The sequence below is a fragment of the Medicago sativa genome, chromosome 8 (assembly GCF_051527215.1).
Source record: "Medicago sativa cultivar Bolivia chromosome 8, Bolivia_mono, whole genome shotgun sequence".
Lineage (NCBI taxonomy): Eukaryota > Viridiplantae > Streptophyta > Magnoliopsida > Fabales > Fabaceae > Medicago > Medicago sativa.
This window is the reverse complement of record NC_140756.1, coordinates 59,505,562-59,570,026: the sequence shown is the minus strand read 5'-3', so window position 1 is coordinate 59,570,026 and position 64,465 is coordinate 59,505,562. Positions and strand designations below refer to the sequence as shown.

The window sequence follows — 64,465 nt, the reverse complement described above, 5'->3', positions numbered from 1 at the left end:
CTGTGTTCATATGCATTGGAAATCAATAATGACTTTTGAAGTACAGTAAATGTAATCAAGAGGAACAAATGTGTTCAATGTATTCTTAATATTTTTTTCAGTTTCTATGAATTATTAATTTATGATTTTCTTGGGATCGAAAATTATAAAGGGATCTCCCGAACAATTATTATCTTATTATTTTATCGAGTTTTTCAATTTTTTACATTGGCCCAAGTCGGGACCGGACAAATTTATTATTTTAGAGGGTTTATTAATTTACCGAGTATTAAATCAAAGAGTTTCTATTGTATTTCGTCAAAATAAAAGAATCGTTCAAAAATAAATTTTATATTAATTGAATGGTCTTTTTTCAAATATATTATTAAATAGAATTGAAGTACTTTTTTTCCCCTATATTTCAAGCCAAAGGAATATAGTTTTTGATAAATAAAGTTGAGTTTAGACATGGCAACGGGGCGGGGGCGGGTTTTGACACACCCGTCCCCGGCCCCGTTTCACACTACCCAGCCCCGCCCCCGCCCCCAGACCCGGCGGGGATAGAATCTTTACCCCCAGACCTGCCCCCAACGGGGACGGGTGTCCCAGACCCGCCTCCACCCCCACCCGTGAAAAGTGTAAAAAAAATATTTTTTTTTTTTACAATAAGCCTATTTTCAAATTTCAGTGGCAAACCAAACCTGTTTCAGTGGCAAAAAAGCCTATAAAATCATTACAAAAACTTCTAACAAGATAATTAAAACTAAAGCTTCTAACAAGCTTAGAACATCAATTCTGTCTAAATATTATTACAACTCATATCCAATCCAAATTCAAAACCAACAAAACCTCTCATAACATCTAGTTCTTTCTAAATATTATTACAACTCGAAACCAATAGAACAATACAAGATTCCAAATCATCAAAAGTCACAACAACAAAAGTTCCAATTGAACAAGTTAACTAAAAATCATCATCTTCAAGACGGGAGATTGCAACCGAACTAACGTCACTTATCGGCGGTTCACCTATGTTGAAAAATAAAAGTTATAATATAAACATTTAACTTCACAAATTCAATATAAACTTTAAAGAGAATATACCTTCATCATCATCAGACTCCAATTCAGTGAGTAAAATAGCATTTTCATTTCCTACATTAGAATTAAAATTACCTATCAATAAAACACAATTAAACAATGGCAATCTTTAAAATAAACAAAATTAGTAACTAAATACATTCATATTCAGATGAATAAATTAAAAATTTACCCGTGTTCTCAGCATTCCATAACCAACTTCTAGCACACATCAAAACCTCTAAAGTGGTCGGATTAAGTCGGCTTCGATGAGGACTTACAATATAACCACTAGTGCTGAACGCGGATTCAGAAGCTACAGTCGAAACTGGAATCGCCAACACATCCCTTGCAATTGCTTGAAGTGTCGGATACTTGACACCATTCAACTTCCACCACAATAAAATATCAAAATCTGGACTTTTCGGTAAAACTTCCTCATCTAAATAAACATCTAACTCTGTTCTAACACATGAAGTCCTAGCTCTTTTTTGCCTAAGCACATACAAATCATATCTTTTCATAGCATCACTGCCAACAGTACCAACATTAGAATCCACCATTTGAGAATCACCACTAGAATCATTGTTCATTCTCGCTTGATAATCATAAAGCAAGTCATAACACAATTGTCGGATTGACTTAACTTGATGATCAGCATCATTTCCATAGAAGATTCTATAATAGTAATCAAGCAAAACAGTTTTGTACCTTGGATCCAAAACAGCAGCGACACCCATCATTTCATGAATCACACTCCAATACTTGTCAAACTTTACCAACATGTTCTCGGCCATTTTTCTTATCAATTCATCAGAGGATTCAATCCACATAAGTATTGCTTCTTTAATCTCACAAATCTTAGGAAAGTATTCATTGGCAGTTGGATACTTGGTGCCAGAAAACACTTCAGTGATAGAGTTGAACATTTTCAATTTTTCACAAATATCTTTTGCAAATCTCCATTGTTCACTTGTCGGCAAAGAAGTGTACCCAGTTCTCCGAAGTGCTAATCGATTAAATACCTCTTCATACAAAATGGCAACTTCAAGCATCTTGTAAGTGGAATTCCATCTAGTCGGACAATCTAAAGCCAATTTCTTGGTGCAAGAAATTTTCAATTGATTGGCCGTCTTCTCAAATAATTCCTTCCTTTCAGGTGTTGCATTCCAAAATGCAACACTTTCCCGTATCTTCTCTACTCCATCTTTCACAACTTCTAAGCCATCTTTTACAATCAAATTTAGTATGTGTGCGCAACAGCGCATATGAAGTAAGGCCCCCTCCCTTAACATTGAATCCGGTTTCAGCCTGGCCTTAATTTTTTCAACCATCGCATCATTTGTGCTACAATTTTCCAAAGTGATAGTGGAAATTTTTTTATCAATGTTCCAATCCATCAAACACTCAACCAACGCATCACTAAGGACTTCACTTGTATGCGGTGCAGGAACATAAATAAACCTGACATAATAAGATTCACTAGATTAAAGTTACACATCACTAATGAAACTTAAATTTTCAAGAATATACATACATGACATAATAGTAAAGAAAATCAATTTATCTTACAAAACACAGTTGCAACAAAAAGGGATAGGAAAATAATCATTCATATTGATACAAATCAATCTATAATATTGATACATATCAACCAAGCAACATAACAGTGAAATATCATAGTCATTCAAATTGATACATATCAACCAAGCAACATAACAGTAAAATAATCATTAATATTGATACAAATCAATCTATAATATTGATACAAATCAATCTATAATCATTAATAGCGCAGAAGTGATGGCCACATAAGAAAATTATTTTTAGAAGAAATTATAATTACCTCAAAATCTGACTATGCAAAGCCCAATTTCTAATTACCTCAAAATCTGACTATGCAAAGCCCAATTTCCATCAATGTAATGAGCAGTCACCGCCATGTACCCTCTTTTTTGATTGCTCGAAGTCCACATGTCAGAAGTAATGGCCACTCTTCCTTCAAGACTTTCGATGAACTTCATTGTTGATGATCTCTCAAATTCATACACTTTAAGTATCTCCTTTTTAATAGTATTTCTACAAGGGACTTGAAATAATGGTTGGAGAGAAGTTGAGTATCTTCTAAAACTAACATGATCCACAATTGAAAGTGGATATTCATGCAAAATAATTGCATGTGCAAGCTCTTTTCTAGAATTTTCAGCATTATAAATCCAAGTACACAACTCTTGTTTACCTTGAAAAGTTTTAGGAGTAAGAATTGGTTGTCCTTTATCCGTTTTACCTTCAAAAATCTTCTTGTGAGGACAAATCAATAAATGTCCTTTTAAGTGCGATGTCTCGTCATTCGATGATCCACCAAGAAGCTTCTTGCAATAATTACATTTAGCCTTAACTTTTCCATCAACTATGACCTTTTCAAAATGATCCCAAACTTCACTTCTTTTTCTTTTTGACTGGGTTTGTGTTGCTGCACTATCAACCTCTATAGTATCAGTTGTTGTGGGAGTGGGAGTAGGAGCAACAATTGATGGATTAGCACTTTCATTTGGAGTTGGTTGATGTGAACTTTCTTGTCCATTTAGAGATGGTTGATGTGTACTTCCTTGGAAAATGAGTGGACATTGTGGTTGAGAGGTACCTTCATTTGCCATCTAAAACCAATAATTCATAAAATCTATTAGACTCACATAGTATAATGAAACCAAACTTGTACTAACAACAATAATTTCAAACCAAATAAGAAAGCCTAAAAACAGAGTTAAATTGAATTGCTGTTTAGGTGATTCCGGTTTTTACACTACATAAAGACCAAGTGTGTGATAGCTTCTGCTGTGTGACAGCTAAAGGAATACTATGCATTTTACCAATTGGGTATATATGCAGTAAAACAAAAAGCCAATCCATCAACTAACAATAACAGCTATGCAAATGCTAGTGTTTCATATTACAAACAAAAAGCTAATTCACATATTGCTCAAACTTGTTTAATTGTCTATTACCTCAAAAAGCTATACCCACATACTCTAATATTGTTAACCAAAATGTATAATGTACGTTTTAGCCATTTCCATCTAAACCGTCAAACCAACTCACCTTAAATCTATATGTTTAATATTTAACTTGAAAATTATACTCACGATGGTCAAACCAACTCACCTTGTTTAATATTTAAGCTTCAAATTCAGTGAAACGTAAAAACGTAAAAAACGTAAATAAAATCGACAAATGTAGTAAAAACGTAGATAAAATCTAGATCTGAAAAACGTAGATAAAATCAACAGAACTAAATCTAGTAAAACGTAAAAAACCTGTAGAATCTTCAAATTCAGTGAGTTGAGCTTCAAATCAAACGCATGAGGTGGAAATTCAACTAGATCTGAAACAAAAACAAGTATAGAAGAAGCGTCAAAGAACGAATCAACTAAATTAAATAAAATTGAATTGAAGTTAACTAGGGTTAGAGGTTTGAAGTGAGAAACCCTGGAAAACGAAGTAGTAGTTAATAGAGAAGAAAACGGTAGAATCGAACCTTGTAGTGAAGAAAACGAAGGTTGAAGTATCACTATCTTCGACGAAGATCGATTGGATTCAACGAAGCAAAGGGATTGGGAAATGGAAGAGAGAGAGAAGAACGAAGGTTGGGGTGCGATGGGAGGAAATAGGTTTAGTGAAGTGAAGAGCAAAAGAAACGGCGGCTGAAGTCACTTCTCTTTATATACCCCCTTCTAATTTAAGGAAAATAAGGGTAATAAGGTAAATTCTCATGCACGGGTGCGGGGCGGGGGCGGGGCGGGTGTGAGTATCCCCCGTCCCCGGCCCCGGCCCCGCATTAAACCTGCGGGTTTTCCCTGGACCCAGTTAATTTGGCTTTTCCCAGTTAAAATCGAGGCGGGGCGGGGGGACCTGGCGGGTGCGGGTTGTTTTGCCATGTCTAGTTGAGTTTCACAACCTGGCTAATTCTAAAGTGGACCACCTCTGTACGTTGTTCATGGTGGACTATGAATTTTCATCCTAAGATTTTATTGCTTCCATTGTATTATGATAAATCTACTTCCATCATAATATCCGTTAAGTCACAAATCCCCAACTACACTGAATTTAAAACCCGGATTTCCGATCCTCCTCAGTCCTCCTTCACAGTTCTCATCTTCGACACCTTGCATCATTTCACTTATACTATGATATTACAATCTTACATTGCCACATCAACATCATCACCTGTAATAATCATATCATCAACAAATAATGAGAGTAAAATACGACCATGAGAAGTGTTCCTAACAAACAAGGCAGAATCATGATCACTGCAACAGTAGGCAAGAGATGTAATCATAGTGATAAACTTCTCAAACCAAGCTACCATCGCTTGTTTGAGGTCGTATAAAGCCTTCTTTAACTTACACACTTCCCTCTGATAATGAGAAACAACTTGTGGAGGTACCATATAAACTTCTTCTTGAAGATCACCATTTATGAAAGCATTTCAGCAACAATAAGGGTACGAATACCAACCATCTTGGCCACTGGAGCAAAAGTTTCTTCATAATCCATACCATATTGTTGAGAGTATCCCTTAGCCATAAGACGAAACTTATAACGCTCAACCGACCCATCATACTTAATTTTAATCTTGTATGCCCAACAAGACCCAATAACACACTTTCCATGTGGAAGAGGTACTAAGTCCCAAGTAAAAAAAAAAAAAAAAAAGTCCCAAGTGTTTGTTTTGTGCAAAGCAGCAAGGTCCTCTGCCATAGCCTGCTGCCAAAGAGGATCAAGAATAACTTCCTTATAGGAAGATGGCTCAGACAAACTGTGAATAGAGGTTAGGAAAGAAGCAAAAGAAGAAGAATACCTGAAATAAACAAAATCGGGAAATTAAGTAGACTTACGATTACAATTAGGAGGAGGTGGTGGTCGAATATAATTAACACTTGTAGGATATTGTGGGATAGCCATGGGGACAAAAGGGACATTTGTGTCTAGAGTAGCCATAGTATCATCCCTGCAGTTCTTAACATTGCAATCAATGCAAATATCATCATTAGGACAAAAGGGATTAATATTAATTAACTTAGACCTACTAGGAGTATGAGAATCAGAGAAAATAGAGTAAAATGGTATGTGCTCATGAAACACAACATGGCGAGAAACATACAATTTCTTACTTGAAGGGTCATAACAACGATAACCCTTTTGACCATCCTCATAACCAAGAAAAACACATATTGTTGAACGAGGAGACAATTTATTATGTTTTACACATGGAAGAAGAACAAAACAGGTAGAACCAAATACCTTCAAAGAAGTATAATCAAGAATGATACCATACAATTTTAAAAAGGGAGACAAACCTGATGTAACAGATGAAGGAATTCCATTGATAGCATGAACATTTGTGAGAATGGATTCGCCCCAAAACTCATTTGGAACAGAAGCAGACAACAAAAGTGAATGAGTTGTTTCAACAATATGACGATGTTTCCTTTCAGCAATGCCATTTTGTTGAGGAGTATTTGTACAAGAACTTTGGTGAATAGTACCATCATAAGCAAGTAACTCTGAGAACTGATTAGAAGTATATTCACCACCTAAATCAAAATGGAAACACTTTATAACAACATTATGTTGGGTTTTAACCATAGCACAAAACATAAGATCAAATACCAAAAAACTCATAACGTTTTTTCATGTGATAAACCCAAAAATAACGAGAATAATCATCAATAAAACAGACATAATATATAGATCCACCTCTAGTAAGAACAAGCGGTGGACCCCACACATCAGAATTGACTAAATCAAAAAGTGCATTAGAGACATAAACACTTTCATCAAAGGGCAAAGCAGACAATTTAGCAAGTTTACATCCATAACAATCAGAAATATCATTAATTTTCAATTTTCCCAAAGCTCAGGTAGAGGCTAAATATCTTAATCTAGATGCAAAAACATGACCAAGACGATAATGTCATAGATAAAAGTTAGAAAATGATAAATTCAAACGAAAAGATGAGAAATCAACAATGAAATTAGAGGTTGAGGCTGCAGTATTTGAAATTTTGAGCTCATCCAAAACATAAAGTCCCCCAATGTCTACGTCCAGCCCCAATTAACCTCCCAGATTGCGGATCTTGCACATGACAATGAGTGGAAGAAAATGTAATCAAGTAACCAGAATCACACAATTGATTAAAAGAAGCAAGACTCAAAGTAAGATTAGGAATATAATAAACATTAGAAAGAGATAACTTAAGCTTTGTTTGGTAAAAATAGCAGATAACAGATAAGCTAGATAATAGCTTTTATCCGATTATTGGTGACTCATAACTTATAGTTGATGACTAATGACTGATATCTGATAAGGTAACTGAACTATTTAGTGGTTCAACTAGCTGATAAATGTAAAATGACATAAAGGGTATTCTTATATCATAATAAAATTTATATCAATTAATATTTAAGTATTTGGAATTTTGTAATCTAAATTTTCCTTTTAAAAAAATACTTTAAATTTATTAAGTTAATATATCATTTATATTGTATATTAAATTAAATTTTATTCACTAAAATTTTATTTTATATTTATTTTCATTTAAGTGTTTCTACTTTATAAAATAATTTACCAGAATGTATTATTATTATTATTATTATTTGCTTGAAGGACCAGAATGTATTATTATATGTATTATTAACAACAATGGATATTTATACCGAATAATATCTTCTTGGAAAAAAAATATAAGTTATTATATGCATGATAAATGGACGTAAAATAATTTTATTTAGTTCAAAATAACAAAGTATAATTTCATTAAAATGTAACACAACTAATGATATACTTTTTTTTGAAGATAACTAATGGTATATTTTTGAAAGAACAAACAATTAGAGAATAAAGAAAATTACAATGAAAGTATATTGTTCCGTCAAAATATATTAAAAAAAACTGATGGTATATTGTATAAAGAAAATTACAACGAAAGGCAAGCTGATGTATTTATTAACGAAGTATAATAATATTTTCCCAAAAAAGAGGGATAGTGGTATTTATTACCAAGCTATATTATAATAAATTGTAATGGATAAACATGGAATTTAAATGAAATGATAAGAGTAAAAACGAAAGAAAAAGTGAGAAGCTATAAGTTATAAGCTCAAACGCTACTTGAAATAACGTCTGAAACATAAGCTATAAGCTCGTGAGAAGATGACGTTTACCAAACGGGACTTTTTTAGGCATACGAGCTTATCCGCTATAAGTTATCCGATATAAGTTAGCTTTTTGGGTTTACCAAACAAACCCTTAGATGTGGACACTGACCCAATTCTTGCTAATGGCATATGAGTGCCACCAGCAGTCAAAATTGACATCGATGATGCAAGATTTAAAGACAAAAATTACTTACGATCATATGATATGATTTGATGCTTCAAAATCAAGAATTCATACGGAAGAAGAAATACCTAACAAGTTTGAGGGGGTCAAACCTTTAATAGATGAGGCAGACGTGACATGTGACTGAGTAACAAAAGGAGCAGTAGCAACAACATTAGACATATCAAACAACCAACAAAGAGGATCATTCAACACCAAAAACAATATGTGCCTTGGGTTGAGGAGGGGTCTATGAGGGCAAGTTCCACCCAACTTATCGATAATGATAAGACCACCATGATATTTCACAGGTTTATCAATAATGGTAAGACCACTATTATATTCCCTGACTTATTACCACTGATGATAAAACCACTGTGATATTCCCCCTTCGACTTGACTTATCAATGATGAAAAGACCAACATGATATGGTGAATTGTCCGTCCATCCATGTGGTGGCATAGTACTACCGACTACCTAACCGAGTACTTAAGAAAATAATGGTACCAAATAGATAAGAGAAGTTTAGAGTCTAGAGTCATGCATATCATTATGATAATTGTGTTGACCAGCTATTTTGAATTATTTTGATAACTGGTTGGATGTCTGTTATTGATTGTGATATGATTTTATATTGTATTATTTTATATGTTATTCTCTTTTTTTTATTCTATAACATGTTTTTCGAAGCTCACCCCTTGACGACATGTCATCTTACATTATTTTCAACATCTTTGTCCGTCATTTTATTACAATTTAAATCCAATTTAAAGGAGTTTTATAACAATTGTTTATTGTACATTTTGTAATGTTTTCAATTTTAGTCATGTAATTACAATTTTCCCGTAACCAAGCAGTTCTTAGGTGTTTTTGAAGTAATTCACTGCAAAATCATGCAAATCAGCAAAACACCCCGAGAGAGTTTATATGACAATTTAGAAATTCTTATTCTTCTACGTTTCAATTACCTCTGAGAGAGTAAGACACCGCCTAACACCTTGTGCTGGTCTACTAGACCCTATATGATTAACGACCCTACAACCTTTAGTGCTACATATTAACTTTAGGTGAATCTGGTGCAACTCAACACCCCCACAAACTTATCTCTTAAATGGGTATCATTTATACAATATACAATATCAAGAATTTTATAGTATATCATATCAATTGCATCACATAACTTTAGCGTAATTTACAAAACACCTTAATAATGTTTCTAACACTAGTTTTAGTCTCAATATACCAAATATCATATTTAATTGCTTAAATCATTCACTATGACTCAATTAATTGTCTAGTCCCGAACCATAGTGGAAAAATAGATTTTTTTTTATTGACTCACTCATCACTACACACACGACCCAATATAATCACCACTAGTTTTACCATAGAGTTGGACTTTTGGCCTCAATACTTGAATCCTTGTGAAACAATCAATGAAACTCAACTAATATGAGTTTGTAACAACAATGAGATACTTTTTTTAACCGAAAGAACTAGAAACTTGAAAATACACTTAATGGAAGAACAAGAGGATTAAAGTAATTAGAGACTTACCCAATTAGTAGAAACCTGTGAAGCCCGGATACGAGATAAAGTATGGATATGATACTGCTCCGATACGGAAAAATTTCAAAAATAAGATACGATACGGCTGGGATACGTTAATAAAAAAAATTATATAATTAAATATACAATATAATTATAACCATTTTTTTTAATATGCAAATGTATTAACAAACAAAAGAAATCAGTCATAGGCTCGTAGCATATTAACATAAATATAAATAATCTTGATGATTAAGAGAGTGGTGATTAGTCAATTACATACACAATATATCCTAAAAAGAGCACCAATAGTGCTTAGTTAACATTAATTGGGAAATATCGGGGCATATATTGGTGCAGGATAATTATCAAATACTCTCCTGATACGTATCGGGAAGTATCGGATAATTATTAATAAAAAATAAAATTAATCTTCGGATACTCTCCTAATACGTATCGGAAAGTATCAGACTGGTATCGGTGCAGGATACGCATGGGATACGATGCGTCATCCATTTTGAAGTATCGGGGATTCACAGGTAGAAACTGACCAAAGTGAAATCCATTTGGTTGATACTGATAAGTACCGGAAGTTGGTTCCTCAATAAAGTTGGGTCTCAGATGTTGAGAAGGCTTTAAAGTAATTTCAAGTAGTTGTATTCCTCAATTGGTTCAATGCGCGTGAGTTGAGAATCTGAATGTATATGGTTGGTTTCCGGAAGTACTATAACAACTGTAAATCTGGTGATTTAGAAAAAATCATTCAAGTGGAAGGGACTAGACTAGTTATCGGGTTGAAAGTGAAACAATATAACTTTTTATCTCTGATTTCCTTTTCTTTTACTTTATTATTTTGTTCAAGTCTACATCCAACTTTTAAAAAGTTTTTTTTTTTTTTTTTAACTCATTGTCTTTTAAAAGTAGATATTTTATATACAAAGTTTAATTAGTAGTATTTAAAAGCAACACGATGAAAACCCATTTTCTTGTGTTTTTTACTACATTTAAAAGTCACCATTCTTCTGGATTACTTGAGTTCTTATGAATGTTCATCTGCACACACAATAAAATTTATCAAAATAATGATATATTGTTCATTGAAATATATTGGTTATAATCAATTAAGGGCTAGAAACCCAATTTTCTTTAATGGTATTACCTCCGTCCCTAATTATAGGGGGCTAGAAACCCAATTTTCTTTAATGGTACAATAGATTTTCCTTTGTCTATCATGAACAGTTATGACAAAACTAAAAAGTAATGAAAGGTTAATAAAAATTAATTATATAAGATTCTTATTTGAGTGATATTAAGGGACAAACATGACACATAGGTGCATCTAAAAGATTTTGAATAATGACTTTAATTTTCTTTTTATGGCTTTCTTACAAGTGCTAAAACAATTCATTGCAACATTTAATGTTTGTTACATCTAATGGAGAATAATAAGATTGAAATTCTCAAATTTGTTTATGTTATGATCATATTTATTTTTCTATTTTTTGATGTACGTGATGTAATCGCTGGTAAGCCTTTTCTCACACCCTTTTGAAATTTATAATCTACCTTATACATTATTTATTTTATCACTTTTATAAACATTGCGATCTTCCTGTTTTACATTACAGGAGAATCTTGGTTTTGTTTACAGGACATGACTTGTCCTCATAATTTGTGTTTTCCTTCGAAAGCCGTTTGTATTAGTCTTCAATGTATATGCATCTAACTTTTACAGTTAAGTTCAAAGTTTATTTTATGTTATTTACAAGCCCATAGTTTTATTTACATTTGATAATGTTCACTCTTATGATTGCTTTAACATTTACATTACTTCGATCTTGTGATTTTCTTGATAGGTCCTAAAGCATGTTAATTGTATTATGCAAGTGTAGTCTCATTTGTTTTCTTTTAGAAGATGAAGAACAACAATGTCACACCATAATTAAAGTGCATTGAATAAAGACATACAAAGAGCAACGAGAAAACAAACTATGAATAACATAATTCATAATTTTAGAACAAACTATCGTTTGCTCCATTTTGATTTTTTCTTCTGGATCAATTTGTCTGATCTAATTTATATATAGTTTTAGAAAACTAAATAAAGTGAGGTTTGAAACATGCATGTATCGTCATTAAGTATCTTCTATCAATTTGTACGGGTAGTTTGTATGTGCACATTATTCACGTTAAAAATAGTTTATGCGTTGATTAAAAGAGAAATCCAAATTCCTACAAACATCTTCTTCTTTTTTTGTTACATCTTTAAGGTGCTTGACAAGAGTGGTCTCTTGCTTCTACGTATCTCCCGATGCAATAGAAAAATAAAATCTACGTAGTTTTTGCACAAACATCTTATATATAATGTTTAATAATTTTTCCTTTAAAGATAATTTTGGTAAGACTAGTGACTTATCATGGACATGAAGTATTTATTATTTTCCATGTGAGAAAACTTATTGATCCACACTTAAGAGAGAAATTATAGGTGTTTGAATGTTTGGCAAAATCACGTGACTTAATCGACTCCACTTGCCTAAGGATGAAGTGATATATATATATATATAGACACACACGTTTGTGTAATACTCCAAAACTTAGTCATTAGGTCACTGAATTTACAAAAGTGTATACATGTTTAATCATATATTAGACAAATGCATTGGATAACACATATACACATTAACAAATAATAACAAATATACTAAAAATACAAATTTGAGAGAATTTATTTTTACGCCCCCAAAATTTTCTTGTCACCTCTAATTTGTACAATTCCGATAAAAATGTCTCAGACGGGTAGGGAGATAACTCCCGGATGTTATATTGATAAAGGAAAAAATATATACCAGAAACAAAATGTAAATGATGGTAGTAAGCTTGACCTCCTAATTGATCAATAAAGTGAAAATTGATCCTATTTGGTGAATTGATTGAGTGCAAACGAGGAAATGAAAGTACTACCAATGTTTGGTCAAATACATATCTCTTGGATGGTTAGGGAGATAACTCCCGAATGTTATATTGACAGAGAAAAAAATATAGCAGAAACGAAATGTAAACTAAGGTATTAAGCTTTACCTCCTAATTGATTGTAATAGAGTGAAGATTGACCCTATTTGTTGGAATGTCTATGATGGAAAACCCCAAAATCGTCAAAATTCGGGAGTTATATCCCTAACCATCCATATAGGAGATACATATGTGACATAAACGCTGGTTGTACTTGCATTTTCTCTTTTGCATTCAACTTCAATCTTCTCTAAAACCTTGTGATTTTTGGGCAGTTTTGGGGCTTTTCATCACAAACATTCCAACAATTAGGGTATGTCTTCACTCTAATTTGAGGATCTTATGCAAGGCTTTTTCTTTTGGTCAAATGTCTGCGTGAACATTTGTTATATTTGCCTACATATTTCAGGTAAATAATGAGTATAAAAGACTAATAAATAAATAATATTTATAATTTACACATGTGGTAGTCTTATGTTTGATTCTCGTTGGTGCTAATTTAGGTGAGTTAAATTTTTTTTTGATACATTTAGGTGAGTTAATTTAGTTTTTTTTTTTTAAAAAAAAAAACTTTACATGCTACTAATAATAAAATAAATAACTATTCAGATTTAGAGTTAAATAAGTTTTTTTTATCTCTAAAGTATATTAAATTATAGTTATTATATCAGACATACTTAGCACGGGTGAGTGAAAATCATAGGGTTAAGACTAAAACAATGTTTTTTAAGGAAAATAATGTATGCTTCCATTGAAATTAGTGTTCCAACAGAGTTAAGATCCTTTCCATTTAAATCTTCTCCGTTTGCAGAGATAAAGACACAGAAAAATCTTGAAAATAATTAATGATGGTGAGACTCATTTAATAATATAACCCACCACTTATTTTTTGTGTCTATCTCTTTCATAATGGCAATCTCCGTTTATTTTTATAAATGAAGAGGATCTCAACTCGTTCTAACATATTCTATAACATCCCCTACAAAAATATATGATTCTATAACTATCTATTATATTAAAATTAATTACGTGTGATAGATCACAAACCCTGGCTATATACAGGAAATAAATTGAAATTATAGTTTATTTTTTTCAAGTGATGCAAAATTGAAATAGATCGAGTGATGCAAAATTGTCACGAAGGTATACAATACTCCCTCCGTTCCGTAATAGATGACTCATTTGAAAATGTGTAATTTTGGCCTAACTTACTTTGACCATATTTTTCTACTAATATACAAGGATAAATAATATCATATAAGATGCTGTTAGATTTGTCTCGATGAGTATTTTCAAAATATCAAATTTTCATAATTTTTTCTAATATATTATTCAAGATATTTAAGCTCAAATGTATGCATTGACATACGTAATAAGGTCAACTGTGTCAAGTAATATGAGACGGAGGGAGTAACATGCTTTTTCTTTTTTGAAAACGTGGACCTCTCTTTATATAATACCTAAAAATCTAAAAAATTAATAAAAAGAAATAAGCAAAATTGTCTTTTGTCATTTAACTGCGGAATGTGCGGCAAACAACAAGTAGTGGTGTTAATTGATCAATTATAGTTCTTCGTGAAGAATTAAGAAAAGATTGTATCGCTATATCTAGCATTTTCCTTTTAGACCACTATAAGTGCATTAACTATGACAATTTCTATACAAACTTAAAGGCTAGATCAACGAGAAAATAACATTATCATCGTCTACTCGTTTGAGTCCCATTCACGAAGATGTAGATAAAGCAGCAGTTGGCCTCCACCATCAACGACTCCGATAGCACTTCTCGAATTTGAATCTAAATCATCCGTAGCAAGACTTGTGGCAGTGCCATCTAAAATTAAAACATTTATTTTCAAGTTTAGAGATATCTCACAAACACAAATAACAAATAAGAGTATCAGTCAACATACCCGTATGTGGATATATGAAACTCAAAATGACACAACATCGTACTCAAAATGACACAACCATGAGGAATGACATAGGAAAAGCAGTTTAGAGACATAAATGTAACTTGTCCCAAATTATAATTGATTATACTGGTATTCCTAGTATTACTAAATTGGTATTCCTCCGATGGTTAGTGGTTCATTTGTAGCTAACAAATTCACTATCAACATGGGGTCACAAATCCATGTAATAAGGTGCCTGCCAGCTCCTTTATCCTGAGCCTTCCCTATTATTGGTTTGGGAGCTTACAAGTTGCAGCTGCCTATGGGATCTAAGCTTCATCATATTTTCCATGTCTCGTGTTTGGAGAAATTTTCAAGGGTTAGAATCTTGCTCACCTACTTTACCCCTACATTGTGAAGTGCCTATTACATCCATCTCCAGATGCTTTCCTGGATTCTCAAATTTAGGGTGGTCAAACAAAAGTTCACACCCATTGGGAAGGACTCTCTCCAGGGGATTCCTTTGGGGAGTGGGCTCCATTATGCATACATGAAACTTTGCTTTGTGCATTTGCATTTGAGAATAAACGCTCTTCTAACTGAGGAAGTGACGTTATGGTCTCTGGTCAATCAAACATGGCTGCTAAAGTAGTTCCTTTTTCTAAGGTTTATCAGCAAAGGAAAAGAAAGTATTCAAGAACCAAGTGCCAACTCGATTCTCCCCGGTGCCAATTTCGGTGTGCTAGTTTGGCTTCTTTAAAAAAAAAAAAAAAAACCAAGTGCCAACTATTATGCCTAGATAAATAATTTTGTATGTTTGGATGTTTACTGTCACCTATTTATGTGAGCAGAATCAGATGTTTCGTGAAGAATATTAACTAGTTTGCAGTAAAATAAAGGGGCAACAAATTTTTATAAGTTCAGTATTTTTACTACTGGAGATTGAAGGGTTCACTCTAAGGAGCCCAAACTTGGTTAACAATAGGACGGAAAAAAAAGTAAAAAAAATCTGGTGATCTACAAACCAGATTTTAATGTTCAAGACCCTATACTAGATTCAAAAGAATGGACTAAACTACATTGATGTGTATATATTCTCAATATAAGCACATGCTACAAAAATTTAAGATTATTTACCAACAACCTAATGTTCTTATATGTACTTTCTCACTCCATGGTTGTGTTAAGTCATCTTAATCGCTTGAGTGACTCAACTCAAAGTGAACATTTAGTTTAAGTTTCAGTATGGCCTATACTAACACAGGAAAGGAAACTGTTGCACCATAAATGTGGTCAATTTCTAAACGGACAACGTAAATGTGGAAGACATAGCATGACATCTATAAGTCTCTTGAAGGTATTGATGGATCATAACTTATGATGATTCCTAACTAATCACTGACAGTTCTAGTGCAGCAAATTAAACATATTTCCAAGTAAATACTATCAATATCCGTGTCTAATCTCATATAGACAGCTCGGTTAGTGAGCTGAGAAACACTGAAAGAGTTCTAACCAAGAGGTCTTAGATTTAAACTCTGAAAAACTAACATAACCACTACTTTACTTACAACTAACATTAAAAAAAATATAATATCATTAGTGCTTCTGCATTAGTGGTCAGTGCAATGTGACCAGTGCATAAAGTGAACATTGCAACATACCCTGAAAATGATGCAGAGTATCAAGCTTGGATCCTGTAGACAATTTCCACATATTTACCACACCGTCACTTGTGCTGGTGATTCCATAACCACCTGAGACACCAACAGTAGTTGTCCTGCATAGTGTTCATACAGTTGAAAACTGTCAATAAATGATAAATCTGTGGTGTAGAATAGGCAAATAGCACAGCAGCTTTTAAATAGTGCAAAAAAGATATATCATCAGCAGTTCTTGAATGTACTTTGCTATAGTTATATAACTCAAACAATATGAAGTATGAACTGATGGCTGATAAATTTTGTCTTTAAGATCCTCATAACTATGATGAAGGAAAGCCTTGGCGGAATTATAATAGAACATTATGGCGTAATTTGATCCATGTAGCCGACCCCACTTAGTGGGTTAAGGCTTGGTTGTTGTTGTTGGAGCCTTGGCGGAATAGTTTTAGTATTGTCATATCATATAACTATGAGATCACAGGTTCAATTTGTGAAATCAAACTCTTGAAGATTCAAGGTATAGCTGCCTAATAGACCCATAATAGGTCAGACCTGTCCGTAGACCCCGCTGTGCCTAGAGCACATACCAGGTTGCCTTTTATTTTCACCCTCATAAATGATAAGCAGTAAAGTTCTTCAGCTGCTGCCCCATAAATGAATGTCAGGCTATTGTTTAAGGACAGGAGATCCTGAGACTTGAACGCTGATTTAAAATTCAGTTTAAGCTGTTTTTAATTCACTTTCCATCTTAACATTGAAAAACAAAAAAAAATTCTGAAAAATCGATTGGGAAAATTACTTCCCTCTACTTCATAAGCAGTAAAAGAATAAAGACGTTGACAGAATCAAACAACATATGACAGACTATATTCAACTCAGGAAACATCATATGGCACCTAGGATCCAAGGGACTTCCAAAAATTATGTTATTTTTCACCAACAGCGCAAGCCTCCAACTTCTAGTTGCAAGTACATCATGGTGACTTGAAGATGAAACATGATTCTGGCAACAATCAACATCCGAGGGAGTCGAGACAAGAAACCACATAGCAACATCATCAGTTGGTAGTAGATACACACAGGTCTCTCTTTTCTCTGAGTGCCACAAATTGGTTGCTTCTAAAAGTTTTTCAGCCTTCTCCTCAACACTAGCATAGCTCAATCCTAAGCCTTTTGTTTGCAAATGCAACAAGCTTATTGGAAAGAACTCATTAATTAGATATTCTGAAGCAGAGAAGCTTGAAACACAATTGAGCTTCGTAATATCCCTGAGGAAAACGTTGAAAATGATGTTAATGAGATATTGTTATAAGTGAATGGCCAAATTAAAAGTTAGTTACACTTTTCTTATTACTTCTCCTTTCTTCTTATTTTTAACAACTGTTGGGCTAGGTTAGAGGTTTTTTGGAATAAGAAATTTGAAGAGAAGTTGAAATAAGGGCATGAAAATATGGCATCAAAGCCAGCAGTGACATATTCCCTGAATTCTGAAACAGATAAAGCTCAAACTAGGAACCTCAGTCTGTTCCAGATTTACAGAAGGAAAACAGGGTTATGTGCAGAAAAAGTAAATAGGCATATACCGATGAGCCTGTGACTATATAAAATAGATTTTAAGACAAAATGCAAGCAAATTAATGTAACAAATGTGATAAAAAGAAAATACATCTCATAAAAATGTAATATGGGTGTGTGAGAAAACCCCTAACTTTGCTCCTGTGTAATATCGCAAAAACATTCCTAAATAAGATTATAAACCAGCTGTTATCAAATTTAATGTTTAAAATAACTAGAATGGTGCTGATATAACAGGACATCCCTTCAAGGTAATTAAAGACAACATACCACAAACTAAAGTCCCCATAAATGTTTCGGCTTACAACCAAATGAGCACAGTTTGGAATCTTCTTCAATTCCACAATGCCAGGGGACATGGAACCATCAGGCGGAATGATGGAGTACTCTATCTTTTCACTGCAAAAATGTTAATAAAGGGGGGTGAAGAAGATAAGTTGTACAACCACAACCACAACCAATAAATATAAATATTTAATAAAACTAGCAGAAAATAAATTATAAACATTTAAAGTAAATAATACATTTTTTTTAGTGACCAACAACTGAAATAAATGTTACAGTTACAATGGTCTAAGTCTAACTCATCAATTATGTCAACCTTTGCTCTTCAAAAGTAGTTTGTAAAACAAAGACAGAATCCAAGCTCTTATACTGTCAGAAAATTGAAATCAATGAAATTTAGGAACCTTTTAACCAAGAAACAATTGGTGATAATATTCGAGTAACAGTTTCCTGAATACTCTAAAGATTTGCTATAAAAAGCACAAGCACTTCATGATCATATAACCATGGTCTCTATTATAAAAGCTAACACATAAGAAACCAATGTGTAACAATCGCATTCACTGCAAATTAAAAACTTTAAAAGACATGATTCTTAAAAGGACATAAGTTTTTATTTTTTTTATTTTTGTATTTAAGGAGAAAGAAAAATCAAAGAGAATGCATTAAAATCACCTCCATGTTGAATTCATGACCCACACTTGTAGTCTTCCACTCTCTCCAACAGAAACAAGTCGGTTAGGTTCACAAACCAATATACAATGTAAATCTTCAACAGCTTCCAGTGTTGCCATAACTGATGCATAACCACTTTCTACATGAACAATCTTCAACGCATTCTTCTCGGAGCAGACTGATGTGCATGTTGAGCAACAGCAATCAGTTTTTCCTTCCCTGGTATTAAACGATATCTAGTTACTCTATTTACAGTGTTTAAATTTATTACATATCAATTCAAAACTGTAGAAACAGTTAACCTGCAATTGGGGGTTTTAATGCTTCCTATTAAGACAATATAGCGTCCATCAGGAGTCAACTCCACCCAAGTTCTTTCCAACATATTCTAGCAAACAATATGATTTATTTTGACTGTAAGCATTTATGTAGCCAGAAGTTTGGGTAAAATGTAAATAAGGAAATAAGGGTTTCAAAACAGAAAAAGAAAAGCAGCTTACTTCTCTCATGAAGTTATATTTTGGATCTGGCAACATTATCGGGGTGTGAGCCATGACAGAGGGGCAACCAAAATTCGGTTCCTTGATAGCTACCTTATAGGTAAACAGGGTTCTGTGCTGTTCCGTCAGAAGGCCACATAAAACACAAATGTGGATTTCATCCTCTCTTGTTCTTAGAAGTAACGATGAAACAGGCATTGGGTGCATGTAGCTCCCCACAAACTTTACATTGCTGTTCAGATTATTCTTGAGTTCCTGGTTTCTTTGGACCATTGGTTCTGAGAATAACTGAGCCTCCTTGTCACCAGAGCACTTATTTTCACAGGAAGATGGGTTTGGATTATGAGACGAAGAGTTTAGTTCCACTAGGTTGCTTTGTACATCTGGAACTTCACTATGAGCTTGAGATATTCCTGATATTAAACCTGCAGAATCATCTGGTTCACATAGTTTATCATTTTTTGTTTCAATGGTTTTTGAGGGGGGAACACTGTCTTCGGCAGTACGCATTTGAGAAGTAACTAGTTTAATCTTGTCACATTCTGTACTCTCCACAGCAGAACAATTTTCTTGGATGCTAACAGAATTTCGCCTCTTTCTTCTGGTGTATACAAAATTTGGTGACTGAGAAGAAGACGTCGTCATTATTTTAGTCTTGCTTGTTTTACCAACAGCTTCATCTTGTGTTTTTTCTGGAAGGGTTTCCATGCTTTTTAAATGACAAATCTTTGATTTAACCCCTGAGAATGCATTACTAATACCTGCGTTGTTTTAAAATTGTAAGAAATGGTGATGTCTGGATCAAACACAACAATAATTTAATGAAACCTTAGTCTCAGATCATGAAGTTTCATTCTTGACCAAACAGCAAAATAAGCTAATAATTTGCAACAAGCATCTCGGTTCAAAACAGACAGAAGAACTATACTATGATATACATTTTATCCCTTCTGATCATGACTATCTGAATTTAAGAACTTTTATTTTTTATGCCAAATATCATGAACACATTACCTTCAGTAAAATCCTGGGCAGCTGACAGGTCATTTTTCCCTGAATTGAAACTATCATGCGCCAGAGGCATGTCATCCAGAACAGAATCAGGAATGCATACATCAGGAGGAGACATGTCGTCCAGAACAGAATCAGGAACACATACATCATAATCAGGAGGCCTGTTTTTAAAGTCTACCTCTGAAGCACAGCATGTGGACGGTCCATTTGGCAAATCACCAGGATGATGTTCTTGACTTTTCGGACAACACATTTCCATACTCAAACTAGACCTACCAACTTCCGCAATATCAAAAGATAAAAATTCTGAGTTTTTGAGATCCTCAAATTGAGTATACTCAAAACTATCAGGAACAATAGACTTCATATGGTCAGTATTAGAAGAATTTGAATGTGGGTCAGTATTTGGCTTGTGTATCTTTTCACCTTGTTCCCCATATGCATCCGCTGTTACCATTTTATCTGCCGTATAATCACATGGTTTTACAAAGCACATGAATACATAAACACAGAACACATAAATGCAACAAAAAGAATATTTAAAAGACACGGTACACCAAAAACCCTTGTGGCGCTATGTATTAATCTATGCCAGACATTGAGAAAAAATAATGAGGAAAAATTAAAATAGCACGGATAGGTATAATTACCACGTGATGGTACATCCAAAACACATCCAACTTCATTTTGTTCTTCCTTGGAATTTGTTGCCATAGAAGGCAATATATCTGAAGGGTTAAGAGTTAACTTCTCATCTGTTGAGACATTCCTCAGTAAGGGAACTGCTTGTGGTAGCAGAAGTGACATCATTGACTTTGCCACATCCTGGCCAGCTGAATTGAAATGATTTTTCTCAGAGCTTGGATTTGAATCAGATCTAAGCACTTCCTCATGTTTTGAATTTAACAAATCTTCAGAGGTGACCTCACATGCTGGTTTACTGTCAGTATTCTTAACCAGATTACTTGGTGCAGAATCAGATATATTTTCTGCAGTGCACTAGAGTAAGTGATCTAGAATCAACAGGAAATGTAGAACAGAGAAATATGAGAGATAAACTAAATGAATAGAGAATCCTAAGCATACTGATAGTTTTGCATAGTTTTTAACAAAACAATGTGTTAAATGAAAGTACATTAGAAATGCGGAAGACATAAGCATGATAAATCCCAAAATTGTAAATTACACTACTCTATCAAATATTACCAAAGGCATGAGCATTATAAACAACTAGAATATCTATAAGTATGTCAAACCAAAAGGTAAATCTTTCAATTCATCAATATATGAGTAGGAGGATGCACCGTACAAGCACAAAGTGACAAAGATATAAGTACCTTGTAAATCTACCGAATCAGGAGCGCAAAGATCAATGCCAATACAACCCTGAGACTCTTTAGAACGTGACTGCATCACTATGTCATCTTCTGCAGTCACCGACAAATTTGACATTTTCATCTCCACATCATGTGACCTATGAAGCTGCAAGAAGTTAAAAGAGTTTTTCCTCTATAACAAAGTGGACCATAATTTTGATTGAATCACAAATTTCTGCAAAATTGCAATTAATATATCTCGAGAAACGGGATAATAAATAAAACATTTCAAAGATTTGTGTCCATTTCCCTCTAGTTTTATCAAAATTATCACAATTTTGGAAAGAACGGGTTTCCATTCTATTAACATCCAATAGACTATACTTTATGAACCAGCATGTTTCCAATGAACAATATTCGGTAGAATATTAGATGGACATGCTTACAAGTTTTTCTGTAGACAAGTTTTCAGTTCTTTCTGTAGTTTTTTGATTTGCAGAGTCAATAAACCCTGTCTGACTCTCTGAAGGTACAGCTCCCCCTTTTTTATGCTCGGAGATGTCAATAGGATTCAATAGGAGCCCATTTTGGGATGAAATGCAATTCGTTATTTTACCAACAGATGACATTATTGGTAGCGAAGCTGATACATCTATTTGATTATAAGTGGCATCCTTGTCTTCTGAACCATTGTTGCTTGTAGTACTCCCTTGACCAACTGTTGTCTCATTCTTTGCATCTGAAGCTTTATTGCATGCAAGTTCTAGAGATTGAGGTCTAGATCTGGCATTTGACTCTTTATTTTTAAGTTCACATCTAGTTCTCTTCCTTGTAACACCCGGTCTTTTCAGGGGAAGTGATTCAGAACTGGTGCCTACATTAGGGTGGCAATCATCATGCTGTGTTTTAGAAACTTCATTACAGAAGTTGGAGGATACTAAGCTCCGCTCTACTATTCCATTTATATCTGACACTAGTTCACGAAGCAACCTCTGAATAAACTGGTTTTTGAACCCAAAAAGCTGGATGCAATGAAAAAACAATGAAAATAACATTAAGTACAGTAAAAAAACCCATGAAAGTGATATAAGATAAACAAATGATAAATAATTTTGGAACAATAATGAAGAGAGAAGAAAAAGGAGGATTATGAGATTAATCATCATATAAACAGAAACTTTTGCAAAATGTGTGTAGCTAGACAGAAACATCAAATGGTCGGACATGCATTAACTGTTTGAGAATTTACATTTTACTGAAGAGCGTAAAAAAGGGCTACAAAAGAAAGAACTACAAAATAGCTAACTAGACCGTAAGTACAATAACACTTTCCAAGCCCGCTGCATATCTTCTTGCGGGACTAGTTAACGAAACAATGAAAAGAGCGCCATAGAAAAGTCAGTAAGGCTATTTTATCACTAACAATTGTTTTCAGCATAAATCACAAAGTTTGAAGAAATATAAATACGAGGACGGAACTTCAAAGAAAAATGGTGAATCTTGCATATTGGACTGTTCAATTAAAAGGAAAAAGCATTCTGTTTTGGTGCTTTGATTTAATCAGCGATTAATACCACGACAAACAGGAAACGTGTTTCTTAAACTTGCTAGCAGTTTTGACAGAGTAGTTACACAAGAAAATAGATATTAATAACATAGAAGAAAATGTCATGCCACATAGTTCTGATATCTAGAGTCTAGGAAAAGAGCAATTGACATACGTGTATATCAATAAGTAATACAGTAATACACGTCCTCCTTCTTTCAATAGTTACTTGGTACAACAAGACTTATTTGTTTCAATATGCCACTACAATTGCTGATGTCATATAAGAGTGTCATGATAGAGAGGTGTTTCTTTTATCATGTTAACATGATATTCAAATATCTTGTAAAAAAAATCAATTATAACCATGAATAATAATTAAAGCACAGCCACAATTAGGTTAGATGTGTTCAAATAAGCTTGAAAATAGATAAGGCTGTGGTTTATTTGGAATGATTTCTGGAAATTTTGATAAACTTTTCCTCCAAGCTGTGGTTTATCTGGTACATTAAAAATAGAATTATCAATGTCACTGATTTCTACCTCCAAGCCATACATCTTAGATGAAAGTCTCTTCCCATGCCAAATCTTCATGCGGTTGTAACCTTTCTTCTGAAATTCCTCCCACGCAGAGTCTGGAGTTTTCCCAGAAGCTGAATTCCCATCATCGGAAGAAATCTGTAGAAACAGTATGTAACTTAAATTGTTAAAAAAAGTTGAAACATTTAGAATATGGAATAACTCAAAACATTAAAGCACAAAGAATCATGAATACAAACCAAAAATTTAGGCCCATTATCGCCTTCAAGTATTTCCATCTTATAAGTAGTACCATTATGAGCTCTAACAGCCTGGTAGCCAACTGGATATGGGTATCGATCTTTTCCCTACAAAGTATTCGGTGTAAAAATGCAATCAGTCAGAAAAGGAAAACAAATCTGTACATGGTGGTATGCAGAAATTCCTCCAAGATAAACCCTGTTCTAACATGCATCTCACTTCTTTATATTTTCCTACGAAAACATCACATAAGCTTCAATACTTCCTTTTTTTTCTTCTGAGAAACTCAGTATCCAGAAATCACATACTATTGCAACTAAATCATGTTAATCTAGCTGAACACATTTAAAGAAGATAAAGCTCTCCTAGTACCTATCTTTTCTATTCACTCAAATCCAGCATCCTTCCCTTCATAAGGAAAATCAAACTTCTTACGACTTGGATGAACAAATAAGCATTCATACTAAAGTTCTGATATTTTGTTAATTATATTTCCAAGAATTAAACCTAGGACCGACCATGTGCTTAAGAGACTACCCTTCGACCCTATTAAGTCAAATGCCAAAGGCAGGACTCATGCCAACAATATCTTTCTCATACGCATTGATCCAAGAATTATACCTAGGACCGACCACGTGCTTAAGAGATCCGATCCCCTTGTACTTGCACAAATACATGTCAGTACACCGCCAGTTCCTTTCATATTCATAAAATCCCTACTTCAAACAACACAAGGATCCTTGCTGTGCAAAAGTCATAGTTCATCACTCAATGACCTCTACAATTCTATTAACATTTGGATCAAAATATCATCATTTCACTTTTGAACATCTTAAATAGCATCCTACACTCTGAAGCACCGACACTTCTGATGGAAGGCGTGTTTGGTGTTCGATTCAGACACATGTGATTATATTAAACCTATGTCATTTTCTAAAAATTATTATCAGTGTCGAAGTGTCAGTGTCATATATGTGCTTCGTAGATCCTACATCACTCATTCTCTCAACTTTCAATCTAAACAGTGTTCTCAAAATCATATCTGTCATACACACACGCACCTTGTACTACAGTTGCCACTTCCCAGCTAAATTCTAAGATGTTTGTACATAGTGCATAATAAGATTAAACACGAAACAAGATATCTTCAGTTAAATTGCAAAATCAAACACGAAACAAGATACTGTATTATAAAGCAAATTGAACACATCGGAATGAAAATAGATCGAAAAACATTGCGATTCAATAGCAATTGCAGATTGAAAAACGAAGGAAGAGAAATCGGAAAGGTAGAGATTGGGGGAAAAAGTAACAAACCCTAGAACTGCTCCAATACTTCTTGTCCCAAGGTCCGTTGTAGAGTGAACCGATTGAAATTACTTCGAGATTATCGGCGTTTTCCGGTGCTGCCGCATTTGGAGATGGCGCGGCGGGTTTTGCAGCGGTTCTAGTTCTCACCATGAGAGAGAGAGAGAGAGAGAGAGAGAGAGAGAGAGAATGTGAAATAGATGGCGGGAAAATGGTTTTACAACAAAACAACAGTATATATAGCTCCCTCCATCTACTTTTTCATTTCGCGAATGAAGAAAATTGCAAAATCTAAAAAAATCTAAAAAAACAAAACAAAAATTCGCCGTTGCCGGGGATCGAACCCGGGTCACCCGCGTGACAGGCGGGAATACTTACCACTATACTACAACGACTCAGATGCTTATCATTTCAAATGGTTAATATTTACCTATTTAAATATTTGATGTGTTCTTGAAAATTATAAATACACGTTTTAAAGAATAATTCATCAGCTAAATTTTAAAATAAATTATTACAGATTTGTGTGCTCTTTATCATGTAATGATTGAAAACAAATTTTGAGATTTTAATTTTTTATTTTATTTTCAATCAATGGTAGACACATCTCGTGAAGTAGGGTTGAATGCTCTTTTAATAACTTGGTCAACCAATTCATTCTTGTCCTCCCAAAACTTCAAATTCTGTTTCTTCTAAATGCTCCAAGTTGTCATGGAGAAATTTATCATATTGGATTGCTCTAACTTATGCAATAACCGAGTGTAAATATCAGCAAATCCTTCCCCATTTAGCATAAGTCGTTCTATCTTATCCCGTAAATTAACTTTCCTCCTACTTGCAACACTATCACGGCAATTAATTGATAGATGTCAATTATATTCGGTAGACATTTAACACACTACAAAATTTCTATGATAGACTTTACTCGTCAACATTTGTCTATTGGTCAATCAATCTCTACTAACACGTCACATATAAAATGATTTACCTTAGGATGAATAGGTAGTGCTATAATCTATTCCAATCACCCTTTATTTCCAGTCATCTAGGTTGTTTAGCACATCCACACATGCCCTATAAGCAATATTAACCAAGTATAAGCCTTTTTTGTCAAACCACCAAATAATTTCATATTTTCCACAAAGATATGTAAACAAAAGTGGTAGTTGAAAGGTTAATGTATGTGGTTAAGAAGTACTTCCTCCACATACATAAACTTTTCAACTTATCTATTTATTTATATTTTACTCCGAACGGGGTAGTATTTTCAAAATTTCATTCAGATCCAATATGACGAATAATATTTGTTGTTGTACTTTTAGTTATTTGTTATAATATTTAATGATACATAATCTTTTCTAGACATTGGAATTTGACTTCGGATCATGTATTTCAATGTCATTTCATATGTTTTATTTTTTTATTAACTTTTTCTTTCTTCAGAGTCTGACGATTACCAAAACTATGTCTATCTAATGGTGTCGAGTATATGGTGTCGGATTAAGTCTGGCCAAAATATTTGAGATGCAGGAATCAGATTGGTTTTGTACAAGAGAAAGATAATGTTAGGTAAATAAGATTTAGTTTTGACATCTTTCACTATTCTTTAGCATAGTTAATCTTTCTTTTCGTAAGAGAAATAATATTTGCACAATCATTTTATGAAATTTTTTAACAACTGTATTTCATACTAACATCATGTGCTTACTTTTTTCATTTTTCTTTCTATTGTTGTTGATCAATAGAAAGAGAGAAAAAGAAGGTTGTCACAAAAGTTGTTACCAAATGATTGTAAATATATTATTACACTTTTCATAAATATATTCTAACTCAAAGTTGAGATTTAGAACTTGTGTCTCCAAAATTTTACATCAAATCTATAATTTAATACTTTTATCCAACCGTAATTTATCAATCAACATGTTGATTCGAGTAGTAAGGGATTCAGGCATCTAAGGGTCCGTTTAGTTCGAAAGTTTTGGAGGGGAGGAAAGATTTTTAATTTGAAGTGTTTGGTTCAATTTTTAGAAGGGGATGAGAGGGGAGAGGAGGGGAGCAAATTTTATTGCACTGCCAAAATTATCCTTAGATTAATTTAAAATCTCAATATTATACTTATAACATTTATTATTATTAGGTTATATGTTGTATTATCTTGTAACAATTTTTATTATTATTAGGTTATATTATCCTTGTAACAACTTTTATTCCGTATTATTAACAATTTTTCTTTGTAACAACTTTTATTACTACTTGTAACAACCCGATTACTAATCCATTATTCCATCGTCTACATCATGTTGTTATCGATTACATCGTTATTGTTTCGTTACTTTATTATCCTTATTTAAATAAGTTTAAGTGTAAAACAGTAAAATAATTTTAAAATCTCTTCCCTCCCATTGCGAACTAAACACATTTTTAATTAAAATATCTCCCCTCTCCTCCCCTCCGTTAAAATCCCTTCCCTCCCCTCCCCTCTCGACGCTCGAACCAAACAGACCCTAAAACAAGTGGTCAATGAGGTTTGATAAATTGACTCTTACGCACAAATCTTGTTGGAAGACGATAACTTATCTTTTTTGACTAAAATATTTTTCGATAGAGATTAGTCACTTCTAAATATCGATGAATATTTCATACTCATAACACTCATAAAAAAAAAATAAACTTAATTACACTTTTGATCATCCAAATATCAATATTGTGTGATTTTAGTGTCTTAATTTTATTTTTTTAGCGATTTTGGCCCCCTTATACTTCCTTTTTTTTTTTTTTTTTTTTTATCTAGTAGTTCCCCATTTTACCAAAAAAAAAAATCTAGTAGTTCCCCACCCAAGTTTTCTCCAAATTTGCGCATAGGAGATATCATTTAAAGCGTGGTACCAAACTCTCCTACATTTTTTTTTAGGGAACTAGTTACAAACCCGTGCTTCGCACGGGGGTTAGCTACTTTTTTGACAAAATATTATATTGGACGGATAGATTGCGAAATGACAGGTAATTATAAACTTAGGATAATACAGTTAACCAAAAGAAGAGGTCGTCGGCTTCTTGATCAGAATGTCCTCAAGGAGAAATGTGCAAATTACGGAAAGTTGTTGTCCTTCATAAATGTGATGGAACATAGCGAACAATATTAAGGAAAACCCTTTTTGATAGATTAACGAAAACAATTATTTTGATTGAATTTGAAAATTTAATATGTTAGAAAATTGTGAGCACATGTATGAAAATGATCCAACTTTTAAGAATCAAAGAATGAAGACTTGTAGTTATTATATAATATGAGATTGAAAAGTAACAATGAAATCACATCAAAAAAAAAAAGTAAGTTCATTTCATTTCAATGAAAAGAAGAGACCTTTTGCCTCAATCCATCTGCTTATATCTAGCAATACAAAATTATTGCATTACAATTGATCAAAGGTAAAACCAAAATTTGCAACTAATATTGCTTGTCCATATACAAATTGAATATTTCTCTTCACATAAGCAAGTGACCTCTGGAACCATCAACATTCACATCAGTAAAAGAGTACGAGAGAAACATGTTTATCTCAACTGTAATTAGCTTCACTTTCAAGGCAAGAATAGTTTCAAGAGTGGATAATGCTAATGTTAATGCTAATAATGCAGAAACAGAAGAACAATTACTTCATAAATAAGCAACAATAGATTATTATTTCAAGTTACAACTCAAACAAACATAACTTAATTTACATTTGTAGATTGAAAGAGTGCAGCCATTAGAGTCAGAGAGAGTAGCTCAAAACGGCGAAGTGCTGAAATGAAACATGCCAAGATTTAAGGTTCAATTTACTAATTTACTATTATTAACAACTCTTTTAAGTATTAATCCACTGTCTTGTCCCAAGTCAACATCATAAACCAACCGACATGCTAGTCATATCTAAATTCGATACTAAATTGAACCCAATCGACATGAATCTCTAATGTGTATCTATTCGGACACAATCTCATCATGATTCACGATTCATTATAATGAATTACTACCTAAATGGCTGATTACATTTTTTTTTCAACTTTGAATAACCAACCACTTTTATTGGCAGTGTTACAATTCACTATAAAATTCGATTCACGGTATAGAGTCATAACCAAAATAAGTCAAAAAAAAAGGCATAATAATTTTTTCAAAATGAGAACTTGTTATGCTAATAGACATATACAATCTTCACTTATGATACATACATAGTAGAAATTCACATATTGTTCTTACTCATCATCAATATTTTCAAATATTTTTTCATTATAAAGTAAATAAAGGCAAACAGAGGGTATTGTACTGAAGAACAGAGACAGCATACAACACAAACTCCGGTACATCATAAATTGAAAGCATAAAAAAGGAAAACATATACTTTACTTTGGTTCCTTAATGACTGGGTCTATGGCCTGTGTATTGTGATTGGAACAAAATCACAATAAGTGATATTCAGCTGATAACTACCAAAAAGTATATGATGAAATTTTGGGTGTAAATAAAGATAGCCTTATATTCACAGTAAAGTAAATCAGACTCTTTGATTTACTTTGGTTCTTTAAAGGAAAACATAATGTCATCTGGACTGTGTGGGTATATGAAATTATACCCAAGTTGATCTTTTGATACTTTATTGTGATAGGTTTTTGCCATCCACTTATGTCGCCAAGATGATTATGTTTGTATGCATTCACAACTATAAGTAGAGTTCGCAGACCAAGGGTTTCATTTCAGGCTCTGCATCATTCTTATTATAATTCCTCTGCCAAGTCTACCCATCTTGGCGCAAGGACACTTGTGTTGCTTTTCTGGGTTATTGCAGTTTCTGTTAATTATAATTGACCATATACTTTAATGTATAACCATTGTTTTTTTGACTCAGATTTTATAACCATTGTTGGATTAAAAGATTTGAGTGTATATGGTAGAAGTGGGAGATAGGGAAAAAGAATGACCATATAAATCCTAATGGTATTTTTTTTTTATCAAGACCATATCATGGTATGAAAATTTTAAAATATTGTAAATAAAGGCAGCTAGCTATAAAGCTTCTAAAATACGTTTTGATAAGATCAGCAAGAAGTCCTTGTTCAGTCAATCTCCACTATTTAATATAGATCAACAGGAAGAGTATAGTGTCCTTGATGCATAAGCATATACCCCATTTGCATTTTTTTTTAAAGGGAGAAATATTATTAACGCCACCCTCGCAAGATGCAAGGAATGGACGAAAGAAAAGTACAATAGGTGCCGCATATAGACGGTACACCCAACCCATAACAGAAGCAAAAGCTAAACCTCCAAACCCCCAAAATCCGACAGAAGCAAGTTATGTGCATGTAATTCAGTCAAATGAGTACCAAAATACACAACCATAGCTCAAACTAATCACAAACTAACCCAAACAACCGAAAGACCCTAAGACCTCCATAAATCACCCGCAAATACACCCAGAGTCCATAACAGAAAATGAAAAAGAAACAACAGACACAGCTGCTGCCCCTCAGCAGCTATACGGACACAACAACACAACAGGTCCACGGTCACAGCAGCAGAGAAAAACAGCTGCTGCTAATTGGAAACCAAAAGCAGCCCCCCTCTCCCTTACGCCAGACAACCTCCAAACAGTTAAACCAGCAGCAAAAGACATTCCCTAGGGCACCAACACCATTCGTAAAACAGACACAGAGGCATAAAGATTATATCCAAAGACCATCGCCACGACAAAACGTTGATATCATCCACAATTTAGTCGAGATCCGGGTTGTGGCTATTAAACACTCTATTATTCCTAGCAAGTCACAACACCCACATCCCTTGAAATTATAAAACAGAAGCTGATATTATTCCCTTCATCTCAGCTTGGAAAAGAAAAAAGCAAACAAACATGCACAACATTAAATAACTTATTATGCAAGTAATTTAAACAAACTATTCATATGAGCAAAGAAAAGCACACAATGAGTTTAGATAAAAATTATATACATTGTGTGTTTAGAATTTAATACATAGAGAAGGGATCCTATTTGTTTGGGTGTTTAGAATTTACCTCTTCACCACTCATCATCAATATACTTTGAACCACTATCGAACTTCTACTCAAATTTTGAATTTAACTTTCAATTTCAAATCTTTGTTCTTCACCTGCACTTAGTAACAACAAAAGGGATTATAAATGTCCCAATAAAATCAATCAATGTAAAGAAATAAATCTAAGACCAAAATTACATGTTCAAACCTTTGTGGCCAAAAAGCTATCTCATTCCATGAGTCATACCAAAGTAAATGAACTTGCTGCAGAATAAGTGTGACCAAAAGGATCTCAACTTTCATTCTCCTTTCTCAAAGTTTACATTTCAAAATACAGGCAATCAATTAGCAATTTCTATACCTTGTGCATATCATGAATTTCATATATAATGAAATTTCGTATGATCAAAAAACTTTGTATATCATGAATTTTGGTGACATCACATGAGAAAGCCAGCAAATTTCTATAGTACTACCGTAGTGCAACATAGTTAACTTTATCAAAGGGCTAAAATGCTCATACTTGTAATAACTCTTCTCTCCACAACCACACGATATTCATCTTGTATTCTTTGTCTCTGCAACATAACATACACATTGATGAGAAACTCTGTCAAGATCCCCGAACTTTGTAGTCAAGGAACTGCAATTTCAAGGAAAAGTAAATATTTAGCTTCTTAAATTGTTTTTATCAAGTATGCTAATAAACATATACACCAAATAGTTAACTCTATAAAATGCAAGTCCAACATAAAAAAGATAACCAACAATTTCTTCAATTATTTTGCATTGATGTTCTATATTCCTGGATACTTGCCTATTTTCCTTTGAATTATTTTCCTGGTAACAAAGCATCCAAGTTTTATAAGAAGACTCCAATATTTTAGGTTGAATAAAAAAATAGAAACCTCATGGAATGTCAAAACTTCAGTAACAATTATCCAACTTAGGTGGCAAACACTGAAACAAATGCATACATGAATGAACCAAATCAATATACTATCTTCAAATTTCTCACATTAGATTCCATCAAATATCTTTACCTCCTATAAAAAAGGAATAACCAACAATAGTTTCACCTATCAGTTCTCTATTTTATTGTCAACTTTTACATAACATCTGCGAAGTGGGAAAATTGCTGTCAAGACAGACCTTCTGTTCGCTACTTGCTGGCAGCAGCGTTTGTTGAGATTGAAACAGCTTGGTGGCCACCACTTCATCCTTGTGCGCGTCTGACAGTGTTGTACCATCCCCCAAGTCCAGGTTCCCTTCTCACAGCCAGGCTTTTGTCTATTGTTTAGATTCTGCATAAAACATATCCCGGTTAACTATTTTTTATCCATATTTGAAATCTATATTACAAACTGAAATATGCTAAAACAATATTCAGCTAGCATCACATTACTTCTATGTTGATAGCTTCAATTTTTGCTTTGACCACATGTGCAATCTTTCCAACCTCATCAATATCCTTTTCCATCCAAGACAATTGTTATGATTCAGTAACCAGTACCAGTAAAAACTTATGAGCATTAAACAATTTGAAGTATCAACCAAAAGAATTACAGACATTGCCTTGTAACAATACCTTTCATGGCAGATGCTTTTGTAACAGCATTTGATTCCTCATTAGCTTCCGGCGAAAAGTGCTATTGCTATAGATCCAATTTTCTTATACTCCATGCGAAAATACTGAAACTTGAGTTGAACATCACAAAATTTGACATGCATACACTATTTTTTTCTCTTCATAATTACACTGCCATTCACATTGAAGTTAAAATTGATTGATTTTTCTAAAAAATATGATCATAATGCATCAGATTTAGCTACACAACTCACATCATCTTAATCAACAAATTAAAATATCTTTCAACACAGTCCAAATCACAATAATCAGAACTACGAACTATACAAATCAACTCAAACAATCATTCAGTTTCAAATGAAAATCTTAACTAAAAAAAAACTTACCATCGTTAAGGCACCAAGAGACTTGCGCTTCTTAAATACTTGCAGAAACAGAGGAAACTCTGCAAGGTTCTTTTCAGCACAGAGCCACAACAATGGCTTTCAGAAAAAGAGCAGAATAGAAACTGTAACAGCTACGACAAGGTACTCCAAACGTGAACAGGAACTCAGAGTTTGTGCTTGGCAACTCTAACAGTATACAATACATTGGAATGCTATAATTCATGTCTTACTATGGAGCAGACCCATCCTCTGGATGACTCATAAGCCTTGATATTCCGCCACAGCGACTATGTCCAATAACCAGGATGTTCTCCACCTGAAAAATGTAATGATTTTTTTTTTTTAGAAAGATATGGCGAAATTATGAGTATTGATGCAGCCTCATCCGCCGTCGAATTAGAGTCATAAACATTAATGTGTCATTAACTGTGGAATAGAAATTTAATTATTAAAAACTCTTCAACAATAATTTATATAGCAATTCATTTGTTTAAAAAATAGTGAAGTAGACCTGATTAAATGCAGGGTTGTACGAACTATGCTAACCTCTTGACATAATAGCAACAGAAATCTGCTAAGATGAATGTCTGGACAATTTATGAGATAAGAACCATCAACGGCCATAAACCATACCCCAAGGCAACCAACAAATGTCCATGGGTATCTACCACCTGGTGCAAGAAAGAGTATGTTAGTACAAGGAGACATGCGTCTACAGAATCCAAGCAAGCTACAAAACCAAAGTGTCGATGCAAAAACAACAGATATTGCATAGATTAAATTTCTGTACTAAAATTCAACATGGAAACCAAGCTCATAAACAGTAGAATCCTGATCCACACGTTTTATGGGAATCAAAATATTTGAAAAAATCTGAAACAAAAACGAATTCAAATCAATCCAAAGCTACTACATGAAAATGAAAATAGAAAATCAGTCATCTATATTTGAAATAAAAATGAACAGAAGCAGAGGAGTTTATGATACCTGGATTCCATAGGCGACTCATAAGTCCTCAGTCCTCATTACCTGTCGTGAGGTATTTACCAGAATTAAGTTCATTATCATATATGTTGTTTACCTGATTAAAGAAATTAGAGGTTATCATCAAAAGTGAAAACACCTTCTAAAATAAAGACACAACCGAAAAAATCAAACCAACAAATCAAAACACCTTTCTCTTAAAATCAAAACAAAACCCTAATAAAAAAATCAAACCCTTAAAATCAATAAAACAATTTTCTGGAGACATCCAACCTCTGAAGCCCCGATACTCCAAAAATGGTGAAGTATCGTATCCGACACGTATCCGATACCGATACGCCCCGATACGTCCCGATACGCGTATCAGAAAAGTATCGGGCAATTAATATTTATTTTTTTGAAAAACAATGACCGATACTTGTCGGATACGTCCCGATACGCGTATCGGAGAAGTATCGGGCAGTTAATATTTATTTTTTGAAGGAAAAAAATGACCGATACGTGCGGATACGACTAATTTGTACTCCGACACAACTTACTTATACTCCGACACCTATACTTCTGTCTTACATATTTCCTTTAAAAAAAAAAGAAAAATAAAATAATAAGAAATAAAACTACAAGTCTGGCAGCGCTATCAAAATCATATTGTCTATTCTAACCTAAAAAAATAGGGTTTCTCGTCACCACATAGCAATAGCTATTCTCTCTTCTAACCATTACCACTGATTGAATTCTACTCTGTTTCTCTTCTCTCTAATGTTACGTTTCTTCTGCTGTTTGTTTTCGATATAAATTAGTGTTAACTGTTAAGTAGTCAACATTAGACAAAGATGTTCTTTTTTTTTTATAGTACTTATGATGTTCTCTTTGGATGGTACTAATGATGTTTAGCTATATTCTATCTAATTTGTGCGGAAAAAATATGTAATTGTCACTTGTTTTGATCATTTTCATTAATGTGAATGTTTGTTTATTATCATTTTTAGTTATGTTTATACATTGTGCACTTATACTATTAATTTTAAATTTAATTTTTTAATAACGTATCGAGGCCGTATCGTATCGGGAATTTTGAAAATTTTCCCGTATCGCCGTATCGGTATCGTATCGTATCGGTATCGTGTCAGGTATCGGGGCTTCATAGCATCCAACCCTAATCACCATCGAAACCAAAAAAAAAAAAATTTGGAAAAACATTTTTGGATTTTTTGACCAAGTAATTAGTATTGTTATTGAGACATTACCTCAAACACTTGGTGAGTGCCACTCCCAACCCATTTATTTTTTACATCAATTCACTTTTTACATCAAACAAAAGTCATAACTGATAACTTATAAAGCAAAAATCTGAAATAAATAATTTGTTTAAATAAAATCACATGATTGAGAACAGAACAATTACCAGCTTTGAACAATGCATTCCCTTCTTCCTTCTTCTTTCCATCTGCATCAATTCTTTCCTCATCTGCATCAATCTTCTTTCTTAGAAAAATTTCCAGAAACCCAAAAAAAAATAACCATTGATTAAAAAAAATCTAGGAAAAAAACATCAATTAAATCAACAACATTAACAACATAATTAACAATTTCATTAACAATAACAAAAACACAAAAACCCAATCAAACAAAAAAAAGGGTATTTGTGGTTCAGCCAAATCAAAAACGAAAATTGAATAATCCCAACTCACCTTGATTCTCTGTAACTTCTGTTGATAGATTTGAGAAGAAAATGATACATGCAAAGCTTCAATTACTCAACAATGGAGGTTTTGTGAGTTATGGGTGAGAGGGAGTATGCAAGTTGAGGAAGAAGAAGGAGGATATGTTTTTCTTCTTCTTTTTCTCGTCCCCCCTTCTTTCTCCCGTACCCGTTTTCTCTTCTTCTCCTCTCCCACGACCTCACTTCTTTTCCCGTTCTTCTCACCCCTCTTCTTCTCTGTCCCGTTCTGTTTTCCTTCTTCTTCTTTTTTTTTCTTTTCTTCATCAACAAAAAAACAAATATATATAGGTAGGCAGCTCCCATTAATTGATTTACCAAAATGCCCCCAATAAGGGCAAAATGGTAATTTGCACGGACATGTATTTTCCTATCTAGTTTAGTAGACAAAGCTCTCCTACTTATAGTGACTTTTCTTCGAAAATTAAATTATAGAATAGAGTGTGTTTGTTTTAAATTTACCAAATTTATTCCTTGAAATAAAGATGAGAATTTTATTTCAAGATATTTAGGAAAAATATGTTTGGTTACCTTTATAATATTTCTAGGAACCATAAAAATATGGATTATAATAGGTAACTATATATGAATTTATTCTCATCTTTATGGGAACTTTCTTTATTCCCACCATTTTCTTTGGGAAAATTTGTCTATTCCCAGGAATATTTTATACCGGGAATAAAATTTAGTAAACTTGTAACAAACATATGCATATATATTTCGAACATTTTATTTTCAGGAATCAACAAATATAATTTGAAACAAACACAAGTAGACATTCTTTTCACTCTCATAAATGAGTTGATTTTTGACATTTTTAATATTTAATTTAAAGAAAAGTCACTCTATATTAATATGTGAGTTTTGTGCCACATCATTAAACGGTGACTCCTCGGTGTAATTTTGGAGGAAAATTCGGAGATAAACTATCAGATCACAAAAGGAACAATCATTTGGGGATAAAATTGCTAAAAAAAAAGGGGAACTAAAATCACACAAACTTTGGAAGTCAAAAGTACAGTTAAACCAAAATAAAATTTTTAAGCGGGTATTGAATTAAGATTTTGAGAGACAATTTTAACAAAAGAAGTCTTTGAAATTTAAGAGACAATTTTAACAAAAGAAGTCTTTGAAATTTATTTTTGTGATGGCCAGAGTTTGAACCCCGGACCTTGCATATATTATGCATTGTCCATACCAATTGAGTTAAGCTCACGATGACAGTTTTGCAGATTTAAAACACTATGTAGGAGTGCATTGATTTTAAGATCTTTTACAAAGATTATAAGTTTGAATTTTAATGAATTTGTAACACATAATCTTAATATTTCAAAGTACACGAACTTATATGATTTCAAAGAACTCCTTAAATTTTTAGTAAACATTCAAAATTATAGGTGTCAATGCAAACAAAAAAAAAAAACATCAAGTTGAATAAAAAAATATAAATCAATATAATTTTCTTTCGATACTCCGAGCTATATACTAGTCATTGTTATCTTCTTGATCATATTTTTCCAAGGATGCTTAAAGTAGATTGAAAAATCATTGTTATTACATCTCACATCACAAACTGGAGATAAAAATTGTTATCTTTTTTAAGTAGACAACTTTTATTTATGTTTGATGTTATCCGTGTGACGATTCATCTAAGAAAAATAATGTTCAACGACTGAAAAGGAAAAAACATAGCTATAATTTTTTTTTTTGACACAAAATTTTTGTAGAAATTGAAAGAAGTGAAAAAAAAAAATGGTCATTTGTGTGGTTGTGCATGAGGGAGGAGAGAGCATTGGAGAAAGAAGAGAGAGATATAATTGCATAAAACTAATAACAAAAGTCTAGGAGAAAAAGCGGATTAGGTACAACCATCATCTTAGTATCGTTAGATTAAAATTAGACAATTCAAATCTTAAGTCATTTTTTTTATTTAATATAAAATTCCGAGGTTAAAATATGCACATATCACTAACTCATGCATGACCTGAGAAAATTGGAGAGATGAAAGATATATAAAGGCATAAACGAAATAGAGATATTAGGGAGAGGAATGAGAGAAAAGATGTATAAAAACATAAAAGAAATTATAAACGAGAGAATTCATGGAAATATCATGATATGAGGAAAAACTTTTTAAAGCTAAAAACTCATTGAAAAGTCTATCAAAATCCATTAAAATCCATATTTTAAACAATAAAATTGAAATTAGATTTCTTTTAATACCAAAGACTTTTTTATTGTACTCATTTCGTTCGGTCAAAGTGTTGCTTTAGAATGGTAACACTAAATTAAGGTAGTGAATTTTTGAAGTTTATTTTTCCTATTATACCATTATTTTAATCGATCAATAGATTCATATTTTGTTAGCAACATCTTGTATGCAATCGTCTATTGACAACTATTAATATTGATTTGATGATATAATTTTTTAGGTTCATAGCTTCATAACAACTATGAGACAATTGCATAGCATTTGCAACTCAGCATATGTTTAGATACTTGCAACCTTTTCCTAAAGAATTATATTATTTCTAAGAGCTTCTTAGGTAGCAACCTATCTTGATATTTTATATATTGAATTTTAAATATAAGAAGTAGATCATGTTGCACTCAAATTTAACTTGCAGTAGCAAAATTAGTGGGATCAAATTCATATGTCCCGGAATTACTTCAGTAAAGTGTAAGTCCATGCTTGTCATAAAATTAATATGCAGTAGTAAAACAGTGGGATCGATTAACTTTTACACGAATGTATTCAAATATAAACGCTTTAAATTCAACGCAGAAATGAAACATACTCGATCTAAAAATCTCAACCCATGTGTAGCCAATTTACTTTCAGTGATAGTGTTTAACTGCTTAATCATTTCAGTTGTGAGAACATTTTTGCAATCTCCAACTTGGCCTAGGCGGAAAAAGTATTTGTTTTCCATATCAAAAGAAACTTTTCCCGTCTTATTGACCTCCAAGTTGCTCAGCTTTTCAAAACTACACAGATTTAATATATCATCAACCATACCTTTTGATTCCTCTTCTTCAGAGAATGGACAACCCAAAAAATTAGCAATCTCTTTCAAATAAAAACTAGGATTCATTTTCATTTCTTCATATTTCAAAAACATCACCTTCTCCGGCCTTTCCAAGCTTTCCTTCCAGTATCCCAATACATGCTCCCAAAACGGTCCAAAAGAACTCGCTCCTCTACAAAAACTCTCGAAAGCTTCTTGTAATGGAAGTGCTCCTCTACTTTGTGCTCTTAGCTTGTTTGTGAAATGCCAATGTGAAACAAAAGTGTCTTTAGGATCTCTACAAAGATACACCACCTTGCAAGTTGACTCTTTCACAGAATTTGGCAATGATTCATATGGAATATGTGTAGAGAAGAGTCTTGGAGCCTGGAGGTGACAATGAGTCGAGATCGGGAACAATATCTTTATCGTAATAAAGGTCATACTCCAAGAAGGGAACAAGAGAATGGAGATTGGAAGTGAGTAAAGGATGGTTGTTATGAATAATTGGATATTTCTTTCGGTTTAGCAAAGCATAAGTCCATGCTTTGAGCCAAGTGGTACCTGCTTTAGGAGTGGCAACTAAGAGAATATCGGTATCAAGGGCTTGAAAGTTCTTTTGACAAGATAAAACACCTTGGAGAATCCTTGTGGCAAGCCAAAATCCTTGGTATTGATGGAAGTAGGATGTAATCCATCCTTTTTCTAATGGCAATGTGGGTATCAACTCCTTGCATTCTTGCCCTAAGTCATATTCTTGCAAGTATTTTGGCACAAGAGAGTTTTCAACATCACTTAATTTTGCCATGGTGTAGATGAGTGCAGTCAAGATTAATATGTAAGGTTGGAGATAGAACGGTTTGGTCTTTTGAGATTGTTGTTGAATTAGATCACCGACCACAAAACTATCACCTTCTTAGGACAGCTCGAATCAAACCAATTGTAGAATCAATTCCAAAGACCTACAAGACGGAAAAAAAAACAATGAAAGTCTGAGACGCGCTATCCTTAAGGATTTTCCGCGTAATACGTTAATCCCCCGGGATTTAACAGATCCTTCTCGATGCGGAAACGAGGAAACAAAACTGACAAAGAAAAATATTTTCAGGAAGATGTAACCCAAGAAACTCATTCTATTGGAGAAGAGAAAATGATTTTTTAGAGAAATATGTGTGCTACTCAGCTTGTATAATGAACATGTTTCTTCCCTTTTTTATATGCATTGAATTGGATACACATGTTAGTTATGTGGCAATTAAATTGGTAAACAAAACCGTAAAATACTAGTAGTGTGGTATTGACCAGGTAGTGTGTAACGTTAATATTTGGATTGGAATAGAAACATGTGCATGTTGACCAAGTAAATAGCAACAACTAATAATGTGGTCAGAAGGCGGTTATAAAATTTGGAATTAAAAACATGTCTACCAAACCAAGTCAAATATTTTAATTACTAATAATATGATAATAATTTTCTATTATATTTTTTTGATATATCTCAATTGAAAATATGAGACACAAAATATTTGAAACTTTTGAAATATACTATAAATTTACAATATTTACTATATTATTTGTGTCATAGAAAAAGATAAACATTTTTTTTGACAAAAAAAAATGTAAAAAAAATGTTTATCTTAAAATTCAAGGCATGGAAACAGTGGCGGATCTTGAGTAAATTTTTTGGGGGTGCCAAACAACCATGACATATATGTAAATCAGTTTCAAGAAGTAGAAAAAATAATAATCTGCCATCGTGGTTTAAATTGTTTGAAAGCACCAAGTGGGTGCAGGTTCGAATCCCTGCTAGCATATTTTTTTGAATAGAAAACGTAAATACGAGAGAAAAATGTAAAAAAAGGTGGCGTGAGTGTCGAACTCGCGACCACTGGGGGGACTGTAAGGCTAGCTTACCGCTGCAACAACTGAAAACATGCTGAAATAATATGCCTAATATGGTATATATTGAAAACCCAGGGGATGCCATGGCACCCATGGGTCTCAACTAAGATCCGCCACTGCATGGAAAGTAAAACATCTCCCAAAAGCAGGAAGAGAGGCACTTAGCAAATTTGTTGCTCAATCAATCCCGACGTACTATATAATTTCTTTTCTTTTACCAACAACTCTAGCGGATGAACTCCAAAAAATGTTGAATTCATTTTGGTGGGGCACGAATCGACATTAATGGAAAAGGAATTAACTGGTTAAGATGGGAGAAGGTGGCTATGAGCAAGGAATATGGTGGCATGGATTTCCGACATATGTATGGATTTAATTTTGCTATACTAGGGAAGCAAGGTTGGCGGTCAAAAACCAACCAAGATACTATAGTTGCTCGAATTTTCAAAGCTAGATACTTTTCAAGGGGGGATTTTGTGAATGCTAAATTGGGTCATAACCTAAGTTTTATTTGGCGTAGTATCCACGCTTCACAAGTAGTGGTCAGAGGAAGTCTCAGATGGCGGTTGGGTAATGAGTCGAAAGTTAGGGTGTGGTCTGATCCTTGGATTCACGATGGTGGTAACGATTTCGTGACAAGTCTGGTTGCCATGGGAACAGAGGATATGTTAGTTAGTGATTTAATTGATCATATTGAACATATATGGAAGCATGACATATTATTAATATGTTATTTAACAATAAAGATGTGCAACACATAGCAGCCATGCCTATTATTGATGAGGTGAATGATGACAAACGAGTTTGGTTGTTTACCCCTAAGGGGATTATAGTGTTTGCTCTGCGTATCGCTATATCATGGAAACACTCGTTGATAATAGTGACTTGCGTGTAGAGGAAAATTGGACGAAACTTTGGCAACTTAAAGCACCAGAAAAAGTGAAGGTTTTTTTATTTTTTTATGGAGGGTCACCAAGGGATGTCTAACAACGCGATACCGTTTGCAAACAAGAGGCGTTTAATGGAGCGAACGGTGTGTGATGTGTGAGAGGCCGTACAAAAACATTGACATGTTTTCTTTGGTTGTGATCAATTGGAAGCAGTATGGGAAGCAGCAAATCTGTGACACATCATCGAGGAGAATTTGGAAATTACGGATGGTTTTGTATCTCTATTTTTCCAGCTACTCGAGCAACTACCTCAATAACAACGTCTGACTTTTGTCATGACTTTATGGTGCATATGGAAGCGAATAAACAACAAGCTCTGGAGTGATATTGATATAAGTCCTCGTATGGCTGTCCATATGGCGTGCGAAACCTTATTGCAATGGCAGCAAGCTCGTCCAAATAAGGGTCGTAGCGAAGAAGAAGAGAAGAACAACAACGGGTCTTTCAGACATGAACAAAGTAGATGGAGGAAACTAGAAGAGAGGAAGGTAAAGTGCAATATCGATGCAGAAATTTACAAGGAGGAAGGCTGTTACGACATTGGCATGTGTCTGAGAGGAAGACATGGCGAATATATAAAAGCTAGGACAACTTGGTTTCCAGGATTCCCACAACCTCACGAGGCGGAAGCAAGAGGATTAAAGGAAGCAATAAAGTTGCTCAGTAGCTTGGGTTTGTCTAATGTGTCTATTGAACTTGATTGCAAGCAAGTGGTTGACGACATCGCTAGGAAACTCAATACCAATTCCATGCCCGACGCTATTCTAGAGATTTGCAAAGCTTCTTTGAGAATTTACCAAAACTTTAAGATAAGTTTCATTAGGCGACAAACAAATAATGTTGCCTACTTGTTAGCAAGAGCATCATTATCTTATGCTAGACCCCAAATTCATGATCACATGTCATCTTGTATTGAGACAATTATTATTAATGAAATGAGTTGATTTTGTTTTGTCAAAAACAAATGTTTATCTTTTTTTACAATTTAAAGAAAAAATTTAAACATGATTTGTTGGGTTTGTTACAGTTTAAAGGTTATAAATATTTATACTTATAATTTTAATCAATTCAAAATTTTATAAAAAAAATACAGTTTATAATTTAGACGTGTTAGTGCAATAAAAAGAACAAAAAGATATGTACGTATTTCCGCTTTCCACTGGTAATAATCTATACTTCTACACTATATATAAAGGAAACTATCCCTTTTAGGTTTTTTGGGATGACTTTCTCTTTCAAAAAATGCACTCAATTTTCAAATACAAGTAACACATGTAACAAATAGATAAGAATAAATTTAAATATTAAAAAAATGTAACAAACACGATATCATTATAAATATGTCTGGTTTTTATTCCTTTATCATTTAAAAAGTGTAACAAACTAGATGAGTATATTTATACTTTCTTTTTCATTATCCAAATTATACCCTTAAACAACTTTTTCTATAATAAAGATTGTTGTTGGTGTCATTAAAAAAAAGTATTTAGATTATATTTTTCTGTTATATTATATTATTGGTGTCATTGAAATAGATAATCATGGTTAGTTTAGTTTATTATAACTTAAAAGCAACAAACATTTATATTTTTAGTTTTAATCAAAATTTCATAAAAAAAAAAACATCATTTATAATTTTCAAACGTTAGTGCAATAAAAAGAGTGGAAAGACGGGCACGTAAGCGCCTATCTTTTCGCTAGTAAAAATAATAATAATGCTTCTAAACTCTTTGGGCGTGTCACATTAAATCCATAATAATCTTCTTATCACTATAATCCCTATATGCACATTTTCACTCCTAATTCTGAGTATGCATGTGTAGGATCAAAACTAAATTTCAAATAGGATTGCTCCACCACTTCATAAAAATCATTAACTATCAAAAGCATATCCACACTTCCAAAAAGCATAATACAATTCCATCACTTATAATTCTTTCCCACAAATCAGGAATTCAATGTATCAATAGAAATCTATCAAAAGAAATCAACAATTGAAGATAAGATACATTCAATGGCTTAACCATTATAATATAATGTTTGTGTCGACTTCAAATCAATCATGGCAGGACAATTATCTCCAACCAAAACTACAAACCATGGAAGCAAAACAAATTTACTGACTTCAATCAGATCATAACAACAAATCACCCTTTCAAAACTAATATATAAAAGTATATAATAGAAATATAAGGGATATATACTACCTATCTACACAATTCGAACCTCAAAACTCGGTCTTCAGCTTTAAAGTGATCGAGGTTGATCTAAAAAAAGAACTTTAAAGTGATGGAGTATAAAAAAAATGAATACCTCATTTATTCGCCTTAAAAGGTGACTTCTAGCCACTATACTAATTAACAAAAAAAAATTGCTTATAAAAAAATTATGTTTGTTTATTTTTATTTTGTATAATCGTATAAAGTGTTTGTTTTTGTTGAACAAGCTAAAATGAAATTATATAACCAAACCAAAGAGCAGTTCCCAAGCACAAGGTGTGCCTAGGAAACCACTACAATACAACAAAGTATGTTAGTAACGGAAGGTGAACACAATATTAGTTAGCCAATGCCCAAACAAGCTAAAGGGCTTGACCACCACCTCTGCGTGCCAAAAATAAACATGACATTTTTGGCTTTCAACCACCCTAGAGATAACAATTTAACCTTATCTAACAGACGGTGAACTAAGGTTACAACATTATTGAACAGCCGACTGTTTCATTCATTCCAGACAACCCGAGAACACAGAAGTCAAATTAACTGCAGGAACGAACGTTTAGCTTTACCAGGATCTGTCATATAAGTAAATTGCAACAAACGAACATTATAAGTGTTTGTTTTTGTATATATTAGTTCACACATTTTTTGCCTAAAAAAGTACCAATTAATTTCAAAACAACATGGTATAAAGTTTCAAGTACTTATGAGACAATATTAGTTAGGGAATAAGGTAGGGGATTAGCTTAAATGCCCATAAATGCATTAATGGAAAGACAAAATGAAGTATACGATAAAAAAGATAGAATAGGTAAGAAGTTAAACCTAAATATAAAACCATTTCAATATTTGGTGGACGAGAGGATGGACCAGAGATCAATACTCGTGGGTTCATGGCGGCGTCAGACGTAATGTCCTCATCCGTACGATATTGACACTGTTTAGTCCATCAGACACACTACAGTTCCAACCAAGCACAGAAGAGAGAGAATCCAAAACCAAAACAAGAAAAAAAGGAGTACTAGCAAAATACACTTGCTATTTTTATCTATATTGTCTTTTAAATTCACTTTCTATCCATTAATTTATATACAAATGGGTCTGCTGTCTTTTCCAATTAAAAGTTGTTCTTATGAGATATATGGTTTAATATTTGTCAAAAAATATTTATTTATTATCTTTATTAATATTTGGTGTTTTTTGTACTTTTTAGGGCTTCTATATATTACCCTCAAAAAAAAAAAAAGGCCTTCTATATATTTTAAATGGCTTTGGTACCTCTTCTTTGCCCTAATTTTTATTTTATGTTGTTTATTTTATGTGAACCAAATATTTGTTGCACTTTCTTTTTATTTGTGAGCTAAACATTTTTTTAACGTCTTTATTTCTAACGCAAAAAAAATGCCATGAGGAAATCAGGAAAAAAAGTAACAAGTTACATCAAAAGTAGGAAATCAATAAAAGAGGCAAAATTGTTGCAGGGAGTTGAGGTACATGAACCGCGCCTCAGTGTTGGCAGAGGGTTCAATCACCGCATCGAAGACCTTTAATTAGTTTTAGCATTAATTATAGGTCGATACACTTGTGTGCTGTTTTCATTTTTGTATCACCCGTTTGGGGTTGACCTACACTCTTGTGTGTAGTTTTACTGGGTTAGGTTTATGTCCCCCCAGTTTTTATGTAATTTTTTTTCTTTTTTTTAATAATATTTATGAGCATTGGACAAAAGATTAGAGTGGGTACCAACTTAGTTGGGAGCCACTATTTTTTTTATGTCATTTTGCTCTTGCCTTATAAAAAAAAAAAAAGAGGCAAAACAAACCCCGTTACAATTAGACTTCCAAAGAAAAGAGAGGATTAAACCACTACAAATGATAGTCAAAAGCAAAATTGATGTGATTTGCTTTCAGCCACCAATATGATTGAAACTTATTCTTTTTCAAGAAGTTGTTGTAACTTGTCCTCATTTTGCTGAAAAACCTGAGTATTTCTTCCACGTCAAATTATCCAGACACATGAGAACCAAATGAGAAGAAGAACTGATAGAATATTTTTTTAAAGACCACCTAAAGTTCCAAATTGAAGTAAATGTTTGTCACATGAGCGGGATGCACCATAATAAAACCAAGTCAGCTAGAAATATCATGTCAAATTTCTCAAAAAAAAATCGCATCATAGAAAAAGATGATCAATATCATCCACTTTACCACATTTGTGGGTTAAACATTCTTTTTTACTTTTCCCTATTCTTTCTAATAAATTTTGGTGTTAAAAAAAAGGAAGTAAGAGCATAATTGAATTTGAAAAGATTTACCCACTCTGTATTTAATTATAAGCTTCTTTATTCAAATCAAATTTTGTATATATATATATATATATATGCACATTTCCAAATTATTGGAGATGTATATTATAATTTTTTTAAAATATATTTGTAATATGTAATTCTACTAATTTATATTTAAAATAAAAACATCTACACAAAGGAAATGTGCTTATTTTCCCCCTAAAACTAGCCAATAAATGTATTGATAATTATTTTGGTGCCCCATAAAAAAAATCAAAATTTCAAATTGTTGCATCCTCTATTTTCCTTGACCTTATAGTGATTGATATTTTTGTTCGTTTACTAATAAGATTTTTATTTTGATTGCAAAAAATCAAATGGATAGCAGCTATTTTTCTAACATGTAGTGTGTACACACACACACACACACACATAAAACAAGTGGGTGTATTCTAGCAAATGCATGTGAGAGTTGCTAACTTACACCCACTTATTTTTTAGGAGTGTTTTAGCAACATGCACCTCAAGGTGTATTTTTTAGTTATATCTTGCTAAATTACTCATTCTAAAAAACAAATGGGTGTATATTAGCAAATCCGTGTGTGGGTGTGTTGGGGGGGGGGGGGGGGGGGGGGTCAAGTAACCTAGTAGCTATAATTTCACCCTTTTAAGATGAATAAGTGGGGTGACTGAAAATCGAGGGGGGGGGGGTCAAGTAACCTAGTAGCTATAATTTCACCCTTTTAAGATGAATAAGTGGGGTGACTGAAAATCGAACTCCAACGTGAAGGAGATCTTTACAAAATTAAGCGCATCTACACAAAATTAAGCTCATAATCTTCCTAATAATTTGTGATTAACTGAACTTTCATTAACCATTTAAGATTAATGAAAATCATACCAAGTCATTAATCTTAAATGGTTAATGAACTTCAGTTAAACACAAATTATTAGGAAACTTAATTTTGATCAGGACAATAATTGATCATATTACGAACCTTCAGATCAAACTCTGGATAGTAGGGGGCCTTTACCTCGAGAACCAAATGGTTGAAACAAAAATAAAAATCTAAGTAGGAAAATTAAAAACAAACAAGAACAATTGCTTTTTTGAGTTATTCTTCCATCTATTCATTTGATCTTGGTTGAGTATCAACAACCACCTTGATTAATTTTATGCTTTTTATTGAATTTAGAAGTGAATTTGTCAAAGTAATTTTTTTGACTGTGTTTGTCAAAGTAAATTAAGTCTTAAAAATAATAAAATTTTCAATCATAAAAAATTAAAATAAATTTATCCATAAGAAAATTTATATCAGGACATATTTTATATAAATAATATTTCAACATTAAAACAACCTTTTTTTTAACAAAAGGTTTATATGAATTGAATTTCAGAAACTCATCATATCATAACAAACATTAATACATGTATTGATCCAACAACATTACGGATAAATAAACTCGTTATTTACTAAGACAATATAAATATAACCTTAGAGATATGCTAAACTAGATACCCATATATATCTTTTATTGGTCCAATATACACTTGAGTGGCAATATCAAACAAATAGTAATAGAGTTTTCACCAAAAATGATTATGTCCTTAACATTTGAAGAAAAGGAAAGTGAAAAAGCAAAATAAGAGATATGATTGTTGTGTGGTTGTTAATAACCAGGGACAGCAACTTGGTAACTGACTAACCAATCGTTTGTCGACAACACAACATTATCAAAAACAACTCTGGTTTTTAAATTTCCAAAACCAGAAACCACTTGTGTCCCCAAACCCCTATCTTCACATCACAATTTTTTTTATTTATAATATAATATAATGAATGATAGTAGTAGAACACTCACACTCACAGATGTGGTCTCTCTTCAAAAAACTTGTCCAGAAGAAGAAAGACCCATAAATTAACATTCTCTAAGCTATAATAGAAAGGCTTTTAAGCATATTTCTGGGGTTTGTTCCCTTTTACTTGTTTGGGTTTTTCTTGGGAAAAAAAGACATTGCTAGAAGAAGTAATTTAGGTATAATAATATAATTAAAGCAAAAACAATTTCCTAAAACAAACATCACTAAACATGGGAAGGGGTAGGGTTCAGTTGAAGAGGATAGAAAACAAGATCAATCGTCAGGTTACTTTCTCTAAAAGGAGAGCTGGACTTCTCAAGAAAGCTCATGAGATCTCTGTTCTTTGTGATGCTGAAGTTGCTTTGATTGTCTTCTCCCACAAAGGAAAGCTCTTTGAATATGCAACTGATTCTTGGTAAATATATATTTTTTTATCATATATTATCCAAAACAAATTATATATTATTATATACTACGCTACTAAATATTGCACTTTATATATTATTATTACTCATTGATATATAGATCTTTTCATTGCTCTTAAAAAAAAAATATAGATCTCTATCTCTTCATTTCACTGATTATTATTAAATATTTTTGATATATACTTTTTGTGTATATCATATAAATCTCTATTTCAAACACAAAATAAATTTGTTTCTTCTGTGTAATCATTAGTTGATCTATGTATGCATATAACAATTTTTTTCTTGAGTCAAGGATTTTCTAAGCCTGTGTTTTTTTTTTTTTCTTCCAATATTCATACCTTTTTATTTTTCCTTCTTGTTCTCACTTGAGAAGGGTTTGTATATTTTGGGTGCAAAGCTAAAGGAGAACATATGCTTTCTTTCTTTGTTCTTTTTCCTTTGTTTTTTGTTTAGATCAAACAGTGCAAACCTAAAGTATGTGATTTTTTTTTTCAAAAAATAAGAAAAAATAACGTAGAGGGAAAGCATATAGCTAATTTTTATTTTTAAGGACAATAAATGTTCTTGTATATGTTCATATATACTTCTCTCAAAAGGGTTTGTATTTATTTATGTGTAAAGTGAATTAGGCTTTTTTACTCAAATAAAGGGAATTAGTTGATCTATATAGTTATCTAAATAATTTATTTTTTTCATTTAGTCAAGGATTTTTTAAGCCTGTGTTTATCTTTTCTTTTTTTCTTTCAAATTTCATAACCTTGTTTTTTCCTTTTTCACTTGAGAAGGTTTCTTTTGTTTGGGTGCAAAGCTGAAGAAGAATATATGCTTTCTTCTTAGTATTTCTTCCAAATCTGATTTGTGGTTAGGTCAAACAGTACAGACCTGATACTAATGGTTTTGTCAAAATAAAATTAAATAAGAAAAATATTACAGGACAGAGTTTTATGGATAATGAATGTTCTTATGTCATACTTCTCTAAAACATGTCCTTTCTTTTACTGGATTTATTGCATTTCCGTAGTTATTTAAGTTTGTTCTTTACATATTTCAGTCATCATATTTTTTCTCTTGATAAGGAAAAAAAATAAACTTAATTTTTTAATAATCAAAAACATGAAAGCATCATTTCAATTCTAGCACTTTTTTTTCTGTGTTTTGATTGTTTGTTTTTAATTTATTATCTTTTTTCCTTTTTTAAAAAAAATATTTATTAAATGTTTTTGTCGCACACCATTTATCATGAAAAAAAAAAATTATATATCCATACTTGGTAGAAAATTATTGCTTAGATAGACATTTATCATGAAAAAAGTATTATAGCATACATGATACACGGTCCTGTAGAAAACCCTAGTTTGATTTTCTTCACGTATAAATAATAATTTTTTCAAATACCTTGATGAGGTGCTTAATCTTCTGGAAATGACAAAGTCAGTAAGAGTGACAGTATTTGGTTATTACTTGTCACAACTTCATTTTGGATCTCCAGTCTTATCAATGCAGAACCTATATAGAAGCATCATTTGCTGACTTTACTTTTAAATTTTTGTTGTACTTTTTTTTTTAATAAAACAAGTCTTCTGAAAAGTTGATGATTTTCTCCCTATAGTATTGGCTGTAATCAACACGTATTTAAACAAACCAGGTGTTGTGTTCACTTTGAAGCTTAAGTCCATTCAAAGCATGGAAGCAAGAATGTTGCATGCTTTTCTGTTAAATATAAACAGGACTTATATTCTTGCCTGGCCTCAACTTTTAGGTGCTTCGTGTCAATGAATTAAACAAATGAACTTCTAGTTTTTCTTTCAGTTCGATTGGACGGTTCAGAAATTCTGTACTGATTTTGTGTACCAAATTTTTTGTTATAAAAGAATGAAAAAAAATTACATAAGTAAATAAAAAGAAATACATTTACAGAAGTTCTGTTATTACATACATTGATTTTTTTGCTTAAAAATAACGACAATTAAATTCCATGAGTACATTTATTCTGATATTACTGATATTGAACAATGTTTGTTAAATTGAGTTTTCAACTTCAATTGTGAACAATGTTCTCATTTCTATTTAAGATAAACAGTTTTTCTTTTAAGTATAATTTATACCATATAAAGTGGATTTTTTTTTTTGTGGATAGATTATAATGTGGATGTTTTAATTATGCTAATTAAAATGAAAAAAAAAAATTAAATTGGAAACTCCATTGTCATTTTGTTTGTTGGATTTTTATATTAAATTTTAGGGATTGTCTAATATGAACCCGGTCCAATGGTGGACACTTCTACTACTTTTGTAAGTTTTAATAAAATTATTATCTTTGTTCTCAAATTTTTATTATTATCAAATTTATTTGTTACTGAAAATGATAAAAGCCTACCTTTAGACCATTTTTTAGATGTTTATGTTAAACACACCCTCAATTTTGTGATGAGTTGAGAAAAACATTGTAAGCTTGTATATAGAGGTATTTTTCTATGGTTACAAACATAAATAAATAGTGTTTGCTCACACACACATAACAAGGTTTTTCCTCAAAATACTAAATCATTTTACTATCAATTTCTTTTTTATTATTACTAAAACTCTTTTAATGTGTGTGTCCAAACACTTTTCATTTATGTTTGTGACTATAGTAGAATTCCTCTTGTATATATTTATTATACAATGATTGAATTAAACATAGATTTATTTTATTCTTGTAGTCTAATTTTTTTTTTCTTTTCAAATTGGCATGGTAAATTAGCAATACATCCTCAATTTGCACTTCAATTTTTCTAAAGTGCTTGCGTATATAGTTAGCATAATTTTATTAAAGATCTTCTGAGTGTTTATTTGGAGGGTCTTTAATTTGGAGTGAAGACCTCAATGCTCTCTAGTTTCTTGCTTGGTTTGTAATTGCATTATATTTTGGCCCCTTGTACCCCTATAAATATAATTAATTGCACCTTTTCTGTTTAATAAATATAATTAATTATATTTTTGTTTAATTGTACCTTTTGCGGGGGGTTTTGCTTGGTTTTGGTGTTTATTTGGGTTAAGAGGTTTGTTTTTTTATTGGTGTTTAAGATGTATGGTGTATGCATTTCCTTTTTGGTGTTTCATCTATATACGACGCTCTTTGCTTTGTAGTTTTTATCTTACCGGTCCCTGTTCGTCTTGAACAAGACTTGGTTATTAATAAATTTTGCCCAAAAAAATAATAATACACATCACACTATAGATTTATATACCAATTCAGTCAATCTGAAGGCTAAAGTGGAAAAACAATTACAACATGATATATTTTGTTAATTTGTGTATTATAAATAACATGCTCTAGCTTGTCATGATTTATCATTGGCATGATTGATAAGACTTTGAAATAAGGTTGTCATATTGTAAGTGATTGATGAGCTAATTAAATACATAATAGGTTTATTAATTCAATTTTTTTTTTGTTGTAATAATCTCTAAACAGCATGGAGAAGATATTGGAGCGCTATGAAAGGTACTCCTATGCAGAGAGACAGCTAGTTGCAAATGATTCTGAGTCACAGGTTTGTAGTGTTTAAGATTTTAAACCCATTATTAATCGAAAACCAAAATAATAATGACGATATAGTTTTAAATTGTGGTCCGCAACTGCAATTGTGTCGATAATATAAAAGTTTTAGAAGTCTCAACATCGGCATTACCAATATCAAGGCTCGCAACATAACCTCAACCTCGACCGTAATTTATAAATCTAGAATAAACAACAGCAGTGGTAGTATAATATTGGATTATTGACAAAAATTAATAACAAAACAATTAAAATTTCCTTACTCAAAAAAAAAAAAAATTAAAATTTCCTAACTAAACAGAAATTAGAAAAGAATTCTATCACTAATCTGATTTTGAAAGATTCAAATGTTCATCAAAATTATGTAACTAATCAGTTTATTAATTGTGCCAGGGAAATTGGACCATTGAGTATACACGACTGAAGGCAAAGATTGATCTTTTGCAAAGAAACTATAGGTATATTATTTATGATTTATCTACTTTGTTGAACTTTCAACATTCACTAGTCACACTGAATTATTATGACACTAAACCCTATAGGCACTACATGGGAGAAGATTTGGGATCAATGAGTCTCAAAGAGCTTCAGAGTCTGGAGCAGCAGTTAGATACTGCTCTCAAACTCATTCGTACACGCAGAGTAAATATATCTAATATTACTTCTATACTTGATCAGTTGCATTCTTTATAATAAACTATAGTTGTTCTTTGTTGCTGATTAATATTGAAGTATGTATATTTACTTTGGTTTAAACAGAACCAACTCATGTACGAGTCCATTTCAGAGCTTCAGAAGAAGGTACAGGCTCCAATCTTTGTGTAGCCTAGGTTTATGACATACTATAACTTGATTATAGATAATCAAACTGACATGTGCTCTCCTTTGGTGTAGGAGAAAGTGATTCAGGAGCAGAATAACATGCTTGCAAAAAAGGTGATTTAATCAGCCTTAATTATTTCTTTTTATTTTCTTTTGTGCAATAGGTATTCTTTAATTTACCATTGGTTAATGCTGCTTGATCCGGATATGATCATTTCTTGGTACAATGGTAGTGATATATATTGTTTTATATAGCAATGTAAAACTACTTTGATTTGATGATTCTTGCAAATTATATGTATGTTTTCCTTGTTAATTAATTATGCTTAAAATTATAAAATGGTCAAATTTTCAATATATATGACTTAGTGAGGGTCCCATGTAAGCTTAATTAACTATTTCATCCATCCAACACCTTTAATTATAAGTTTGTTTGATACTCACAAATAAGTAAATGTAATATATATGGGAGCTTCCCCCTCCTTAAAAGGGAGTCTAAAGATTATTTAAAAAAAAAAGGGAGTCTAAATATGGACCAGTAGATATTTACCTAAAATAAGAGGTCAAGATAGGGTGTATCTAATATAAACCATAAAAAAAAAGTTTCAAGATTGGTCTTTTATGAATTTTAGTAAAAATTTATTTTATAATAATGAAAAATGGAGAACACATAAAATATTTAATAAAAATTTATTGAAAATAGTAAGATTCACCTTTGGATCAAATTCATATTATGTGCTCCGATCAAAACATTTTATTTTTTAGATAAATGAAAATATTACAATTTGCATGTAAAATACATGTTGAAACCCACTATAGCATGTAGTCCATTCAGGTCCACCATTTTGGATTTGGATCATATTAGGGTTTCCTTGCTATGGGATTAATTTCCCTTCCTTTGTTACCACTCCCACTATTAAGTAAGAAGCAATTGTGTTACTCAAGCATTAATATGGAATTCAAAGTCTCAAACTGTGGTGGGTTTCCCTATTCTAATGAAGCTATGACAATCTATTCTTACTTTAAATTTATGCAAAAGTAATAATCGTTTATACTTTATGATATGATATGAATAATTAATCAAGGCTAAGATTCTTCTTTTTATGTTGCATGACACCTTTTGGCCTTAAAATAATTATAGATCAAGGAGAAGGAAAAGATTGCAGCTCAGCAGCAGGCACAATGGGAGCACCCAAACCATCACGGAGTTGATCCAAATTACTTACTACAGCAGCAACTTCCAACTTTGAACATGGGGTGGGTAACATTTCTATAACATGCATTATTAATTGTCCTTCATTAGTATAGTTACTAATCATAGTAAAAAAAATAATAAAATTATTTGCAGTGGCAATTACCGTGAGGAAGCACCAGAAATGGGGAGGAATGAACTTGACCTTACCCTGGAACCATTGTATACCTGCCATCTTGGATGCTTTTGATGAAAACCTTATTAAAGGTGGATGGTATTTATCAATATATATGTGGCTCTATGTTTTGTAGTTTCCCTATTTTGAAGACGCTAATAGTGTATTTGTAAGCTTAATTATAACTTGATTATAAAGGGTATAGACTCCTAAGTGGAATTAAGCTTTTCTATGTACTCTATTAATTATTTATATAGCTTAAAGGCAAGTCCTGTAATGTAATGTAATGACATTTGAGCTGATTAAGCATTGACTTTTACCATCAGTACAAGGATCAGGTATTTTATGACGGTTTCAACCGCTATAATTCATGTATGCGACACTTCACGCCTTCACCTACTGTCGAATATTGTGTGTCGAAAGGTTTTACAATTCTTGAGACTAAATATCTCAAGACGGGTGAATTTTTGGAGTTTACACTCAAGGTTTCTTTTGGTTAATCTTATTTATTTATACCTGTGTGATTTTCTCTTCTCTTCCTTCCTAGTGGTGGTGGAAAATAGGAACCTTTTTGCATTGTTGTGGGATATCTTTGCACCCTTAAAAGTGGTACAATCTTTTCATGAAAACTTCTTCTGTCTCGGCTACTCACAAAGTGGTACAATCTTTTAATGAACTGATTCTAATTAACTCTATCATTAAACTTAATTAAATTAATTACTTAATTGAATTTTTTTGTCTTCGTCTTCTCCATGGTCTTTGATTTTGGATCTGTTAGCCTGTATTTTTGACAGGCTACAATAAAAGCAGTCGATTAAGTTTGACTCAAGTGCTGAAAGAGTCTGAACCAGTACGATGTCCAAGTTGGGTCGAGTTCGTAAGTTTGAAGAGATACTAACATTCGAGCGGAGAAGCTTCGACAAGCAAGCAAGATATCGACAAGCAAGCATGATATCAAAGAGGAGTTGATACCAGATCAATGAGCCAAAAACAGTTACTGTCGAAGGAGATATCATTTGAAATTCAAAAGGTGTCTAGGGTAGTTTTAGTGGTTATGCTCGACGGTTTCTGTATAGGCAGTTACTTAGTCTCCAAATAAGAGTTTTCCACAAGGAAAACGGGTCACAATTCGCATACACACAAAACTTACACGCTCAAACTATCCGCACTATAGGAGAAACGAGTAAACAAGTTGCAAATATATGAACCTGTGTACCACTTTTAATTCATTTATGCAATTTTACCCTTTTCTTTAAATTCCTTGCAATTTATCCTTTTTTTTTCTTGGCGTTTAGCTTCTCGGATTCGACGCGTGTTCGATCCTTCTTTTGTACTTTTTTGGTTCACTTCAAGAACAAACATAATCTTTGTCAAACAAGAACGCAACACACCCCGAGATTTACTGATTGATCTCTCAAGTTAACCATTTTCGGAAACCACGTTTGTTTACTAAGAACCAGGGTAAATAGGATCTTAACACCATCCCATGCTGTTTTTTAATGTTTTCTCTCAACACTCGCACGTGCTCTCTCCTTCTTCTCCTCCTCCTCACTCTTCCCCACTCTAGTACAAATCAAATCCTAATTAAATTAAATCTCTCTTGCAATAATTAAATAAAGAGTCAATTATATTTTTGGTCCCTATAAATATTTACAGTTTTCGCTTTGGTCCCCCAAAAAAATTTCTTATTTTTTTAGTCCCCACAAAATTTTCCATCCACCATTTTGGTCCCTGCGGTTAAATGGAGTTAACGGCTGATGACATGGTAGCGCCATGCTGGCCATTTTTAATGACTGTGTTGTGATTTGGCATGCCACATAGGATATTCATATATTTATATTTAAAAAAAAACATTTTTTTAGTAGAAAAAATAAAAAAAAACAATATCATAACACGAGAGAATACAAGCTTTAATGAGTAACAACACATCTACAAAATTCTACAAGATATAATACTGCAAAGTAATGGTTTAAATGTATAAATATATTATTTTCCAAAATTAATTGTGAGGGTAAGTACTATATTGCCTCATTGTCATCTCTTGTAATGACTTGTTTGTTCTACATTTTAAGTTTATAAATTAAAATGTATGTAGTGATTATTATTATAGTGTCCAAAGATGATTCACAATCTTCTAACAATAACAACCATTAATTTGGTTGAAATTTTTGTCTCGTCAAAAAATAATAATTATAACTACAAAATATATCAAGGCTAGTTTTTAAACCTATCACTTTTTTTTGTCAAAAAAAAAAACCTATCACTTTTAAGAAGTTTGGTGTGGATTAGTGAAATAAGCACAAAAGCCTCATTTTTCCTGATACGTTCAATGCATAATTGTCATAACTAGGTCATGGTTCAATCTTAATTAAGGTGTATGTGAATGTATTTATAGTTTAATTAATATATGTATAATTTTTTTACACGCACATTTAATGATGTGTTGCCACATCAATTAATCAAGTTGAAATTTGGATAAAATAAAGTTGTTAGAAAACTTTCTTTTGGTAAACAACGTTTTTTTATTTCAAAATGAAACTTGATTTAGGTTAAATCAAAGTGTTTTGCGTTATTAATGAAAACGTAAAAGCAATGAGCTAAGTAAAGGATGTATGATGCTTCTTTTGGCTAGTTCCGGCTTAACCGACATCTTTTTAGTTTTTTAGTTTTTCTCTTATCATTGCTTATATTTTTATCTTATGGTTGCTTATCATCGCAGTGACAACGACTTTAGATGAAATATCTTTGGATTTCAAAAGATCACGACACCTCTCTAAAGTCCAAGTGACGTTATCCTCCTTCTCATGCATTACACAAGCAAATGCAGTAGAGAACGTTAACTCGGTAGAAGTAACATCAACAAACTCAAGCACAGAAGACAATATTTGTTGGTCTTATAAGTCGAATCTAACGCAAGCGCATGAGAGAACGTGTTAAACAACTTGATGGATTCGGAATGCATTACAAAAATACCTTTGATATCATCGAAATATGCATACATCCTATAATGATACATATGCTTATTCTTAACTCATGATTGCAAGAGATGTTGTATTTATGATCTCGGACCCCTAATAGATTGCCTATACTTGTAACGTGCATTATAAATATGTTCGATAGTAGTTGTAGTTCAATCGTTCCTATTCCTTAAATAGGTAAAAATATGTCTTGGAGGAACCAAGCAGTCTGTCAAGTCACAAAGGTGACTACTGTCATTTGGGTTTAGATTTCTGACGGTTTTTTGATCTTTCAACTCAAGTGTCGTCTCATGGTTGTGTTTTTCGTTAGCAATTGAATTTAATCACCAGCAATCAACAAATAACCTCTCAAATAAAACAGACACTCATAGTTCACTGAACTAGCTATCTCACGCTTAGACAAATTCTTGTACTCAGTATGTGAACCTCCTCTTTCACATATTAATGTAACAAATGCATTTCAGCTATTTCCACCATTATATAGTTTACCGATAACAACAGTAAATCCTAGCTTCCTTGCTTATTCTCAAACCCACTCTAACAACTTGTTCAGTAATGCAAACTTTGTTTTAGTGGTAAATTATTCTCGATGATCAATAGAAACAACAACATGCACCAATGGCTGGGCACATGTAAACAGTCCTGTTGTTGCATGCATCTGTTACACCCAGTTTAATCTTGGAACCTTGGTCAAACCTACGAGCACTGCACATCGCTCCCCAATCACCGAAGAAGACATATTACAACCCATCGTCTTGACAGAATTCCATGACAACTTTCCAAACATATCCAACGTAGTCAATCAGTGTGAGCTCAGTTCTTTCCAAAGGGAACACATTTCGGCAGAACCCAAGCCATCCCAACCTCTAATTGAAAACCAACAAAAAACAAGAATACAGAAACATCAAAACAAAACAATCACACATAAGTTGGACCAATCAACTAACCAAAACACCAGAAGAAACATCAGAAGCCGTCAGGACTTTAACAATCGTGTGGACGAAAGTGGTGGGAAGAAAAAGAGCAGCTGCACCATATGGAACGAATGAACTTCGGTAAGCACCTGCCTCATGATTCTCCAGCAGCATCCGATGTGGTGGCTTTTTTTTTAGGGTATGCCAACTCCACACCATGCAATTTTCTTATCTCAAGCAAAAAAGGTGTCTGTTTGCATAGATTAGAGTTACCCAAGCACATGAACCAATTCCATAATACTTCCTCAGAAACTCCCAACCATCAGTGAAGTAAACCCTTCCATTTCTCTTCTCAACATTCCTCAGAAACTCCCAGCCATCAGTGAAGTAAACTCTTCCATTTCTCTTCTCAACATAACCGGTAAATCGCTTCTCTTGTTGTTCGTTTTTAATTTTTTTTATTTTTTATTTATTTTCAAATATAGCCTAAAAATGACAGTGATTGGAAGCCCACTGTCGTCGCAAAAAGTGCACAAAAAACGTAAGAATAGATCGAAGTATCCGACTCCGGAAACTTCGATCTCGTAAAGTAACTTACCGTTACGGTTAACATCGCACATGAGGCGATGAATACTAACCCAGTAACGTAATATAAAGTGGATATAATCTTAATGTTACATTTTTTTTATCATTAATTTTGTTGCCAAACAACAATTAATTGTGCCCATGTAACAACAACCTGTTAAAAAGGTATATTTTATCAAATTATTACCGTCATCTCGAAGAGCTTGATTGTCTTCTTTATATGTTGGGGTTGTTGACATAGAGGCAACAAGCCCCAACAAAATATTGAACATGTTACAAATTTTAACTAAATTGTTAAGAGAATCTGTTTGTTGTTCCTGATTTTGATCCATTAAATACTTAAAAAAAAACTAAAATCAACCAAAAAAACCGAAAAATCAACAAAAATAGCAAAAAAAATCAACAAAAACTATGGTTTGGTGACTCATTAATGATTTTCATAGTTTGATATATACAACACTAACCCATTTTTTTAGCAAATATACAACACTAACCTATGGTTTGGTGAATAGTAATTAATATGAATTGTGAGATTGATAACCATTTTTTAAGCCGATTTTCTAAAGCACGAACCAATATAAAAAAAAAAATACAAAGTACGGAGATATCTGTAACGTTTTTATATAAAAAAACTAAACATAAAAAATTGGTACAACAATTTGATATAACTAAACAACAAACTATTTGATATAGATCTATAATTTGATACTAAATTAGTTACATGTATAGTTTTTTTTTTTTTTTTAATTTGATACAGTTTGATATATATACCAAATTGTTTATACTAAACATCCAATAATTTGAGATGCTAAATATATCAAAGGGACATCAGAAAGAATAAAAAGACTCAAAGATGAATTTCTTTAAATTGAATAATCTTACTTTAATATATATATATATATATGTATGTATAGTGAATAATTGACAAATTTGAGGAAAATATAAATTAGTAAATATAAATCTTAAATTAGTATAATTGGTTTTTTTATATAGTAGATTTTTTTTTGAAAAATAATATGATATCAAAATTTTTGAGTTATAGAATAATTTATATAATTGAGGCGGAAAGGGAATAAATGGTTTTATGGTAGTTTTTTCACCTCTAATTATACCCTTAAATAAATTTACCTCTATAAAAATGCTTTATTGTTGGTATCATTAAAAATGATAAGAATTTATATTATATTTCTTATATCGTTGGTATGATTGAAAAAGATAGGTTTAGTTTGTTACAGTACGAAATTGTAAAAATATCTATAACTATAATTTAATCAAAATTTTTTTTTAATATAAATCAAAACTATATAATAACTACTTTTCCTAATTTATATGCATTTGCGCAATAAAAAGAGTGGACATTGTTCGTCTAAACATTAGTGTGTTTGTGTGTGTATGTGTGTTCGCTCGCGCGCGCGCACGTGTGTGTGTTGATGCATGCAATTTTAATATGTGAAATCTGTTTATAATTCTGCATGTATCTAGACCTATTGATATGTTATATTCACTCTTAATATGCATACAACTAAATAAAAATGGTAAATTTGTAAAAATAAATAATGTATTTGTGATTTTTTTTTTACGATACATGCATTTGTCATTTGATCGATATTAATTGAGAATATTCTAACAAATCATTACTTTGAAAAAAGAAAGAAAGAAAGGAACTACAAAGGTTACATGAAAAAGAAAAAAATAGTTGAATAGTTAATTAAATGAGTTTGTTGAGATATTATTGCAAAAATAAAATCAAAAAAATAAAATTAGATTTGGTTTGTTGAGATATATATATGAAGAAAAAAATAGATTTGATTTATTGAGATATATATGCAAAATAAAGTAAGCGGGAAATTGAATGTATATGGTGATGCCACTTGTAAATTGTTCTAATAAGAATAACCTTTAATATATATATATATATATATATATATATATATATATATATATATATATATATATATATATATATATATATATATATATAGATTTGATGATGGATAAGTATGAGGTTGTCAAGTTTGGGTGATGGGAATTTTGGTGTGGCTAGGCTTCTTAGAAATAAGGAGACCAAGGAGCTTGTTGCTATGAAATAGATTGAACGTGGCCAAAAGGTTTCTCTTCTCTCTTTTAATTCAAGTATTTTACTTTTTTTGTCTGTTTTATCTGTTTTTTGTTCATCATTTTTTTGAGTTTTATCAATATCATGTTTTGTATTTGGGGTAATACTTATAAAGTTGGAATTTTGATTGGTGAAAAGTGGAAAGCAGGTGTTAAGACATGCATGTAGTACCCCAATTTTGTCCGACCTTTTTTTAAAAAATAAAATAAAATAAATGACAATAGATTTTATCTTGTTTTTTCCTTCTTTGTCAATTTTCTCATAAAAAAATAAAATAAAAAAATAAATTAAAAGGTTTCATTCATAGATAAGTACAAGAGGAATGCTATGTGTTCAATCCATTTACATTTTTTTTTACATCAATAAATACAAATACAAAAAAAAATATAAAGTAAAAAAAAGCACATGAAAAGAGAACGACAATAAACATTGGGCGACACTGCCTGTGAAAAAACTTTATCAGTTAAAGATAAACGAGAGGAATACCTGGCTTTTTACCGGAGTGACGACGCCTATCGCACGCCAGTCAAACTCCTCCGGAAGTTCCTCGGCTGGAACTGCAGCTGCCTCAACATGCATCGACATGACAGTTGGCTTGAGTCCATGAGCTGAGGCGAACTCCGAGGTGGTGTAGTCAGAAAAGTTGGTGACTCCATGAATTGCACCATCAAGCCTCTGGTGAAGCTTGGCTTTCTCGAGGTTTGCCTTGAATACCGATACTCGGTATTCATGCTCCTCCTGGCTAGAATAATCTCGAGGTTTTCTCAAAGACCATTTTTTCTCTTAAAAGGGTTTTTTCGACGTTTCCCCTATTTTAATAAACATTGGTGGCGACTTCATTGTCTTTCGAGCAGCCCTCGAATTTTTTAGGCCGCTTCAATGCATTTGTGCAAATTAAAGAAATTGAACAGGGGATAGAAAAATTCAATTAAAAATTATAGCTTTCACACATGAAGCTTCCCCTGATTTTGAAAAGTTATTATTTGTTGAAAAGAAGGAAAAAAAGCTATTATTTTGACATCTGGGATTATCAGTTTTTTTTCTAATTTTTTCTGCTACTTCATTTCCAGATTGATGAGAATGTGGCTAGCGAGATTATCAACCACAGATCTCTTCGGCACCCGAATATAATTCGCTTCAAGGAGGTAAGGACTTTATTTGTTTACCTGTTGGATCAGTTTGTATTGATTACACTGTTAATTGTTCTGAGTTGTTAACTGTTACTTCAATGGGGTTTTGATTGGTCAGGTGGTTTTGACCCCTAATCATTTAGCAATAGTAACACAATATGCAGCTGGAGGGGAACTCTTTGAGAGGACCTGTAATGCTGGTCGGTTCAGCGAAGATGAGGTTAATAACTTGACATGGTTTCAGAATTTTCTGTTTCAGTGTCATTGTTGTTGTATTCATATCTCATTTATTTTTCCTTTGTTTATCCAGGCTAGATATTTCTTTCAGCAGCTGATATCTGGTGTCTATTACTGTCCTATGGTATAATCATGCACATTTTTTGGAAAATTATACAGGACTCTGTCTTCAAAAGTTCGCAAAGTGAGAACTTATGTTTTTACTCTTCTTTTGCAGCAAATATGCCATAGAGATTTGAAGCTAGAAAATACACTTTTAGATGGAAGCCCTGCACCTTGCTTGAAAATCTGTGACTTCGGTTATTCCAAGGTACTGGAATGAATTGTATTGAGTTTTAAAGTTTGGACAATTATTTAGTTTAGTGTCTAAATCTCTTGAGTGTTTCTTATTTGTGGTGTAGTCATCTTTGCTCCATTCTCGACCTAAATCAATTGTTGGAACTCCAACTTATATGGCACTAGAGGTTCTTTCTAGGAGGGAGTATGATGGAATGGTATGTACTCTTTTTTCAGAATTGGTTCTGCATAGTTCTTTACATCTTTGTGTGTCTGCCTCAATACATGTTTGCTATCTCTAATTTTATAGCTATATTCATTTGATCATGCGATCTGGAAAAAGTCTTTAACGCATCTACTGAACCAATGCATTTATGATTCTATAATTGTCTTAGTTGGCTGATGTGTGGTCCTGTGGAGTGACCCTAGACATGGCAACGGGGCGGGTTTAAGCATCTTCGTCCCCGCCCTCGCTTGCATGCACCCGCCCCCGTCCCCAAATCATATTGGGGTATATATTGAACACCCAACCCTGCCCCCACCCCCACCCGTAAAAACTCTATTTTTTATAAAATATTTTAAAAATGCATATTTTTTCATTTTTTTCATAGTAATAAACAACAATAGTTATATTAATAATTAAAGATCTAATAAACTTTTTTTTAAAAGAGCAAAATAATTATAACAAGTATGTTTCTAAAGAGTAATGATATATTAAAATAGGTTGGTGTTTATGTAAATAAGATTATAAAATTTAATAAAGTAAATTTTAAAAAGCGGGTGCGGGGCGGGGGTGGGTGCGAGCAGGGCCGTTCCAATAAAATTGGAGGCTCGACTCTAATATTAAAAATGACCCCTAATAAAAAAAATTAATGATAATTTAAACAATTGCAAATAAACAATGAGGATTATTTTGATTTTAATTTGTTTTGTTGAATTTTTTGTTTGTTGATAGATGTGTCGGTTTGGCCTAACTTGTCAATCTACTCTTTTTTTTTGTTGACAGAAAAGTCCATTTACTCTTTATTTTTGTCAAATAATAATTGTTTGATTTAGACCTACGTAACCAAATAAAACATTATAATACATCATTTTCTTCTTCTTCTGTTTTTTTTGGTACAAATTTTCTTCATTTCTATTCACTAGTCGCTATTGATATCTTTGATTTATGTGTTTATATAAGTGCACAAAAAAGGATAAAAAAGGATCTATTGAGTTGAAGGGTCGTAACCTAGATTACGGGAACCAGAAGTATATATGTGTAGTACTCTTCTTCTTCCAAAGTTATACTCAATATTTATTTTTCATCTTATTTATGTAACTAAAAATGGAAAGCTATAATGTAGATTCCTTGTACGTTGTCCCCGTGAGCTTAGCTCAAATGGTAAGGACAATACATAATATATGCAAGGTCCGGGGTTCGAATCCCGGACACCACAAAAAAAAAAAAGATTCCTTGTACGGTGTGATCTGGTCGATTATGGATCTATAGGATAATTAGAATTAGTACTTTTGAATGAGCAAATAAGAATGTTAATCTTTCAAATATGTGTTTTGTTTTAAATAT

The 64,465-nt window shown here is 32.5% G+C and overlaps 3 protein-coding genes, 2 long non-coding RNA genes, 2 other non-coding genes and 1 pseudogene across 56 annotated transcripts; 4 read left to right on the top strand and 4 right to left on the bottom strand.

Annotated features, from left to right (window-relative positions):
• Positions 1-11,386: 11,386 nt before the first annotated feature.
• On the top strand, positions 11,387-12,170 carry LOC146900054 (uncharacterized). The gene is made up of 3 exons (XR_015022325.1): positions 11,387-11,518; positions 11,621-11,726; positions 11,849-12,170. It is a non-coding gene; the product is annotated as an uncharacterized LOC146900054 (long non-coding RNA).
• Positions 12,171-14,494: 2,324 nt separating this feature from the next.
• Positions 14,495-25,775, bottom strand: LOC146900053 (DNA binding protein). The gene is made up of 14 exons (XM_085732993.1): positions 25,572-25,775; positions 24,254-24,361; positions 24,018-24,152; positions 22,375-22,950; positions 21,950-22,094; positions 21,263-21,601; positions 20,613-21,074; positions 19,599-20,359; positions 19,401-19,486; positions 19,099-19,317; positions 18,409-18,537; positions 17,460-17,831; positions 16,564-16,679; positions 14,495-14,838 (listed from the first exon to the last, which is right to left on the bottom strand). Exons 1-14 carry the CDS (start codon positions 25,713-25,715, stop codon positions 14,711-14,713), a joined length of 3,720 nt encoding a protein of 1,239 aa, XP_085589119.1. The 5' UTR covers positions 25,716-25,775; the 3' UTR covers positions 14,495-14,710.
• A 110-nt stretch (positions 25,776-25,885) lies between these two features.
• TRNAD-GUC (transfer RNA aspartic acid (anticodon GUC)) lies at positions 25,886-25,957 on the bottom strand. Its single transcript has one exon. It is a non-coding gene; the product is annotated as a tRNA-Asp (tRNA).
• Positions 25,958-30,658: 4,701 nt separating this feature from the next.
• Positions 30,659-36,538, bottom strand: LOC146900051 (uncharacterized). 50 transcript variants are annotated; one of them, XR_015024031.1, is made up of 12 exons: positions 36,249-36,538; positions 35,963-36,042; positions 34,561-34,654; positions 34,085-34,244; positions 33,574-33,889; positions 33,188-33,358; positions 33,005-33,070; positions 32,752-32,903; positions 32,123-32,177; positions 31,808-31,863; positions 31,619-31,713; positions 30,659-31,430 (listed from the first exon to the last, which is right to left on the bottom strand). It is a non-coding gene; the product is annotated as an uncharacterized LOC146900051 (transcript). The 50 variants fall into 50 exon arrangements; XR_015024021.1 differs by having other exon boundaries at positions 31,808-31,906; positions 33,188-33,297; XR_015024028.1 differs by having other exon boundaries at positions 31,808-31,910; positions 33,188-33,291.
• A 2,338-nt stretch (positions 36,539-38,876) lies between these two features.
• LOC146900050 (cytosolic sulfotransferase 12 pseudogene) lies at positions 38,877-40,170 on the bottom strand (annotated as a pseudogene).
• Positions 40,171-41,513: 1,343 nt separating this feature from the next.
• Positions 41,514-43,081, top strand: LOC146900049 (uncharacterized). Its single transcript, XM_085736899.1, has 2 exons — positions 41,514-41,858; positions 42,437-43,081. Exons 1-2 carry the CDS (start codon positions 41,514-41,516, stop codon positions 43,079-43,081), a joined length of 990 nt encoding a protein of 329 aa, XP_085593025.1.
• Positions 43,082-48,426: 5,345 nt separating this feature from the next.
• LOC146900048 (agamous-like MADS-box protein AP1) lies at positions 48,427-54,987 on the top strand. Its single transcript, XM_085732427.1, has 8 exons — positions 48,427-48,919; positions 52,390-52,468; positions 52,867-52,931; positions 53,016-53,115; positions 53,233-53,274; positions 53,368-53,409; positions 54,437-54,552; positions 54,644-54,987. The coding sequence occupies exons 1-8, from the start codon at positions 48,735-48,737 to the stop codon at positions 54,735-54,737; spliced, it is 723 nt and encodes a 240-aa protein (XP_085588553.1). The 5' UTR covers positions 48,427-48,734; the 3' UTR covers positions 54,738-54,987.
• Positions 54,988-62,266: 7,279 nt separating this feature from the next.
• Positions 62,267-62,746, top strand: LOC146900047 (uncharacterized). Its single transcript, XR_015021386.1, has 3 exons — positions 62,267-62,400; positions 62,504-62,605; positions 62,696-62,746. It is a non-coding gene; the product is annotated as an uncharacterized LOC146900047 (long non-coding RNA).
• The last annotated feature ends 1,719 nt before the right edge of the window (positions 62,747-64,465 follow it).

Excerpts from the sequence above, each read along its gene's own strand:
- LOC146900053 (XM_085732993.1), bottom strand. The coding sequence starts at position 25,715 with ATGGTGAGAACTAGAACCGCTGCAAAACCCGCCGCGCCATCTCCAAAT. Across the intron at positions 22,951-24,017 it reads CTAAGATGTATGGCTTGGAG|CTTTTTGGGTTCAAAAACCA; the intron begins GTAGAAATCAGT and ends CATTGCATCCAG. Across the intron at positions 18,538-19,098 it reads GTCATGAATTCAACATGGAG|TGAAAAGATAGAGTACTCCA; the intron begins GTGATTTTAATG and ends ACATTTTTGCAG.
- LOC146900049 (XM_085736899.1), top strand. The coding sequence starts at position 41,514 with ATGAGCAAGGAATATGGTGGCATGGATTTCCGACATATGTATGGATTT. Across the intron at positions 41,859-42,436 it reads TGGGAACAGAGGATATGTTA|CGAATAAACAACAAGCTCTG; the intron begins GTTAGTGATTTA and ends TGCATATGGAAG.
- LOC146900048 (XM_085732427.1), top strand. The coding sequence starts at position 48,735 with ATGGGAAGGGGTAGGGTTCAGTTGAAGAGGATAGAAAACAAGATCAAT. Across the intron at positions 53,275-53,367 it reads TTTCAGAGCTTCAGAAGAAG|GAGAAAGTGATTCAGGAGCA; the intron begins GTACAGGCTCCA and ends CCTTTGGTGTAG. Across the intron at positions 53,410-54,436 it reads ATAACATGCTTGCAAAAAAG|ATCAAGGAGAAGGAAAAGAT; the intron begins GTGATTTAATCA and ends AAATAATTATAG.